We start from the raw sequence: 72,089 nt of genomic DNA, 5'->3' as shown, positions 1-72,089 counted from the left end.
GATGTGTTATATGTTTGGAGAAGGTGTTTAGGAGAAAAATTAAATTAGTTTCTCCTTAATTAAAGTTTGTGTGTGTGAACCTGTAAGAGTCATTTCTTACTAGTTTTGCATAATCTGATTTTTAACTCTTGCAAACTAATTTTAATTTATAAAAAAGAAATCTCATTTTTCTTCTTCTGAATGCATACAAAAAGTTTCTTAAGAACAAATCTTTAATAAAGTTTTATATCTTAAAGATGAACACTGTAATAAAACTATTTTAGGTCTGTTTTGATTAAATTTTGAATTGGTATGTTGAGGTTAAAATGAATTAAGCAATTAGTTTTCCAGAAGTTCTATAATCTAATAAGTTGTATTGTGTGTTTGAGGTGATGAGAGTAAAAAAAAAAGGTTTCAGAAGAAGAACCAAAGTCTCTTTTCACTGGTTGTATTATTAGAACTGCTTGTTATTTTTTACTGTTCTTCATCAATACTTTGAGTTCAGCATATTTTTTAAGGAACAACTAATAGATGATGATGACTCTTGTATTACTGTATTGGTATACTGATCATGGTGCATATATACTTTGAAGAAATGAATTAGGTAGGTAGATTATCTTCTCAATGTACATTCATAATATGTTATATTCAACTCTCATTTAATATTTTTATCCATAATATGTAAAAGGGCAGCCTAATTGTGGACATTGGGAGTCAATAAGATATGTGCATGGAATGAGATATTCAATGATTACTTAGTCTGTGCCTGGCTTTGACAAAAATGTGTTTTATGCAGAATGGTTATGAAGTTGAATTCTTTTCGGAGGACAAAGGCGAACACATTTTGCTACAGAGACGGGTTCTCTATACCAATTCAGTGAACTTTGTCTCTCTGGAACTGACATCAATTTTCACAAGGCATCTCAAATCACCAAAGACGAAAACTGATCAGGTGGCAGATTTTCAACACATAACGTCCCAACTTATAGCCAAATTTGTTGTGCTTGTAGAAGGCTTTCATACCCAAGTTCTTCTGTTGGTGTTTGGCCCTCTTTAACACGTCACAATAGAGTGTAGATTTTATACACATATTTCCAATTCCTAGCTAAACTATTTTTTTTACTGTTTTGAAAGACATGCCTTCTGTACTTTGAGCATATGTTTTAGAGGAGGTCCCATCGTTTTCTATTACTTGTTTCAGCTTGAATGTTATTTCAGCCAAGGTCCCTTCATTCATTAGTTAGACACTGCCTTGTTTTTCAGTTCCTATAAATGTTTTACACATTAAATTTTCCACAAAGTTTATTGAATATAGTGAAAACTGGAAAACTGTACCTAAACCATAAGTGATCACCAATAATAGATTAAACAGTGACTGCTACTGCAGCATTTTAAGTCTATCATTATTTTTTATGATGCTGATTGTTTCCTCGGTATGTCATTGAGTTTTTTATATTGTAAAATGGTGTGGTCATTGTCAGAAGTCATTGCCATTTTTATTAGCCGTCCAATTGTCTGCCATTGTCGTCAACATTGTTAATCTTTGTCAACCAAAGTGTTGTTTGAGTCTCTGAAGACTTTTTTGTTTTTTTTCATTCAAACAAAATCCTTACGTCACTCACTACTTGAGTGATGATTATCCAACTATAAATACAGAATAACATACTTTACACGCTACTTTTGGTATATAATCTTTATTATTATTGAATGAAGTAGTTTTGATTTATTCTTGAAGTAGGTTTAGCTTGTTTGATTCTCATGCACCAACACATTGGTAATAGTGGTGTGATAGACATAGACAGTTTAAAATTAATTTTTTCACCTTATCCCCATGCATGCACCTTATCCCCTCCCCCTTGGTAATCATGATCAGACCATGTCATATTATAAAAAAAATTCTCCATTATTTTATAATTTTAAATGTAACTACGATATAAGATACTTGGATTTAAAATCAATAATCAATTTATGGAAGGTCGTTTTATGTCATCAACATTATTGTCTAAACCTTCAAATCTTCTTCGTAAGTACTCTAAAATTTAGCATAGTTGCCTTTTCATTATTTGATTTTAGAAGCTCCAATTAATATAGAATAGTTCTCAAATAATTAACTTTCAACTGCAATTCATTAACAATAGATTGTCATTAAATTGATAGTTTTGGATAACTTAATTCCTCTTCGGGATATGTTTGGAAAAAAAATTAAAACTTATATTATTTTAATAATCAATTAGATTTAATTGTATATTTTATCACTACATTTTCAAACTTTTGTATATTTGTGAATTTATTGTATTTTTAATTTTAGAGCATTTTATATCTCTACTAGAGTTTTCTCAAATTTTAAATGGTGTAATGGCGTAAAATGAGTGAACACTAACATAATTTCATATTGAAATAAATGTATATAAGATTTTATTTATGGATATGACACGTGCTCTGTGTAGCTTGACTTTTATATAAAAATACATATTTCTTTTACATAATTACAGTCTACTATTATTATTATTTTTTCCTCACATTTTGTCATTAATTTTGATATTGCGAAATTTACCATTTAGGTCTTCAATTTCAACACATAATATCTTACTTAAATGTTACAATTTTTTTACCATGTGAACCGAGAGGTAAATTCATACAACTTAATCAATAAAATAGGCAATGATAATTTTGAAAGGAAAATTCACAAACAATATACCCGGTAATGCTAAAATTATTTTAAATATTATAAATTAGTATTTAATATTGTTTGTTTTGTTGGTTATTATTTTCTCGCAAGTAGACACAACTTGTATATTTTTTTAAAACTAGAAAAAATAGTTTACTTCCTTTGCAAAAAAAGTTATAAAAATATTTTAAAATATAATCCAATTCCTTTCATGTATTTTTGTCACAAGCATTGTGGTATCAAACTCAAGGTTCAACATTTAATCAAGTCTAAAAGAAAATATTTCACGTGAAAATTAAAGGAATCTCACTTATAAGGCATCCAATTTGTAGGAGATAATTATCCCTACTGAATGGATAAAAGGAAGATGTATAAATGATGATATTATTGTATTAAGACTAAATGTCAACAAAACTACAACATCATGTAATAAAAAACAAAGTCAAGTTTTACGTATCACATCAATTATAAAGAAAATGAAGATATCTAACTCTTAAAAATTGTCACTCTCACCACACAATGTAAAAGCTTCACCATGTTTGGATGACATGTTTGGGAGAACGAAAATTTCCTCAAGATTCAAAGTTTATGGGCACACCTTCTCTTAAGTACAGATCAACTTGAAGATCTTGGATAACATGCCCAACCAAAGTGTGGGAACCCAAAACTACAATTACTAAATTGGCATGCAATTTAAAGACACTAACATAGGATGAACTTTTAGGTATTCTAATAGTTCATAAAGTTTATCTTTAGAACAAAAAACCTAAATGTATTCAAATTCGACAAAACAAATGCATATAAAATTGTTGATTCAAGGTAAACATAAAGAAGAAAATAACACAAAGACAAAAGTCCCTAAAAGTTATAGCTTCAGAGTTTGAGAAATTACACAAAAGCAAATTAGATGCATTGTAAAATTAATGTCATGAATATCCAAGCAACTATCGAAGGAAAAGAAGAAGAAAGTCCACGAATCTTCCAAACGAAAGGACTCAAGATTCATAAAGAAATAGAAAGGGAGATGATCAAGAAATCATGTGTTATGAGTGAAAAAAGTTAGGATAAATAAGAGAAAGTGTCCTAAACTTAAAGGGAAATAAGTCTCACTTCAATAACAATAAGAAAAAAGTTTAATGACAACTTCATGACACTCTAACAATAAATCAAGCAACTAAGAAGAAAACACTAGTAAAAAATATAAAAACAACGACCATTTATTTAATGTGTTTTTACGGTCAGACGTTGTCATTCAAAATGCGGTGATATTTTTTAAATTAACTTTATTTAAAAGAGCGGCTATTTGTTATAGCCACGTTCTTAAAGAAAGCACTTTGTTTTAAGAATACGCTATTACAAATAGTTGCATTCTTAAATAAAGCTCTTTATTTAAGAACACGACTTTACCTAATAACCGCATTCTTAAAACAAAGTGCTTTATTTAAGAATGTGGTTTTACCTAATAGCTGCATTCTTAAAACATTTTTTACCCTAATACTGAAGCGCGTCACTTATGTTTTCATATTTCCTTTCTTCTCTAACGTTTTGTCTGCTCTTCTATTTCTGCTCTCGTGCTTCTTCTCGTCTTCCTCGAACCTGCATTGTCTTCTTCGTGTCATTGGTAAGTTCGTTTCGAGCTCTCTACTTCTTCTTCACCATTGGTTTATGTATGTTTTTCATTTCTCTTATTTGTTTGTTTTTTGTCATTGCTCGAAGGTCACCACTGTTTCGTTGTCATGCTTCTGTTTGGTTTTTGTTGTCTCCGTTGCTGCCGCCGTTGTTGTCGATCTCGCGTCACTCTTTACCACCGTTGCCTTCACACACAAGGTTGGTGGTATTTTAATTTTTTTTTTCATCTTATTAATTAGTTTATTTTTTATAATTTATTTTTTAAAATGTATATTATTTTTGTTTTTAGGTTAGAATAGAATTATTAAATTTTTATATGGTAGATAGATTTATATTATTTAATATTTATAATTAATTTAATGATTTTTAATTTGTATATTTAGTATTTATTATAATTTATATTTATTATTAATTTATATTATGTTAGTTCTTAGGTTAGAATAGAATTATTGTATTGGTATTGAGTTTGAGGGTGTTCGATCCTCGACAATTGATACGTGTTGTTATTGAGTCTGAGGGTATTCGACCCTGGCAAACGTGAGATAGAACACTCATTAGTAAACACTTGAATGACTATTACAGAATATAATGGATCGAAATTGGATTAATTCTGTTCGCATAAGTGATGAGTACAAAAGAGGAGTAGAAGAATTTATACAATTTGCGCAACGTAACGCGAATAATAGTGGTCATGATGGAGCAAATTAGGTGTTTGTGTGTTAACTGTTTGAATGGAAGGATACTGGATGTTAAGAAAATAAGGGAGCACCTTCTATGTGATGGGTTTCTTCGATCTTTTGCAAAAGTGCATGGACACTAGTGCAAAATGTAAAAACAACGACTATTTATTTAATGCGTTTTTAAGGTCAAAAGCTGTCATTCAAAATGTGGTGACATTTTTTAAATTAACTTCATTTACGAATGCAGTTATTTGTAGTAATCGCATTCTTAAATCAAAGCGCTTGATTTATGAATGCGACTTTACCTATAGCCGCATTTTTAAATGAAAGTGCATGATTAAGAATGCGGCTATTACAAATAATCGAATTCTTAAATAATTTTTTACCCTAACTCTAAAGCGCGCCACTTTATACTTTCATACTTTATTTCTCTTCTTGGCGCTTCGTCTTTTCTCTCTGTTTCTACTATGGTGTTCCTTTCTTCTTCTGTGAGCTTCATTGTCTTCTCGTGCCATTGTAAGTTCGTTGGAGCTCTCTTTCTTAGTGGTTTATAAATTTTTTTTCGTTTCTCTTACTTTGTTTGTTTTCTTGTATTGCTCGAAGTACTACTGTTTCATTGCTTTTGTTGCTGCTTGTGTGGGTTTTTGCTTTTCTCCGTCGTTGCTGCCATCGTTGTTGTTGTCGGTCCCATGCCATTCTTCACCATCGTTGCCTTCACGCACAAGGTTGGTGGTGTTTTAAATTTTTTGGATTTTTTTTAATGTTATGAATTTGTTTATTTTTTATTTATTATAATTTGTATTTTTTAAATTTTATATTATTTTTTTTAGGTTAGAATATAATTATTAAATTATTAGATGGAAGATAGATTTATATTATGTTAGTGGTTAGTTTAGAATAGAATTGTCGTGTTGGTATTGAGTTTGAGGGTGTTCAACCCTCGGCAATTGATACGTGCTGGTATTGAGTCCGGGAGTGTTCGACCCTCGGCAAACGCGTGGGATAGAACACTCATTAGAAAACATCTGAATGACTATTACAAAATATAATGGATCAAAATTGGATTAATTTTGTTCACATAAGTGATGAGTACGAAAGAGGAGTAGAAGAATTTATACAATTTGTGCAACGTAACGCGAATAATAGTGGTCTTGATGGAGCAAAGATCAAGTGTTCGTGTGTTAACTGTTTGAATGGAAGGATACTAGATGTTAAGATAATCAGGGAACACCTTCTATGTGATGGGTTTCTTCGACCTTATACAACTTGGACATGGAATGGTGAATTATTAAATTTACCACGTGTTTCCATAACTGAAGAATATGTGGGGTCCACCATGGATGATGCAGTACATGATGATGTAGATGATGACCGATTGGAGGACATGATTCGTGATGTGGGAGTTAAGTCTTTTGCGGAAGAGCAAGAATATGGAAGTATGTCAAGCTATACATAGACTTCATTGTATCTCGGATCAACTAACTTCACACGGTTGTCGACGGTGTTAAGATTGATGAATTTGAAGGAAATAAATGGATGGATGGACTAATAAAAGTTTCACGGAATTGCTTCAGTTGTTGAAGGATATGCTTTCAGAGGGAAATAGTATACCTAATTGTAATTATGAGGCCAAAAAGATTCTTTGTCCAATGGGTATGGAGTATAAAAAGATACATGTCTGTCATCATGATTGTAAATTATACAGGAAAGATTTTTATATGTTGAAAAGTTGTCCGAGGTGTGGGTTATCACGTTATAAGTTGAAACAAAAAGATGATGATACTATTGAAGAGATAGAAAAGTATGGACCCCCAATGAAGGATATGTGGTATCTTCCCATCATTCCAAGGATGAAGCGTTTGTTTGCAAACCCAAACAATGTTAAGAATCTTAGATGACATGCAGATGAGAGGAAATGTGATGGCATGTACCGACATCCAGTTGATTTTATTCAATAGAAGAAATTTGATGATGAGTTTTCAGAGTTTGGTAAAGAATCAAGAAATATCTGACTTGGTTTAGATCCAGTTCATGCCCTGTTTTACTAGTTATTTACAACTTACCTCCTGGATTGTGCATGAAGCGAAAATACATGATGTTGTCTATGATGATATTGTTAGAATGGATGGCTTTAAACTAGAGGGGGGGGGGGGGGTGAATTGTTTAAAGAGAATTTCCGTAAACTTTTAAAACAAGAATGAATTTTATCTCAGGAAACAATTGATTCAGAAATTCAGTTTGCCAAAACAGCAAGCAAAAGCTGCAGTACCAGAAAAACAATCGGTTGTTTATACCAGCAAACAACAAATAAAACTGAATTTAAAGAGTTAGAGATAGAGAGATTGTACACAGTTGTTTATACTGGTTCACTCCAAACCCAGAGCTACATCCAGTCTTCTTAGAAACCCTGAGGAAATCCACTAAGCAACCACACCTTGATCACTTACACAACAACCAAGAGAATGACCTTGAACACCTCAAGAAACACACTCTCCTTGGTCAACACACCTACACCAAGATTGCTGATCTTGATCCCCTCAAGAACACACAACCAATCTTAGCAAACACAGAAACGAAACTTGTTTCACAGAGAATACAAGGATTACACATGTTACAGAAGATAATCTGAAATCAATACAAGCAGAATCCTATTCCACAACTTTGATCAATCACACACTCTTAGCCATCTCAGCTCTTTGAAAAACTCAAAAACTCTTAGAAAAAACTTGTCAAAGATTGATTGTCAAATCTGTTTTTCTGAATTTATTCAAAGATGTAGTTTGTTATCAAATCTTAACAAACTCTTAAATTGCATTAAAATATTGGTCAAAGCATTAATGACTGGAGCGTAAGCAGTTAAATCATTTAAAGCTCAGTCAAAGATAAAACAGTTTTTCTGTTATGGTCCCAAAACAAACAATCGGTTGTTTCCTCGAATCAATCGGTTGATTTGGTTTTTAACAGTTCAACCATTTTAAAAACAGTTTTCAATTTTTTTTCTCAAAACACCTAAGTATAAACAATCGGTTGTTTCGACAAAACAATCGCTTTTCGACAAAACAATCGGTTGTTTCGACAAAACAATCAGTTGTTTTAACTTAGTTTGAAAATATTTTACTTTCACAAAGATTAAGATTGCCTATGCTTTAGATTTAATCAAAGGGTGGATTACAACATATAAACTACCCCAGAACTAAGCTAAACCAGCACAACAACACCAAGCACAGCAAAGGCTTCAACATCCTTCAAAGGGTTTGGATTCTTCAAAGCTTGAACACCACTTGGTTCAATAGATATCCGGTCCGAAATAGCCAGGAAATGACATAAATTTTTATCTAAGTCCCCTGATTGAAGATTTGAAGTTAATGTGGGATTAGGGTATTGAAGTATTTGACAGATTTGCTAATGAAACTTTCAAGATGCATGCCATGTTATTTTGCGCCATCAATGACTTTTCGACATATGGTAACTTATCAGGGTGTAGTGTTAAGGGTCATAAAGCATGTCCACTATGCAAAGAAGACACCGCTTCTCAACAATTGAAACATGGAACGAAGACAGTATATCTTCGACATCAGAGGTTTCTTAGAAGTCACCATCCTTACCGGAGGTTGAAAAAAGCCTTTAATGGACATCAAGAGACTAGTAGTCCACTAACTCCATTAACTGGTATTGAGGTTTATAAAAAGATAAATAACATAGACCACACCTTCGGTAAGTCGAAAAAAAGTCATCTGTGACAAACATTTGGAAGAAAAATCAATCTTCTTTGATCTTCCGTACTGGTCGAGATTAGAAGTCATACATTTTATAAATGTAATGCATGTTGAGAAGAATGTGTATGATAGCTTAATTGGTACACTTCTTAACATTAACGAGAAGACAAAAGATGATATAAATGTTCGTTTAGATTTGATTAAGATGAACATACGAGGCAAGTTGGCACCCATAGAAATGGGTAAGCGTACATATTTTCCCCAACCTGTTACACCATGTCAAAAGATGAAAAAATAAGTTTTTGTCAATGTCTAAAGGGTGTGAAAGTGCCACAAGGACATTCCTCAAATGTGAAGATCCTAGTGTCAATGCAAGATTTGAAGTTAATTTGGTTGAAGTCTTATGATTATCACATCTTGATGTAATAGTTGTTGTCGGTAGCTTTATGTGGGATCTTACAAAAAAAGTTAGATATGCCATGACCCATATGTTACTAATTAAGCATTTACTAACGTGATTTTTTGTATTAATTAGTTCATGGCATGGATATAACATCCTAAAAGGTCGATCCAATTCAAATTTTCAAAATCTGAAGTGGATGACACTAAAAGTTTGTAATTTTTGTCTTTCTCTTTTCATTGTTTATCAATATTAACTTTTACTTTTTATTGAATTATAGTATAATAAACAACCAAGAAGCTATGAGTGTAGCTATTACGTTATGCAATGGATGATTACCATTGTAAGACTAGGCCTTAAAAGTGATTGGGATCAGGTAACATGATGGTAAATTATTTTTATAATTCTTTAAAATATATGTATTTTAACACTAATTTATGTGAACCTTATTTTGCAATGTAGTTTTTTCAAGGATGAGCAAGCAATGTCTTTGAAAGCCATAACACATGTGAGACATTCTTGGTCCACATATTTTGAATTTTTTACAATTATATTTTCTTCATTGTTATTTGGAATTGAAGAGAAGAAAATGTGTGTCCTTTTGACATTGATTTCTTGATAATATTATGATTTATGTTCTTTGATTTTTATTTTTTGTAAATAAAATTATGTAGTATATATTTGGGTGGGTACGAGTATACTCATTATGTAACAAAATATAAATGAGATACAAATTTCACACACATCTAATATAATGATGAGATATGAGTTTTTACTTTATAGGAAAAACAAATATTATCAAACTCGCATATGTCTTTTCCCATTGTCATCCCCAAAATTGACACTCACATCTCTTCTAATCTTTCTATAAACATTTCTTCCTCGTGTTTTAGTAAATGACAATAACTAATACTTCTAAGCGATACTTACCTCCCGTGATTTGTTTAAAAATATTATATTGACTAAAAGTAAAATAAAAGTTATTAATATTTTAAATTAATGTTTTAAAATATAAAAATAGATTTTTTACAACAAAAATTAAGTACTTTAATTGTTATTGGAATTTGCATGATACTTCATAAAATTTTGGATGACATTTGTCCTTGGTATTAATGTTAACATGGTCGAAAGACATGTTCGTTCGTCATATGGTTTATGACAGAAGGTGTGGATATGTTCGATAATATAACCATGAATATATGAAGAATTTAGTTAATTAAAATCACTTATGAGTTTATTGAAAGATAGTTATAATTTCGTAAGGAAAGATACCAAACTCCAAGTAATTCGAAAGGTGAGAATGTTCACCTATAAATACGTCATGACCCGTGGAGATGGAGATCATCGCTTCTTTTTCACATATTCATTATGATCACTTTACAAGATCTTTAGGTTCTTATTTTAGGGGTTACTAGTTCAGTTATATATTAAAAATACTATAAAATTATATTGTCGCTAAATTATCAATTATTTTATAAAATACAAAAAAATAAATTATCTTTTAAGATAAAATTAAAATAAATAATTAAGCTTATTAATTTATTATTATACGATTTTATGATACAAGTTTAACTATAAATAAAATAAAAGTTATAATTTTTACTTTATTCATAACATAAAGGAAGTGAATGTATATTTTAAAATTAGGTTGTCATATTTTGTTTTAAGTCTTAGATGAGCCCTAACCTACTAAGTTAGAAACTAATTCTGTTTGCTAATAGCGTGGTTAATGTTGATTCCATGAGTATTCACACAAGCCTCAACTACCATTTTTTACTACTTGATGTTTCCCCAATGAATGAACATCATTTAATGATACCTTTGATGAAAATAATTTTTCTATAATTAAATTATTCAATTCTTTTATAAAAACTCTTTAATTTCTATAATTAAAAGTTTCAATTTAATTTTACCATTTTTATTTAAGTTTTGATGAATATATATATTTTTTAAAATAAAGTACAGGAGATATGTTTCACTTTATTACAATTACAAGGAATATAAATGTCATTGAGAACATCAACTAGATGAATGCATATTTAATAGCCAGACAGATATCTAAGTGTCATTTTATTAGACCGGAAGATAATTGTGTATTCATTTTAGAATTAAAATTTACAATTATATGTTCTGTTTTGTTTATCATTTATTACTTTTATTTAGTATATTGGATGTTATGCTTACTCTTATTATTTATTTTGTTGAACTTATTATTATTATTATTATTAGAAATTTAATTTAGTTATTATATTATAAACTAATGCTTATTTAAAAATACAAATAAAAGGAGAAGTTAAATTTGAGTTGGAACCAATCTTCCCACCTTCATTTTAGTACAACACTTGGACTCCACCTTGATGTTCTCAAGAAAGAAATACAAAATAATGAAATAAAGTATAAATAAGTTAAAAAAAGAAGCCCAAATAAAAATAAATAAGATTTAATTATCTGTTGGAGTAGAAAAAGGTAATAAAAATATAGATGAAATATTGTATAAGTTGTATAATTGAATTGATTTGATAGGGAGTAAAATAAATATAGAAAAGAAATAAAAACATTTTAAAATTTGTTAAATTTGTTAATAAAAGACTTTAATCAATGATCCCTCTTTTTTACTTTTATCAACCAAAAACATTAAAACCTAAGATTAAAATTCACCAAAATTTCAAGGACTATCAAACATTCTAAATCTTTTTTTTATCATTTTTTCTTATCATGTCTAGATAATATATTGATGTGGTATGATTAGACAGAACAAGGAAGATATTTGAATATAAAAAACCTGTATTATTACCACAATAAAGGGCTATTGAGGTGAATAGTATATATCAGCAACCAAAAATTGAACAAAATAAAACAATGGATGGACACAACATTCAGTTATACAGCATAATAAAGACCCTTTTTATATCTCAAACAAACTATGTGGAACAGCATCCACTCTTTTTAACTGCTGAGACATCATCTTTGGTTCCAACAACAATGGTTTCCCCTTTGGGCAAGGATGTTGCAGGAGGGTTATCCACTGTCTCAAGAGTTTTCCTACTCACAACATTGTATATCTGAGTCAGCACTTCTATGAAAGCTTTGTCCACATTCAAGGACTCAAGGGCAGAGGTTTCCATGAAGTATATATTCTCTTTCTCTGCAAATTCTTTGGCTTCTTCAGTTGACACAGCACGCAAATGTCGAAGATCTGCCTTGTTTCCCACTAGCATGACTACAGCATATGCTTCTGTGTGATCCCGAAGCTCCTTCAACCATCTCTCCACGTTCTCAAACGTCAATTGTCGAGTTACATCGTACACAACCAAAGCACCAACTGCTCCTCGGTAATATGCACTTGTAATAGCACGATATCTGTGGCAAGGTAAACAGAAAAAGAAGTTTAGTTTTCATTCACCACTCAGAAACAATGGTTGGTATGCATTTATGAATTACCATAGGAAGAGTGAAACTCATGAATATATTGTTCAGGAATGGTCATATATGATTTATGTAGTTTAGATTAGCAAGTACAATGTGGTAGATGAGAAAAAAACATTGCAGGTTTATCAGTCTAAGACTTTAGCACAATATGTGGTTATACAATACCATTCTTTTGGCAGATGAAAATAAACCAAAGAATATTATTAAATCACACTTCATGATAGTAACAATAACATTTAACTACGCAGCTAAGAATCGAATTAGAACGGGATCATGCTTCTGAATAAGATTTATCAAAATTTAGTATGATCAATGACAGAGGACTCTGCATCACTTCATTTCAACAAAGATTTTATTTACAAAGATTTTATTTACAAAGATTAACAATACGTGGAAATCAATTCACTTGTCTCCTTTTCATTGGGAAAACATTGTCATTCTGGATTTTTGCAGTGAATTTTGCACGGATTCACACATCTGACAATTTTAGAATTGTTGGATGAAGATCGGATGACTAATATTTCATCTAGATACACCTGCCATATAATACATATTAGAAATGTGAGTCCACTCTCAATCATCGCAAATGCTTCGTTATGTGAATACGTGGAAAATTGCCTCCACCCATTCCGGAGAAAAGGAGTTATTTTTCAATTGAAAAGATAAAGAAATAGACACGTGATCCAAATCCAAATCTACACATGTTTCCTAGATAGAACAACAACAGATCCTGTCAGAACAAAAAAAAAAAAGCCCTGACAAATTGAACAAACTATAACTTTTTTCATGTCTTAAAAATCTTCCCTAACCAGCAACCATATATTACAGAACACAGTCAAATCAAGCCTCTGTCCATCGATCAGTGACCTTTTCATCACGAATCAAAATCAACAACCCCACAAAGATCCCACTATTCAAATGCAAAACTAAGACAACCCATCAAGATTAAATTGAAGCAAGAATGATATGCATATCGAGACAGCGAAAAAGGTAATACCTTTCTTGACCGGCGGTGTCCCAGATTTGTGCCTTGACAAGCTTGCTATCGACGGGGACGCTGCGGGTGGCGAATTCGACGCCGATGGTGGATTTGGTCTCTAAGCTGAACTCGTTTCGCGTGAATCGTGACAAGAGATTAGACTTTCCAACGGCAGAATCACCGATGAGTACGAGCTTGAACAAGTAGTCATAGTCTTCGTCGGCACCCATTGAGTTTGGGTGAAGGAAAAGCAATGGATGGTGAAAGAAAGGAAATTGTTTGTAGGGAGTAAATGGGTGACTTTATTATATGTTGCAAATTGTTGAGCATTGTGGTTATAGCAGACACGGAGAGGAGAGAGAGAGAAAGAGAGAGGTGTATGTGTAGCGTGTACGAGGAAGGAAGGTAGTCTTTGGCTGTTGGAGGGAGAAGTATTCAAAATGACTCTTCTCCTACTTTCCTACGTTTTTCTTCTTCAATATTATAATAATAATAATAATAATAATAATAATAATAATAATAATAAGAATAATAATAATAATAATATGATGATAATAATAGTCATAATCACTTATTATTTTTTTAACCATGCTATAAGCCATTTAAGAGGATGATGCAGCAGCTCAATCCAAGGGAGTGGAATGATATATAAGTTGAATAACTAACCAAATGTTGTAGTATTTGATTGGTTAGTTACCTAACTTTAAATTATATACATGTATAAATAATTAGTTAGTTAACTCTACTTTCAATCATTATTTTTTTCTGCAACTTTCTTTTCTCTAATTATACTAGAATTTTCTTTTTTCTATGAAGTTTGTTGTTGTTTCTTTTTTCACTCTATCGAGCTTGTTTGCAAAATTACCATTGTAGTCTTCTCACTTATTTCTAATTTTTTTTTTCGTATTAAAATTTATCACCTTCACCACTACATTTTTGTGTTTGCTTTGGAGCAAAACAAAACCTGAATTGTTACTTCTTTACCTTGAAGAAAGAAAGAAAGTCATTGGTTGGAAATAACTTTTTAAACTTAAACTTGTTTCTAAAGACTTTACTCAAATGCTAAATTTGTTGCTAAAGATTTTACTTAAATGGAAGAAATTCACCATTTTGAAACATTTAACCCAGTTGTAAAATGACTATTGTAAAATTCTACTGGTTCTTGCATAAGCTATTATTGTCATTTGTATGAAAATTCAATTTTTCTTTATGAATACATGAATGAAGAAGTATACATGTAAATCTCTCTTATATTACATACCTCAAGTTTTAAATTAGTTTAAATTGTAATTTGAAAATTTATATTCTTGTATATTTTCATGAAGTGAACTTTAAGTCTAACTCAACTCCATAAAACCGGCTCATGAGATTGAGGTTTGCACCCACTTATATACAATGAAATGTCCTCATCTCTAATCGATGTGAGATCTCCAACACACCCCTAACGTTGAGAGTGACAGTTTGTAAGTGGAATAACATATTATGGGTGGCCTGATAAGCTCAACAAACACTCGCTAGGATAAGCTCAAAATGACTTTGATATCATATTATGAAGAGAACTTTAAGTCTAACTCAACTCCATAAAACCGATTCATGAGATTGAAGTTAATTATGAGAAACAACGGATAATTAGAAAACACACTCAATTAATATTAGAATCCTTCTATAACTTTGGTATCCGTATCCTTTTCACTTATGCTCGTGGAGGACGTGATTTCTCTAGAACACCCAACTTTGCTCTTCGTTCTCGAACCTCTCGGTTACCGACTCGTGGTTCTTAGAGTTCTTGGCAATCATCGCGTCCAACATGCCAAGTTTGTGAAAAAAGTTGTCATACTGCTCTTCAGTATTGACACTGGTATGACTATTACTCCAATCCCCTATTCATACTAATGTTTTTCAATTTTCTGCCTCAAACAATGAAACCAGCGATGCATCACTTTTGAGTGTTCCGTCCACTGTTGATGACCCTCTTTGGTACCCAAATAGTGACACCACACACCATGTCACGAGAGATCCTAGTGTCATACAACAAAACACTCTTATCAAGAAACCAAAAAATATAAAAATGAGATACCAATAGGTCAACTCACAGAGGTAGAAAAGATTTACTTCAAAAATTACAAATTATAAATAATTACTTCACTTACCTTTTTATGAATATTAAGTTATAGTTATTTTAAAAGTATAATTAATCTTTTGACTCCAATTTTATTGTTAAAGTGCATGACTCAAAGTCAATGTTTATAAAATAGTTATATTACCTAGTGCATGAATTCAATTCATTATTTATTGTCATTTTAATTAATAAAAAAATGATTTTAATTAAGTATTACTAAAAATTATAATAAATAACTAAGTTTAGAAATTAAAATACATTAAATTTTTAAGTCCAAGAATTAAAATAATAATTAATTATTTTTACTGATTAAAATGAGTGGACGAAACGATGAAATTTAAGGATCAAAATTGATAAATATCTATAGAATAAGAATTAATATATCTTTATTTTTCATCTTTAAGGTGGATTTAGATAAACCATTTCATAAATATTTTTAACAGAGAAAGATAAAGTGAGTTTTTTCTTAAACTAAAATTAGTTTACATATTTAGATTAGTTAATAAGTTAAAATTGATGTAATAGTTATTAATATCACTTCGGCAATTGCTAATATTTTGATTTTTCCTAAAATGCTGAGATAATTATTAATTTACTATCTCATACTTTGATTTGGTCAATAATTAGTCAGAGCTTTAGAACAGTATTATGGAGTTTTTTAAGCAGAGGAAGAATAATGTGAATCACTTTTAAATTTTTAAAATAATGATTCAAATTTATCTGTATATCGACTTTTACTTCTTTTTAATCAGTTTAATGAATTTTCACAAGTTCAAAATATAGCTCATTCATTAAAGTTAATATTTTCACTACATGTTAAAACTGAAAAAAAATATGCTTTAATAATAATATAATGAATGATAACCTATATCATTTTATTTCACACAGATATAAAATTTAAACTAAAATAAAAAAAATAATCCTATTATTTAACATATTTAACACTATTATTTATTAGTTAAGTCACTATGTATCATTTCTTGGAAAAAACTAGAAAACACTAAAGCTAAAATTTATGCAATATGAAAAAAAAAATATACCTTTTTTCGCTAAATATAAAAGAAAACTCCACTTAAGTATCTGATTTCAGGTTCATATACAGAAAACTTCTGCAACATTTTGTTATGGATAAATGGAGAAAGTGCATCCATCTCGTGGTATAATAATAGTATTATACTTTTCTATTTTTGAATTGGTCGTAATGTTTGAATTCCAAATACTACTATTCTATGTTATTGATTCATCACAAAAAAAAGAAAGCTTAGCAAAGTCATTGATGTGTCACAAAAAAACTACTTGCAATTGAAATCCAAGTTCGTCACAATCACTTCCGCAATGTTGATCAAGCCAACAACATCTATCTGCTTATTCTTTTGTTTACACTAATGAAATTTATCAGAGACTAATTCTTTTAGACGTAAAAGTTATTATAATATTTTTTTTAATAAAGTATTTTTTTATTTACGTAATGAAAAATAATTTAATATGTTTAAAGATATTTTTAGCCGTGTAAAAAAATCATTTATATTTTCATTAAATTTTATAAGTTTTTACCGTTTTTTTCACCCTATTTTTGGGTTTAACATTAAAAATATAAAACCTAAACGAACGCGCGCGCCAGGTAGGGGTCGAACCTACGACTTTCTGCTTAGGAAACAGACGCTCTATCCACTGAGCTACAGGCGCTTATATGCTAGTTTTCTCTTTGGAAACAATTTATAATGTTTCTTACGAATATTGTATCTCATAATACAATGGTAGAGAAGAAAATAAAGATGATAATGTTAATAAAAAAAATGTTGACTTGTTTTTAAGTTGTTATGCCTTTTGATGTATTGTAAAATAAGTTGGTGAGTGGGGTTGCTTTTTGTGGGGAACAAGAATGATGAAGATAGGAGAAGTAAAAGACATTTGAGTACCTAAATAAGTAAGCTTTTGATGATGAATTAATGTAGTTCAATCAGTATATACAACTGAATAACTAAGAAGGAACAATCACTGCAATAACTTCACATGATGTTATTGCTTTTTATGTGAGTTTTCAGACTTGAAAATCAATAATGATTCTAGCTGCTTAGCTTTTAGGTCCCGGTTAATCATAAATGACAAAGGTAGTACAAAACTATGCTTATTGCAGCCCGTGAAGGATTTGATTCACGGTTAACGACAAAAAATTTAACCATTAGTTAGAGGAGAGAACAGTGATAAGAACAACAAACATGTTGAGCGACACAAAAGTGATGATTAATGCTATTATACTCTTTTTATCACAAAACTTATCTTTAATTCAGTGCAATCTTGTATATGTAGAGATGCATTGGAACATCATTTAGATCCACCAACAAGAAAATATATGAGAAAACTGAAAGAGGGTGAGTGTGGAAGGAATACATGTGTTTCAAAAGGTCAATTCAGAAAGAGAAGAATGGAAAACTTAGGAGAAGGTTACACGAATGTTACAGGATGCAAATCAAACATGTACTCCAATTAAAGGAAAGCGCAGGATCTGTTCTTCTTTCGTTTTTTCTTTGGCTTTGCTGGTTGCAAAACAACCTTGATGGCAGCATCAAACACAGCCTTCACATTCTGAAATATAGCAGCATAGACAATTAGGCTGAGACTGAAAACCTTGTGTACTTTAAGTTGATAGAGTAATTAACTTTAATAATGTCATACACTATCAGGCAAATGATGCGGTATATTGTTTACGAAATTCAATGTCTTCGGAGAAAGAGATTTCACAAACAAATTTTTAGAAACAAAAATAATTCACAAGAGTGGTCTGAGATCTGCAGCAAAATGACTAAAGTGCAATGGTTGCTATACAGTTGTATTAAAAAAATGTTTGCACTGTATATATATTTTATTACTGATAGACTTTTTAAGGTTAAATGATCTATTAAAAAGAAGTTGACACTATTTTGTTTGTGGAACCACTTTTGTACTGTTTAAGCCTTATCTCCATTACATATACATGTTGATAACTAGATATTTGTCCCTGGTTAGATGGTGCAAAAGTGGGAAAAATAAATGGTGTGGACAAATTAGTTTTGTATAATCTAATCTAATTTATAATGGGGAGATGTTCTGCTATAACAATTTCCATAGTATAACTTAAAACCGATTATCCCAAAAGTTAAACAATTTGGTATGATTTTATATTGAATCTTAATAGGACCTTTTAATGCAATTTGCTTTGAATGTATCTAAAATTTTGTCTAGCTATAAGCATTGAAAAATTAGAACCTGCTGAGTCTTTGAGCTGCATTCTATGTACACAGCAGCACCAATCGCCTTCTTCAGCTCTTCTCCCTGCCAAACATTTAGAAGATTCAGGTGCACTGAAACAAAACCAAAAAAAAAAAAAAAAGTTCTATGTTACCAAAAAGAAAATGGTCTTTGTTAGAACATGGAACACGAGTGACTTGCCTGGGCAGTAGATATAGGTGTGGCTCCAGGATGATCAATCAAATACTGCCTGTCTTCCCTCAAGTCTGCAGCCAAATATAAGATCACAGTAAGTAAGAAATGACACCACAGGTGAACTAGTATGTAGCTTAAATAATACCAAAATATCAAATAATTTTAATAGTGTTGGATGATACCAAGTTTGGTTCCCACAAGTACAATTGGCACAGTTGGGGCATAATGTCTCAGCTCAGGAATCCACTGCATAAAATGGGCCTAGTGTGAGATTTTATTGGCAGGAATTATACCATATTACAGTTCACAGACACATGTAAGATGTTATGTGTCTTTGTGTAATATCAGTAGGTGTAAATGTGTCATGATAGAGGGATAATTGAGAGGCTTGCAGAAGAACCTTCTTAGAGATATTTTCATAGCTGGCTCTACTGAGGAGGGAAAATGCCAGCAAAAACACATCTGCTCCTCTATAGCTCAAAGGCCTAAGCCTGTTGTAATCCTCCTGTCCTGAATTTATGAAGCTACAATAAATGAGTAAAGAATAATGGAAAAATAGTTTCTATATCAGGAGTTAAGGAGTTTAATTTCAACAATATCTAGTTTTAGTTACTAAAATCTTCTGTTCACCAAAATATATATACTATGCACATTACAATACAAGTATACACCTGCTTAGTAACTAGCAGATTTGTTAATCACCCACATAAAATACATACCAGCAGTGTCCCATAATCCCAGGTTAATTGTGCTCCCATCAACCACCACATTTGCACTGAAGTTGTCAAAAACTGTAGGCACATAGTCCTGTTTTTTTTTTCAGATAGAAAAAGTGAATTTTTTATTGACCAAGCACAACACATTCAAACAACTAAAAATCATGCATTGCCGTACCGTGGGAAATGTGTTGCTGGTGTAAGAGATGAGCATACAGGTCTTTCCCACGGCTCCATCTCCCACAGTAACACACTTGATGAATCTTGCTGTACTCATTTTCAAGTTCCTCTGATTTCCTCACCTCACATCACATCAAAGCTTCCTTTAACATTCTGTTGCTTTCATGACTTTGAGTTCCTGAGCTTCTTTCAATTGAAGAATTGGAAATAAAAATGAAACAATGGAGAGAAGAAGTTTGATGCTTAGAAAGAAGGGCGAGAAGGCCAGAAGGGTCAATTTGAATTTTGAAAGAAATAGAGGGGATGATCAGCATTTAATAAGCCAAGTCCCTCAGCACCAACTTTAGTGACCCTCTTTTATCTTGTCCATTATTGCATTTGGCTTTCTGTTTCTTTAAGGGGAAGGCCAGAGCAGCAAAGGAATTGTTTGGTGCTGTAGTGGTGTTAGTTGGTTAAGTATTGTACAAGGGAGAGAGTAAATAATTAGTATTTAGAACATAAGCATTCATTATCAACATTACGTTAGTCTGAATGGAAATGTACTCATTCTCCAAGATAAAAAAAAACATGGTTACAATAAAAAAAATTCATTAAAAGTTGTTAGTCATGTTTAGGATACATGAATAGTTAATCAAGTTGACAAATATTTTTTTGTAAAGAACAAAAGAACATAGGCATTGTTTCGGTAATGGCTACACAAGAACTAATATTCCAAAGGAGAATCATTAACTACAATTGGTGAGAAAGAAAAGTAGATGGTAAAAACTGAAAGTTTGGACATTACCAAACCAAAAGCATGGTATGAAGTTGAAGTAGGGTGCCGTAAAGCGACACGGACTCTAAATATTGGACAAAGTGGAAGTGGGTGGATGAGTTTGACACTACAGTTCATGGAAAAAATTATTGATTTTTCAAGTCACCAGTGTCACTGCCCAAATGATGAACCAACGTTCTGTTCTTGGCCTTGGTGGATCTATCCACATCTTTATTGGGTGGTTAGTGTTATTGAAGACCCACCAATGTGTTTTTGACTTTTCATAATTCTATGTATGCATTAGTAATATGTAACGCAGCACAATGTTATCGAGCACCAACTATATCATAAATATGTAAGCAACTAGGATTCTTTTTCTTTCTTTTTGCAAAATAAAAGTTAGAATTCCGAGTTATGACACACTTCATTATTATTAAGAAATGAACTTTAAGTTTAACTCAATTTTATAAAAATCGTTTAGAAGGTGATCTCACGCTGAGGCGGTCAAGAGTGATCTAATATCTATCCGATAACGGGTGGCTTGATAAGACAAAAAACTCTTACTAGAATATGCTTTAAATGATTCTAATATCATATTAAAAAGTGAATTTTAAGTTTAATCCAACCGGCTTATAAGACGAAGTCTCCATCCATTTTTTATATATTGTGTAATGTTCTTATTTCTAATCAATCTGAAATCTCCAACAACGATAAAGAAGAAAGACCACTATTCCAATCCCCAACAAGTAAAAGTTGTATATAGTGAATACACTAGTCAAATGCAAACTAAATGCACACACTACAATACCATTTGATTCTACCACCTTTTTTCCCTCTTGGTTTGGCTTTCTTTTCACATTCTCCTATCTCTTGGAGTTTGTGATTTTTCTCTTTTGGTCCATTTTCATGCGCGTCTCACCAACTCACCTAAAGTTAGCTTTAACAAGTTGAATGCATCATCATGTGAATAGAGAGTTTCCTTAATCTAGACAACAGCTCCAATAACCATGGCTTTAAAATGATGATTTAGTATGAAAAAAGCTTAGTTCAACCCTGTTTTGCAAGGTAGCTAGATTACTTTTTAATATATCTCATGACACAACCTCAGCACATATATCTGCCATAATAAAAAGGGACAAATCATGTCCCAGCTGAAAATTCAATCTGCAAAGCAATATTTGGAATTATTGTTCTGTAAACAACAATGCCTCTTATTAGATTCAAATATAGTAGAATCTTGACAGTATAATAGAAGACCTTTATACAGTTATAGAAATCAAAACCTGAAATAAGGAAAATAAATTCCACACACTTTCTGAGTTAAGTGATCCAATTTGACATTTGGGAAAAACTATTGTAAACAAGTGTGCTGAGTTTATGCATGAGATGTAATCAACCCAGTTTCATGATAGTTGTATAACAGGTTATCTGACCTTTTAATGTATAATAATTATGGATGATAATATTTTAACATTTGCTCAACCTCATCCTACAACAAAATATTAATATTTATAATAAATTTTTTTTAATAAAAATATAAATAAAATATAAAATGTTAAAATAATTTTTAAAATAAAAAAGTTAAAATATTAATATTTATTGGGATATTAATAGAGTATAGGTGTCAAAACATCGTTTTCCAATACATTATTGAATGATTACCTTTTCTGCACAAGATTCAATGTTTCATGTATTTGTAAACAGATATTAAAAGAAACTGCAATTTGATATTTTATGTATAAGAACGTGCTTATTTTATTCGTCCAATTATTCACTGTTAATTCTTTTACTACTAACCGAAGTTGCAGAGTAATTACGGTGAAAAAATATTTTAGTAAACGATTTTTTAGAATATTACTTTCACTATAATTTATTGAATACTCTCTATATAAATCAATTAAACAAAGTTAAATTCAGCGACAAACAAAGTATAATAACATTTATTTATAATTATTTGTGAGGTCTTATTTTATCAAAATTGATAGGATTCACGATTTATTATTAGTATAAGAAATTTAACATTATTAAAAAAAATAGATTCAATTGTGTTTTTGTCCATGTTAGTAATTTCTCCGTTTATAAAAAAGTACCACACTTTTTTCCATTTTGATTAGACAGATGATAAGAAATAATAAAGTTTTCTAATTTGCCTCATATCAAGAACATGCCTTTATGATTACTTCCAAGACTATTATTATAAAGTAAGTAACAGCCACTAAAAGTTTAACAATCAACAACCTATATAATTACAGGAATCCATATAATAAATGAAAAATAAAATTATTAAGGATAATTATAAGTATTATTATTATTATTTTAAACAACAACAAAAGAAGTTAGAGAATATTTCAAAAAAAACATGAAGGACTACATTTTTGAAGTGAATTCACCAGTATCAAAGGTTCCTGAGTTAATTTTAAACAAAAATTACATAAAAAATATAGAACATAATACATTTAAGACATTAATTTTATTATTTTTGTTCAAGACAATAGTATGAATTATCTCAAGTCCAGAACGTTTAAGGTGCCTAAGAATAGGTATACTCTTAATCGAGTGTGTAGTCTGTTTTCTCCCTATCTCTTCTTCTACATATACTTGAAATTCTCCTTCTTCTTCTATATCTGACATTGTTATTAGCCTACTATAGTAACCAAGACTAATTACTCAGTATCCATTGATCCGTGCCAACGTAAGAATACTCTTTAATATAAAGTATCGAGAATTAACTCTTTTTAATGCCACTATTGGAAAATGATCCACTTATCCACCTAATCAGACTCGACCCATGATACTACAATCCCCTAGCCTCATGTATAAGTCAATGAGACTAAAAGTCAACTCGCTCTGACAATTTCTACTCGTCCTATGTGCTCCTTACAAATGGGCCTAGCCCATGATACCACATGCCCCCTTAGCCTTAGGCACTCTGCCAATAAGGCTAGTCTTTTATTGTAGCTTGATGTTAGCACCTTCTCACCTACTTAGTAAAGCTCATAACACTTGTCATTTTTAGTTTGCATGGGCTGACTCGGCCTTCGCTATTGGCGTTTCTCGCACCTCAACGACCCTCCTCGATACACACGCCACATTTATTACCCTGCACTTTGTCGCTTCAGATGTCACTCACGAAAACTTCCTCCATGTGTCTGCCATCGATAGGCGCTCTTCTCGCACCGTCACGACTTCCTTAAAACACCCAACTCTTCATCTTCCTCATTCACTTAAACCACTTCATTTTGCCTCCCTCTAAGTTGTGCATTCGTTTCCATTTCTTCTTCCAAGTCTTGCTCTCAGGTACGCTTCATTTGTCCCTTTGGTTTGTATTGTACTAGTTGGCATTTATCTGTTTAGAGATAGGCTTGATGGATTATCAGTCCCTATATCCTTGGGCTAAGAGTGACGTTCTTTGTAGGTCTCTTTGTGATGTGATTTGTATCACTTTGTTTACCTCAACAAAACGCATACAAAATCTTCGTCATACCCAAGCCCTTAGCCAAACTGGTTCTGAAGAGGATGTCATTGTTGTCCCTTGTAAACCTGAAGAGCCTATATGTAAGGATTGCATGCATGACCAAAGTCGAATTCCATGTTACTGACCAAAGTCGAGATGGTCCGCCGCATGAGGACCCCCCCACCAAAGGCCACTTATGAGATCGGGGACTTAGAGAAAACTGCCACTGTATCCACGAGGAAAAAGCGACCCACCAACACTCGTCCCCCTGTTGGCCATGTCGATTTGAATAAGGATTTTTCTCACCATCAGATTTTGTCAACCCACTGTTCTTTCAAGAGCCAGAAAATTCCTCCTACTCGCGACCTGGCCTGAGGTGCTCTCTGCTTGTGATCACTTGGTACAAAACCAACTGAAGCGAGATGCTGAGGCAATGCAAAATATGCGCCAAGAATTAGACGACGCAAAATTCCATATGTCCGACGAAGTTTATGAGATTTCCCATGACCGTGATGATTTTCTCGAGAAATTACAAAGAACTGTGGAGGACTACGCTCGCCACCGAGAAGAACGTCAAGTTGCGAATCGAGGGTGGGAATCTACTGAAAGTATGCTACAGAACAAAGTATCCACTCTAGATGTCGCTCTGGAAGCTGCTAAGGACGAGGTTTCCCGAAGCTTTGTGGATGGCTTCAATGGAGCTATTGAACAATTTAAAGTGCTTCAACCCAATGTGGACACATCACCTCTTGACCCCTTCAAAAGCGTTGTGGACGGAAAGATCGTTGATGAAGAATGACTTTGCCTGCCTCTTCTTCTTTCTTTTTTGAAAAACTTTATGATCTGAGCCATTTATTTGCATACCCCTTTTCTATTTTAATGACTGCCTGTATAGGAACTTTAACCTTATAAGGTTAATTTCTCTGCTTATGTTGTAATTGTTGGGTTTAATAATGTCAAAGTTTAAGAGGGGGTGAATTGACCTTTTAAAACTTTCTCGCAGAAAGAGTGTTTAACACAGTTTACAGAAAATAAATCGATTTATGTGAAAATGAACATATTCATTTCAGCACTGTTTTTGTTTGAAAAACGTTTATACAGCAAGGTTAATCACAAGATTATGCAGATAGACTTTACAGATGCACACATTGATATTAGAACGAAAACCAGTGAAACACCAAAACAGCAAACTTCAGTTTCAAGCAAGTGATTAAGGTTCAATTGATAGCATGCCAATTAATTGAATAACCTTTACAATCAACCTGTTCCAGTGGCTTTTAACAAACTATGAGTGTTCTTCTTGATATCAAACAATTTTCCAGAAATTAAGAACAATGAATCACAGAACAGCAAGCTTCAATTTTAAGAAATTGTTTAAGGTTCAATTAATAGCTTTGACATTTTCTTGAGCAAACTATCACAGTCAATCTGTTGCAGTGACTTTTAACAAATTTTATATGTTCTTATCAGAATCAAACAACTTTTTCAGAAGTTAAGAACAGTATGAACTGAGCCCAGAAAGAACAGATTTATTTTCACTTGAACAAATTTATTTCTTTGCTGTTTTATCAATTATGCATAAATGAAATTGCAGAGAGTGAGAGAGAATGAACACAAGCAGTTATATTGGTTCACTCAACTGAGCTACATCCAGTCTTCACCAAAACCAGGTGGAAATCACTAAAACACAGTACAACCAAGTACAATTTCCACTGTTCTTGAAACCTACAAGAACTTAGGTACTCTTGCTGAAAAAACCTATTTCAGCTCACACACACACTCTCCAAGAAAACCTATCAAGAAGAGTGTTCAACCAAACTATTACAAGAAATGAGAAGTGAAACGACTACACCTGATTGAGGATACAAAGATCTGCCTTAAACCAGTAGGCAAGATTGCTAGAACAGTAGCAACACCTCACACCAAGCTTTTGGAACCAAACCAAGAACAAACACTTTGTGATTTTTGAAATCTTTGAAGAACAAATGCTAATCCTTTGTAAACTTTTATTTTCAAAAAACAGTTAGAGAATTTGTTAAGTGAGGAGACTTAGTCAACCATTCTGGTGCAGAGATAAAACTGAGAACGTTTAAGCTTGACATGGCACCAGAGACAAAAAGAATCCATTCATTTACAGATGAACAGATTTATTTTTCAAAACGAAAACAGAGAAAGTTTAAATATTTAAAACTCAGTCGTTTTGAAACGAAGAAGACTTAGTCAAAATACCTGATGCACAAAATCTAATTTCCACAAGACTTAGCCAAGGCATCAGTTTAAAAATGAATATGTTTATTTAGAAAAGAACAAATTTATTTTTATGCAGTAAACGTGTTTTTTGTAAAACATGTGAAAAACAGTTTAAGAAAACTTATGCTTGTTCTTATCACATGCCCAGTGGTTATGAGGTGAGTTACTCAGCAAAAAGCCCACTCTTAGACAACCTCTAAGCACTACCTAAGACATACTTAGAGCACAGCAAAATACAAATGAAATGTACATAGAAGTCTTCATCAAACACAATCTTGAAGGGGCAGCAACCATCTTCAACAATCTCCCCCTGTTTGATGGAGACAAATCCCCATAGCTAACCTCATAGCTTTGTTTCTTTAAGAACCTGCACTGCATCAGATTTTAAACCAGAAAAAAACAGCAGTATTGCATAACATAAGAAATGGTTTTAAGCTGCAGAATTAACTCCCTGTTTCAGCTAGCTTCACCTAGCATGGTGAGCTAATTTTTCAGCAGCTATTTTTCTCCCCCTTTGGATTCATCAAACAGCATATAAGCATAGGGAAAACAAATATGAAATAGAAACCATAACCATAATAGTTCAGAAAATAAAACCATATTGTTCAGCATTACAGACATTTGAAAATTGATAAAGAAAGCATTAAAAACAGATGACTACTGATCCTTGTAGTAAAGCTCTGCAAGTTGTGCCTGAACCCCTTCAATCTGATCATCAAGGTGTTGAAACCTTGCATGAGTAGTCTCAAAGTATGCCCTTTGTTCTGCAGACATTACATCAAGACGATACAGTACTTGCCTTTCAAACATAGACATTGGTTCTCCTCGGTATTCTGGAGCTTGATAGGCAACTATGGCATTTGCAGCAACTTTCTCATGTTCAGATTGGGTAGCAAGTGAGTCATCATCCATAGGAACAACTTCATCCTCATCTTCATGTTCTGCTTGAGGGTCCTTCTCCTTGAGAACCACCCACTTGTCTTCAATTTTGTGAAAACCCATTTTGGTGAGAGTTGAATTATCAATCTCACTTACAGCTTTGATAGGGTCGTTTCTCTCATTTGTAACATCAACACCAAAGTAATCAATTAATTTGGAAACAAGAATAGCATAGGGAAATCGGTAATCAGCCAACCTTTTTTACTTGAGCATGTGTTCATTGACAATGAAAACCCAGTTTACCTTAATCTGGTTCATGATGCAATATAGGAGGATTAGGTCCTCTTCATGTAAAACAGCATGGTTTGTTCCTCTTGGAATAAGTTGCCATGCTATGATGTAGGCAACTAGGCGTGGAGTGAGGTTCAAGTGCCCTGCATGGAACCTGTTTATACTCTCTGTAGGATTCCTCATGCAGCTTTTATAGTATTGCAGCTTGTTGAATTCTTGGATTCCACTGGTGTTTCCCTTCCCTACTTTCAATCCAGCATATTTTATTCCAGCCACAGAATTCCACACCTCACTTGTGATCTTCATCTTGGTCCCTTTCACATAAGAGACAACATTCTTTCCATCCAATGTGAGGTTGGTGTAAAACACCTTAACCAAGTCAGGATATACATTACCCGTTAATTCCAGCATCTTTTTCAGTTTCTGGTGCTTCAACACAGCCCTTGTTTCTACCAGTTTTTCAGATTTCAGCCAGTTGAAATCCAGCACTTTGGGTATGTTGATCTGTTTCCTGCTTGTCTCGTGAATGTAGGTATTGATGCCTTCTTCATTTCCAGCGAACCAACCTTCTAGCACGCCTTGAAAGGTGGTTTGCTTCCCCTTATTTTTCTGTTTCTTGGAAGAAGAAGCCATGGTTGAACCTGAATTCTTTTCTTGGTTTCAAATGGTGAGAACAGAAAAGGTAATGTGGGTAGCAAGTATTCACACAGATTTATATAGAAATGAATGTGTTGATATGGCAGTTATGAGTGGATATGCATGAAGATTTTATGCTCTGAATTTGTGCATAGAATCTTTGAAAATATGCAACAAATATTTAGGGTCACGATGCATATACTCATGCCTTTATTGAGCACCCAAACCATCAAATCGGTTACATAACCATGACCAAAACCGTCAAAGGTACAGAGGTTAATGCCCACTAGGTCAGTCAAGCAGTCAAAGATCAAAATTTCTCTTTCCTAGTCATCAATGCATATCAGTGCAGAAAATAAACACATTCAATTGCGAATAAACATATTTAATTTTTCACTGCTAGGCACAATTGACATTTATAATACCCAATTCATTAAGCAGAAAATTAAACCTATCTTTGGCTAATGGTTTTGTGAACAAATCAGCAAGTTGTAAATCAGTACCAATGAACTTAATATCACATGTTCCATTAGATATGTGTTCCCTTAGAAAATGATGCCTAATTTCAATGTGTTTGGTTCTTGAATGCATGACAGGATTTTTGGTTAAGTTGATTGCACTTGTATTATCACACAACAGAGGTATATGGTTAAGTAAGATACCAAAATCATTCAATTGTTGTCTTAGCCATATAGTTTGAGCACAACAACTCCCTGCTGCAATGTATTCTGCTTCAGCAGTGGAGAGAGCTACACAAGCCTGTTTTATGCATTGCCATGAGATCAAGCTTGATCCTAGCAAATGACAGGTTCCACTTGTGCTCTTCCTATCAATTTTGCAACCTACAAAATCTGAATCAGAATTTTCAGTTAAGCTTAATGAAATATTACCTGGATACCACAAGCCAACTTCTTTAGTTCCTTGTAAATACTTCAAAATCCTTTTGACAGCATTGTAGTGTGATTCTTTAGGAGCAGATTGAAACCTTGCACACATGCACACTGCAAACATTATATCTGGTCTGCTGGCAGTGAGATACAGTAGTGATCCTATGATGATGTGAATGTAACTACAAGAACACATGATTCTTGACATTCTTAGGAACAACTTGAGCTGGATTTGAAAGGCACTTTACTTTAGAATTGGATCAATGTTCTAAATTCAAGAACTCACCAAAACTAAGCACCAACCAAGACTCATATTGAAGTCCATGTATTGTCAAATTGAATCAAAACAAAAGGAAAGAAGAACAAGAATTAAAACTGGACAGAATTAAGAAACTAGCTACTGAACCGAAAAAGAAACAAAGAACAAAGCTGGAAAACAGAATGTAAACGGTAGAAAATGAAGGAAACACATTAGGAAATGAAACTACCGAATGGAAAATTGAAGAAAGGAAAGAAGACACTTATATGAAGATGCTTGCTGGATTTTGAGGATTGGAAGAAGCCATTCACGCCACTTGGAACCTTGAACCAAGATAAGTGATGGAGTGCCACCACTTGAAGCTCACCATAGCTCACAAGATAAGGCAAAGAAGAGGAAGACTCAAAACTCACAAATTCTCTCCAAAATTGAGTATAGTCTCTCTACTATAAAATTCCAATCTGAATTGTGAAGGACCTAAGCCCTCCTTATATAGGAGTAAGGGCTGGTCATTTACATAGCTTATTCCCTAAGCTACCCAAAAAACTCCTAAGATCACACCCCCCTTACTAAGCTCACTCCCCAAGCTTATAAAATTTGCTAAACTAAAGCCTAAAGATGCTTTTACAAAAGAGGTGTCTCATGTTTCCCTCTAAGCACCTTTCTAAACATTATTCTATATTATTTACAATTTAAAAGAAACTATAAAGAGAGATATTTAATATGAAGCCTATTATTTGAGAGTTTGTAGACTTCTTTATCTTTAGGCTTGATCTTCTCTTTGACTTCTTTTAATTTGTGAGAAGACTATAAGGAAGAATTTCAAATGTGTAGGTGAAAATCCTCTTCCTTCATTAATAAAATCCTCTCCTAGTGGATATCCATCATATGAGTCCTCTATATTTGGTTTCATCAACAGAAATTCCAACTTCATGATGATCCAGATGACAGCTTGTTGAGAAGGGTGTGCTGATTGGTTTACACTTGTCCATTTCAAATTTCTTCAGCAGATCCTTGCAATACTTAGCTTGACTTAAGAAAATGCCATCCTTGAGTTGTTTGACCTGCAAGCCTAGAAAATAGTTCAACTCACCCATCATTGACATTTCAAACTCACTCTTCATGACTTTCACGAAAGCTTCACACAATTCTCCATTGTTTGATCCAAAAATGATGTCATCCACATATACTTGGACTAGAATTGAGTCATCTCCTTTCTTCTTAATGAACAAGGTCTTATCTGATGTGCCTCTGTCATAGCCTTGTGAGGTGAGAAAATCACTTAGCCTCTCATACCATTGCCTAGGAGCTTGCTTGAGTCCATAGAGAGCCTTTTGGAGTTTGAACACATATTCTGGATGTTGATGGTCTTCAAAACCTGGTGGCTGTGAAACAAATACCTCTTCATTAATATAACCATTTAGAAAGGCACTCTTCACATCCATTTGAAATAGCTTGAACCCTTTGATGCAGGAGAAGGCAAGCAGCAGTCTAACAGCTTCTAACCGAGTCACTGGTGCATATGTCTCATCATAGTCTATCCCTTCTTCTTGATTGTACCCTTTAGCTACTAGCCTAGCCTTGTTTCTGGTGATCACTCCATGCTCATCCATCTTGTTTCTAAATACCCATTTTGTCCCAATTATATTCATCTCAGGTATTCTAGGAACAAGAGTCCAGACCTCATTAAGAACAAACTGATTTAGTTCCTCTTGCATAGCTAAAATCCAGTTGCTGTCCTTGAGAGCTTCATTCAAATTCTTGGGTTCAACTTGAGATACAAAGGCCATTGCTTCACAGAAATTGTTCAAGGATTTTTTAGTTGACACTCCTTTCTCAATGTTCCCAATGACATTATCAAGTGTTAAATCTCTTGGGGTTTTCCACTCTTTTGGCAAACCTGCAGCTGCAGTAGATTCTTGTATAGCATGTGTATCAGCAGTATCAAAATGAATCGATTCATTTTGATTTAAAACAGATTTAAATTCATTACTGTCAAGGTCATCAGCAGTTTTAGATAGGCTATGATCAGTTTCATAAAAAACAACATGCATTGATTCTTCTACTATAAGCAACCTTTTATTGAAGACTCTATATGCATGACCATTCAAAGCATAACCAATGTGTACAGCTTCATCAGATTTAGCATCAAACTTACCAAGATTTTCTTTGCCATTATTCAGTACAAAACATTTACACCCAAATACTCTAAGGTGGCTCAAACTAGGTTTTCTGCCCTTATACAATTCATATGGGGTTTTCTTAAGAATTGGTCTTATTAAGGTCCTATTTAAGACATAACCTGCAGTATAAACAGCATCAGCCCAAAAATACTTAGGAAGCTTAGATTCATTTAACATAGTTCTAGCTAGTTCCTCTAGTGATCTATTTTTCCTTTCAACTACACCATTTTGTTGGGGTGTCCTAGGGGCTGAAAAGGTATGTGCTATCCCATGCTTCTCACAGAACCTCTCAAACTTAGCATTTTGAAACTCTCCCCCATGATCACTTCGAATTGATCAACCATTTTCATTTTGCAGAATTTTTGCTAATTTCTTAAAGGCAGTGTAAGCATCATGTTTATGTGCAAGAAATAAAGTCCATGTAAATCTAGAGTAATCATCCACAACAACTAAAGCATACAAATTTCCAGCCAAGCTAGCAACTCTAGATGGACCAAATAAGTCCATATGTAACACATCCAATGGATTTTTTTGTAGAGACAATATCCTTTAACTTGAAAGAGGATTTGATTTGTTTACCTTTCACACAAGCATCACAAATCTTGTTGTCCTAAAATTTAATGTTAGGCAAACCAGAAACTAAATCTTTAGATTTCAATTTATTCAAGTGATTTGTGTGTATGTGAGCTAACCTCCTGTGCCACAACCAAGACTCATCACTTCTGGACAGCAAACACTCATTTGAAGAGTTAGTTTCCATGATATTCAACAGATAAATGTTATTCACTCTCTTACCAGTAAACAGTACCTTACTAGATGAATTACTTGAGATTGTGCAGCCATTTGACTCAAAATTCACTTTGTTATCCTTTGTCACAAAGCTGACTTATGCTGAGAAGACTATGCTTGAGTCCTTCTACATACAGCACGTTCTCAATGGTTGTTGAGTTCCCTGTTCCAACAGTGCCTCTGCCCAAAATCCTTCCTCGGTTATTATCACCATAGGTTACATGTCCTTCTGCTTTGAGCTTCAAGCTGGTAAACTTTGTAAGATCTCCAGTCATATGTTTGGAACAACCACTATCCAAGTACCACTGATTTTTCTTGCTGCCAATCTGCAAAACAGAATAAAAATGATACAAATGGTATCCTTTTCAGTATAGGGTCCAACACAGATTAAAACCTTCTCTTTGGTAGCCATTTTGCTAAGTTCTTAGGCACAAGATGTTTTCTAGCAATGCAAGACCTAGATGTATGACCAGATTTCATGCAGTAAAAACAGGTTACATGAGATGCCTTTTTGCCACTGTTAAAAGCTGAAAAAACTGATTTTGCTGGAACAAAAAAACTTGAAAGCTTTTTGACATTGGTTACATTTCCAGGGGTATAACCAAGTCCATTCTTATTGAAAACAACATTCTGTGATCCAAGGAGAGACTCAAGGTTTTCTCTTCACTTGGTGAAATTGGAAAGGGTTTTCAGCAAATACTCCACTTGTTTTTCCAATTTTTTGCAGTTTTCACAGGTTTTAATAGAGGCATGCAAGCAAGATAGTTCAAGACTTACCAAATCTGTTTTGGCCTTATGCAATTCTTCCTCAAGTGTTTTTACTTTAGGTGCCAACACATTATTTACCTTTTGCAGCTTATTGCATATTACAGCTAGCCTATTTGCTTCATCATGTGTTTCCTTGAAGGCAGCAAGCAAATCATCATAGTTATCAGAATCAGCAGAAAAATTACTTACTGAATCAGAGCTTGGCTCCTCATCCTTCATCATGAAGCACAAATTATTCTCCTCATCTTCTGTTGAAGAGCTGCTGGTTGAGGATGCTTCATTTTCCTCCGATGAGATGTAGGCTCTTCTTCCCTTGTTCCTTTCAAATTTCTTGCTGGCAGATTTGTCCCTTGTTTGATTGTTTGGATAATCTGTTTTGATATGCCCTGTTTTGCCACAGCCAAAGCAGGTATATTTAGAGGAACTTGAATCATTGGGTTTGAGATACCTTCTTTTCTGCTGGTTCCTGTTTCTGCTTTTCTTCCTCAGGAATTTGCTGAATCTTTTTGTAAGAAGGCTGATTGTGTCATCATCTTCAGCATCTTCTTTTTCTTCCTTGATCTCATTCAGTTCAGTTGCTTTCAGTGCAAGCCCTTTGGGTTTTCTCTCTGTTGTTTCCTGCTCTTTGAGTCTTTTGAGCTCTAGCTCATGCTCCATCAGCTTTCCAAACAGTGCAGCAGTTCCCAACTTTGACAGATCACGACTTTCAGATATAGCTGTCACCTTTGGTTGCCAGCTTCTGTCGAGGCACTTCAATATCTTTATGTTGAGTTCCTCTCTGTCAAATTCTTTTCCCAAGCCAGTGAGGTGATTCACAATATGGGTGAATCTTTTCTGCACATCAGCAATGCTCTCCTCGGGTTGCATTCTGAACAGTTCATATTATTGGATGAGAGCATGTTTCCTTGACCTTTTCACATCTTCAGTACCCTCATGAGTCACTTCTAAGACTTCCCACATCTCCTTAGCTGACTTACATTGAGATATCCTGAAGAACTCATCCATTGTCAATGCAGAGGTTATGATGTTCTTGGCCACAAGATCATGTTGAGCCTTCCTCCTTTCGGTCTCATTCCATTCTGATCTTGGCTTTACCTTTTCTTCATCCTTGACAACCTGCATTGGCACATAAGGTTCATTGACCACAGCTTCCCAAATTAATGCATCAATGGATTCCATGAAAATTCTCATTCGAACTTTCCAAAATGCATAATTCATTCCATTGAACATAGGTGGTTTATTAACAGCAGAACCCTCAGCAAAAAGCACATTAAACTCAGACATTATTACAAACAAACTTGATTAAAATACAAGTCCTAGCTCTTGATACCAATTGTTGGGTTTAATAGTGCCAAAATTCAAGAGGGGGGTGAATTGACCTTTTAAAACTTTCTCGCAGAAAGAGTGTTTAACACAGTTTACAGAAAATAAATCGATTTATGTGAAAATGAACAGATTCATTTCAGCACTGTTTTTGTTTGAAAAGCGTTTATACAGCAAGGTTAATCACAAGATTATGCAGATAAACTTTCCAGATGCACACACTGATATTAGAACGAAAACCAGTGAAACACCAAAACAGCAAACTTCAGTTTCAAGCAAGTGATTAAGGTTCAATTGATAGCATGCCAATTAATTGAATAACCTTTACAATCAACTTGTTCCAGTGGCCTTTAACAAACTATGAGTGTTCTTCTTGATATCAAACAATTTTCCAGAAATTAAGAACAATGAATCACAGAACAGCAAGCTTCAATTTTAAGAAATTGTTTAAGGTTCAATTAATAGCTTTGACATTTTCTTGAGCAAACTATCACAGTCAATCTGTTGCAGTGACTTTTAACAAATTTTATATGTTCTTATCAGAATCAAACAACTTTTTCAAAAGTTAAGAACAGTATGAACTGAGCCCAGAAAGAACAGATTTATTTTCACTTGAACAGATTTATTTCTTTGCTGTTTTATCAATTATGCAGAAATGAAATTGCAGAGAGTGAGAGAGAATGAACACAAAGAGTTATACTGGTTCACTCAATTGAGCTACATCCAGTCTTCACCAAAACCAGGTGGAAATCACTAAAACACAGTACAACCAAGTACAATTCCCACTGTACTTGAAACCTACAAGAACTTAGGTACTCTTGCTGAAAAAACCTATTTCAGCTCACACACACACTCTCCAAGAAAACCTATCAAGAAGAATGTTCAACCAAACTATTACAAGAAATGAGAAGTGAAACGACTACACCTGATTGAGGATACAAAGATCTGCCTTAAACCAGTAGGCAAGATTGCTAGAACAGTAGCAACACCTCACACCAAGCTTTTGGAACCAAACCAAGAACAAACACTTTGTGATTTTTGAAATCTTTGAAGAACAAATGCTAATCCTTTGTAAACTTTTGATTCTCTGCTGTAAAACTTGTTTTTGCAAATGTATGAACGATTGTTAAACTCAAAAACAAGTTTTCATTTTATAGAAAACCAACTTATAACAGATTTTTGAAAAACAGTTAAAGTTGTTATAAAATGAACATATTGAAAATAAAATGAACAGATTTATTTTCAAAAAACAGTTAGAGAATTTGTTAAGTGAGGAGACTTAGTCAACCATTCTGGTGCAGAGATAAAACTGAGAACGTTTAAGTTTGACATGGCGCCAGAGACAAAAAGAATCTATTCATTTACAGATGAACAGATTTATTTTTCAAAACGAAAACAGAGAAAGTTTAACTATTTAAAACTCAGTCGTTTTGAAATGAAGAAGACTTAGTCAAAATACCTGATGCACAAAATCTAATTTCCACAAGACTTAGCCAAGGCATCAGTTTAAAAATGAATTTGTTTATTTAGAAAAGACCAGATTTATTTTTATGCAGTAAACGTGTTCTTTGTAAAACATGTGAAAAACAGTTTAAGAAAACTTATGCTTGTTCTTATCACATGCCCAATGGTTATGAGGTGAGTTACTCAGCAAAAAGCCCACTCTTAGACAACCTCTAAGCACTACCTAAGATATACTTAGAGCAAAGCAAAATACAAATGAATTGTACATAGAAGTCTTCATCAAACACAATCTTGAAGGGGCAGCAACCATCTTCAACAGTAATGACGTTGCTACTTTATATGATGTTTGTCATCCGACCACTCTATGACTTTTTTATTCTTTACCTGCACTTTTATATAATCAAAGAACATATAAAAACGAACGCGCAAACGAGTTACACACCTTTCCTTATTTTTGTAAACATCAATTTTTGCATCATTCATGCAATTTTACATGATCATATATAACAACGTGGGTGCCAACGAGTTGCATACCTTCACTTTAATTTTTTGCATCGTCCTCCTAATTTTTTTCATTGTCCTCCCAATGAACTCGTCATCTCAGTTTTAAGCTGCATGAGTTTTTAACCGAGCCTTTTCTGATGGGTACCATGGCAGGTAAGGACCCTCTCTAGGTTTTTAACCGAGCTTGTTCAGTTGGGTACCATGGCAGGTAAGGACCCTCTCCATGCTTTTTAACCGAGCCTCTTCAGCTAGGTAGCATGACGTAACAAAAACTAACAAAGTTCGTAATATAGTAAATAAATGTTTCAACACCTCAATAAAACTTAAAAACTTAACTAACTATTGTAAAAATACAAATTAGCCACGTTCGATGTTCTCGGTATTATTCTGCCATCCAATGTTTCCAAATGATATGCTTCTCAATCAATCATTTCACGAACTCGATACGACCCGATCGACTTCAGTGCTAGTTTACTGTCTGTGTTTGCCTCTCTTAATATCCTCAACACCAGATCTTTTTCCCTAAACTCCCGATGCTACATTTTGCTTAAATATCTTGCCCCCATCCTCCTCTTTTGGGCCACTGCTCAGATTCTTGCTTCGTTCCTCACCTCTTCTATGGTATCTAAATGAAACAATCGTCCCTTTAACAATTTCTTCTCTGCAAACTCTTCCACTCTTCTTGATGGTATTTCTAGCTCAATAGGTAACACTGCATCACTTCCATACACCAAACTAAAAGGTGTTTCCTTTTGTTGCCGTTTGTTCTGTGGTATGATAAGACCATATTACCTCTGGAAGGAGATCTACCCATCTTTCCTTAGCCGCACCAATCTTCTTTTTCAGCCCTTGCAAAAGTACCTTGTTTGTAGCCTCAACCTGCCCATTTGTCTGTGAATGCTTGATTGACGAAAAAATTTATCGTATTCCCAACTGTTCACACATACGTCCCAATTTATGACTAGCAAACTGTGTCCCATTGTCTGAGAATAATTCTCTTGGCACTCCAAATCGGAACACTATCGATCCCCAAACAAACTTTGATATTTTTCTGTCGTGATCGTCGTTAACGGCTCTACTTCCACCCCACTTAGTAAAGTATTCAATGGCTACCACTATAAACATGAATTGTCTCACGGGTATCGGGAAAGGACCCAAGATATCTATCCCCCATCTGTAGAAAGACCACAGTGAGACTAACGAAAAAAGGTGCTTTGCCGGCATATTTATGTAACTTGCATGTCTCTGACAACTATCACACTTCTTCACATATGACAAACAATCCTTTCGCATTGTGGGCCAAAAGAAACCAGCCCTCACAATCTTTGTGGCTAATGATCGACCACAAATGTGATTTCCACATATTCCCTCATGAACCTCCTGCATTATTTGTTCTTTTTGCAACCCATCAACACATCGTAATAACGATACCGAGAAACCTCTCCGATACAAAGACCCTTGTATTAACACATACCTTGTTGAATTTCGCTTTAGGGCGCTATGCTCTTCTGGATTTTTTTGGCTCTTTTCCTTCTGTTAACCATTGTATGTACATATGCATCCAACTCTGACCTTTTCGCACCTCAAGTACCCCTTTTAAGGCAACATTTGGTACTGCCAAGTTCTCTTGTATTATTGATCTGTGATTACCCAACTTCTTAGTACTGGCCAACTTCGATAATAAATCTGTCTGAGCATTTTGATCCCTTGGCACATGCACCAATCCAAATTCTTCGAATTCCTCTGCCATTAATCACACTTTCTCCAAATACTTTGCCAAATGTTGATCTCTCGCATGAAAGTTCCCAGCCACTTGCTCTGTTACTAACTGTGAATCACTTCTTACAATTAGTTTCTTGACCCCTATATCACTCGCCAACCGCATCCCGGCCACCAAAGCCTAGTACTCTGCTTGGTTATTGCTTGCCCTAAAAGCAAACTTAAATGTATGTTCTATTAACACTCCATCATATCCTTCCAATATTATCCCAGCCCCACTTCCTTTAATGTTAGATGCCCAATCCACAAACAAAATCCATTTTATCGAACTGTTCTCTGCTGGCTCGTTTGTCAAAGGTGTCAATTATGTCACAAAGTTTGCAAAGGCCTGTGGTCACACTAAACCTCTACTTTCGTAGGTAATTCCATACTCTGACAACTCGACCACCCATTTCATCATCCTCCCCGCCAAATCTAACTTTTGTAAAACTTGTTTTATAGGTAAATCAGTTTTAACTATAATCTGGAAGTTTTGGAAATAGTACCTTAATCACCTTGTTGTAATTACCAATGGCAACGCCGCCTTCTCTAACTTTTGGTATCGCATCTCTGGTCCCTGCAACGTCCAACTAACAAAGTAAATGGGCCTAAGCTCTTTTTCCACTTCCTTTGTAATCTTCGTGCTCTATGCTTTGTCTGTCAGACACAAATACAAGTAAATCAACAATCCTAATTGAGGTTTTATCAGGATCGGTGGTGCAGCTAGAATTTGCTTCAAATTTTGAAAAGCAACCTCACATTCCTCCATCCACACAAAACAGTCGTTTCTCCTTAAGCACTGAAAGAACAAGACTGACCGCTCCCCCACCTTTGGTATGAATCTTGACAATAACACCATTCTCCATGTTAACTGCTGAACCTCTTTTACCGACACTGAGCTTCGCATATTCACAATCGCCGCACACTTCTCGGGATTCATTTTAATGTCTCTCTATGTTAACATGAATCCCAAGAACTTCCCCGCCTTTACACCAAAAACACATTTCTCCAGATTAAGCTTCAACTTATACTTGTCTAACATTTCAAACAACTCTCTCAAATCCTCAACATGATTGCTAGCTATAGTGGATTTCACCACCATATCATCTACATAGGCCTCCATAATTCTCCCTATCATTCCTTCAAAAATTTGATCCATCAAACGCTAGTATGTTGCTCCCGTGTTTTTCAAACCAAAAGGCATGACAATACAATATAGCAAAAATTTGACAAACTTCCCATAAATTCCATTTTATCCTCGTTTTTAGGATGCATTCTGATTTGATTATATCCAGAGTAAGCATCCATAAAGATTAACATTTCACAGCCTGAGACTCCATCTACCAAAGCATCAATATTCGACAAAGGATAAGCATCCTTAGGACAAACTTCATTTAAATAAGTAAAATCGGTGCACATCCTCCATCATCCATTGCTTTTTTTTCACCAATACCATGTTAGCAAGCCAAGAAGGATATTGTATTTCCCTGACAAACCCTACGCTTTGCAACTTCTCAACTTCCTGATCAACAATCGCTATTTTTTCACCTCCCAGCTTCCTCCTTTATTGTACCACCGACTTTGCCCTTGGATCAATGGACAACCGATGACACATGAAATTTGGGTCAATTCCCGGCATATCGTGCAGCAACCATGCAAAGGCATGCACATTCTCCACCAAACACCCAATCACCCTTTTATCTAAACTCTCATCCATTTGACTTCCGATTTTCACAAACCTTTCCTCTTCCAAACTTATGGTTTTAATTTCTTCTACCGGTTGTGGTCCTTCCTCCTCATATCCTACCCTGGGATCCATTTTTACTTCCTTATACTCCCCCACTCTTTGTTCCACATTCATACACCTTTTTTTGCCTTTCAAACTCCTTTCATAACACTTCCTAGCAGTCCTCTGGTCTACCTTCATGGTCTCCACTGCTCCCTCCGTGAGCGAATACTTTATCCTCATATACACTGTTGATACTACAACCCATAACTTATTAATCGTTGGCCTCCCCAACAAAATGTTATAAGACAAATGGGTATTAATTAACAACCATGTACCTGATATCGATTGTTTTTGCCTCGCTTCCCTCACCAAAAGTTGTTTGAGTCTCAAGATAACCACACACATGCATTGGGTCCCTAAGAACCCTACCAAGAATCTATCATAAGGCTCTAACTCGTCCAAGGATCCTCCCATGGCAATAAACAAACTCCAAAACAACATGTCCGCCGATCCTTGATCCACCAAAACCCTATGCACCCTTCAACTCTTCATCACCACTGATATAACTATTGGATCATTATCGTGAGGGAAGACCTCCTTTAAATCTTCTTGAGTGAAACTTAGAGTTGGAGTTCAAATTTCTCCCGCATCGAAATGCATTATCGATCGTGTATATCTTTTTCGTCTTGCGCTTGACACTTATACTCCTGAAAATCCCCCTACTATAGTGTTTAAATCGCCCATAACTGGATCTTCATGCTGGCTTCCTACTTCACCTCCTTCCGTAGCTTACAAAGACTTTACTTCCCCAAGCTCATCATCCCTCGCTTTGAAAATCTCCATCAAACCCTTCTTAGTGTCATGACCGTATGCTCTGTGAAAATGACACCACGCGTTTTTATCACCTCTCATGAGCTTTTCAGTTTTCTATGGGAAGCGTAAGAGTTTCACTAGATTCACATCCTTGATGATGTTAGTTTGTGATATTGACAATTTGAGGGGGGAAGTCCAATCGAACCTTCCCACCCTCCTATCATTTGGCTGTTTAAAACCCTCATATGTGCCCACAGGAGCTCTATCCTCCATTCGTGCTTTCACCGAACCTTCTTTTCCCATGCTCGGCCTTATTCCTACCATAGTATTTTCTGTCATTGATCGCGTTCTTCCTAATCCGTCTTCACCCCATTCCTCTTCCCTCTTTCTTAGGGCAAACTCCTCTGCCTTAATATGAGATGTTGCCCTCAAGTTGATAGCCGCCATGTCTACCAGTCTTCTTCACACCAAAGACTTGCCAAATCTTCCCGATGGAAGTCCTCTAATGAATGCTTCAACAAACATCTCATTCGGTTGTAGGATTTGAACAACCATTTCATTAAATCATCGCAAATATTGCTTTATCGATTGTTCCCTCAACTGCTTGATTTCAAAAAGATCTACCATTGTTGGAGGTTTCACCTTATTTGCCGCAAATACGACACAAATAACCTTGTAAACACTTCTAGTGACATCACCGACCCTTCTGGTAAATTGCTAAACCAATCCAATACCGTTTCCACTAATGTTCTCGCCAACATTTTACATCGCACCGCATCTGACCCTCCACAAATCAACATTTGTGCTCGAAAAATTTTTAAGTGAGCATACGGATCATGCTTCCTTGTGAAATAACCAACCTTTGGGAACACATAATTATGAGGAACTGGTTCATTCATAATTTCCTCCGAGAACGACTGAAATTCTAGCTCTACCTTCACCTCCTAATGTCCTCCCACATTTTGGCGGTAGATTTGCCTTCTCAGTTCTTCGTTTTGTCTCTGCAACCACTCCTGTGCCCTTTGGAAATCCTCCTACGCTCTCCTACACTCCACAACACGCTCCTCATCCCGCTTTTGCATTGTCTCGATCATCTCCATCAACACTTGAGTTGCATTAGGGTCCATAATCTCATTAGCTTCCTCCCCCTGCAGCTTGTTGCATTCCTCTCATATTTCAAGGCTTTGAAAAGTGGTCGATAGGAACAATTTTACCTGTCCCACGGTGAGCGCCAAAATGTTCTATACAAGAGTATGAATGATCTCGAACCCAAAAAATTCAAGGTGGCTAAGAATACGTATACTCTTAAACGAGTGTGTAGTATGTTTTCTCCCCTATCTCTTCTTCTACATATACTCAGAATCCTCCTCCTTTCTTCTGTATATGGCCTTGTTATTGGTATAGTCAATTAATCAAGACTAATTACTCAGTATTCCTTGATCTGTGCCAACGTAAGAATACTCTTTAATATAAAGTATCAAGAATTAACTCTTTTTAATGCTAGTATCGAAAAATGGTCCACTTATCCACCTAATCGGTCTGGACCCATGATGCTACAACTTTAGTTGAATATAAAATCAATTAATAAACTTTTATAATCATTTTTAAAAGTTAAAATTTTCAGTGTATAAAATTTATTTTAGGATTTTCCAAAGAGAAAAATGACCGTAGCTTGAATCCACGTTCCTTTGGTGCCAATGCTTCAATCTAGCTCGGCTTTCGTTCCCCGTCTTGACCCCAAATCTCACAAGTCGAGCCCCTTCCCTAAATCTATTCTGGTGAGAGGAAAGTGCAAGTGAGTCACACTTGAAAGGGTCCCTAAAGAGTCAAATGGTGCATTTTTTTATTCTCTCCATCTATTTTTTTCAAGCAAACCCTACTCCTTCAAAGTTTAGGGAAAGAAAATATGAAAAAAAATGAGTAGAAATGTACGTTGTTGAATGTAGAAAAAGACAATATGAAAAAAATTAGTGGAGATGTATGTTCTTTGAACGTAGAAAAAGATAATATGAAAAAAATGAATGGAAACGTATGTTGTATGAATGTAGAAAAAAGTAATTAGATTAAAGTGAAAAATTTATAAATAATATGATTGATGTGATTAAATTATATAATAAAATTAATTATTTTATTAATTAAATTATTAAAATAATTTTTATCTTAAATTTAAATTATTTTAATAAAATAAAGATTAATATTTACATATAAAATTTATATATTAATTTATGTATTTATGGTTGAAATTTATAAGTAAAGGAAAAATGCACTTTTATTATACATTAACTATTAAACATAAACATTGGAGAATCACATCAAGATTTTATTATACATAAATTCATTAAACATAAATATTGCACAATCACATCAAGTTTTAAAGAACCTTCAAAATATAATTCATCCTCACCTTCTAGTATTTTAATTAATTAAAAAAATATTTTCAATTTAAATTCAACTTCACCATTATGTATGAAAATAATAACCCATATAATTATCTCTTAATTATTGGTTATTGATATCCATATTATTTAAGCAATGTTATTCTTTCTGCGTTTAGAAAGAAATATTTGACCAATATGTTCAATTTCACATACATTTTAAAGCAAATTTTTAAGGGAGAAACCAAACAAAACACGTAAATATAGGAAATTGTATTTGTTGGATTATTTATAGGTGAAAAAGGGAGCCATAATCAATTATTATTGTATTTGCTCCATATAGTAATCAATTACATTTGCTATCCATAATCAATTAAGCTTTAATCCATAGTCGATTAGTCATTCACCCATAATCGATTAGGACAAGGATATGCATAATCAATTATGGATCCTAAAGACATGCACCTTGACCCCTAAACACCGAAAAGAGAGATATGTTCGTGGCACCATGTCTTATAGGTTACAACCATCCAAGAAATCATACAAGATGTCATAAAAAACAACTATAATAAAAAATAAATTTAATAAAATTGTACACATAATTAGGATACTGATTTTCAATTAATTACAACCAAGATAATGGATAAAATTAATTTGAAGTATCAATAAGTATATAATTAAACATTGAAGTATTAATTGATATATAATCAAACTTTGAAGTATTAATAGGTATATAGTTGTATTATGTGTATTGTATCTTTGATAAATTTATGAAAAATATTATTAAATTTGATTGTATCTTTGATAACTTTAAAGTCTTATTGTTGAACTATGTGAGAACATACAATTAGTTGACCAAAACCTGCAATAATTTTATAAAAGAGTAAATGTATAATCGATTATAGTATGACTCATAACCGATTATCCATAGTTTTGAATTGAAATAGAAAAAAAAACAAATTATATGAAAGTGTAATTATTCTAGGCACACTTATATTGCACGTAAAAAAAACACATGCAGATACATCTATTGTATGAAATAAAACAGGAACAACTTTATCATTACACAAAACTAACCCAACTTTCCTCTATTTTTTTCTCATCTTAGGGTGTCATGCCTTCCTCCACCCTCTCATTTCTTTCTCACAAAATCAACATAAATTCATACAATTAAGCATACAATTAAACATGAACAGTGCAAGCTCTTTCTCAATCTTCAAATCTACCGCAACAATGAAACCACTCAACCAAACAGAGCATTAGACTGCTATGAAGAATCTACCGCAATGAGGTGAGCACTCATTTGCGTTTCCAATTCATCAATTTTTCATTTCTTAAATTATTTTGAAATCTTCCTATATTTTATGTGATTTTTTTTTGTTTATTTTAGTTAGGTTTAAATCAAATCTTTGATTGAGATAATAATATGGCCTTTGACCTAAAATAATAAAAGAAAGGGTGGAGTGATCACTTGCTTGCATAGGGTCTTCTACTACCATACGTTCTGTGTGTAAGCCTTCTCTTCACCAGACACCACTGATGGTACTTTATAAAATGAAGAATTCCACACAAACTAGTTCTAGATGAGTATGATGACTACTATTACAATTTCCACTAGGCATGCACACTCTTTCTCATGAATTCTCTTCCCAGAGGTAGCTAGATTCAGTGTGATGATTGGTTTAGGTGATCAAGTGAACACCAATTTATAATCATTTAACCTTGAGAAACCTGATGCATGTCACAAAAAATATTATCCATAATTATCCTGATAAATAAGTAGTTCTAGAGGTTTACTATCATCACACTACACCATTTATCACCTTCATTGACATTTTTATAATCACATTTATTTAATATGTTACAGTATATAAAATCTGTTATAATAATATTTTTTTTATAGAAATGTTACTATAAATAATATAAACTTAATATTGTAATATTGTGTAGATCAATATTACTATAAATAACACTAAGTTAATATATAGTATTATTTTTTTTAAAATATCACTAAAAGATAATTTTTCTTTTAAATAAATAATATAAAATAAAAATATATTTTTTCTATATTTTTCAAAAATTATTATTCTACTAAAAAAAATCATTAAATATAAATTAATTTAGAAATAAAAAATTAATTATTATATTCACTAAATTAATACTACTAGAAAACACATATTTTCCGTTATTTTTTTAGAGAAAAATTTCTTTAAAAAATACTTATAAAATTTGCTATAAATAACAGTTAGTAAGAAATTGTATTTTAATAAATTTGACAAGAAATCTGTAATCTATTTATTTGCAATTTTTTTTAATATTTTTTGCAAAAAAATAAAATATAGATTATTTTTTAAAAGTAATTAATAAGCATTTTATAATTATTATTTTTTATATTTTTTCTTTATATGTTTAGGCATGTAATTTTTAAAAAAATATTCTTAATCTCAAATATTTATTTAATCAAAACTAATAAATTTTTTATATAAATATTTCTATTAAAAGTTATAATAAACTATAAATATTATTAATACGTTTATAGAAATATTATATGATATTTTTTATTTGATAACTTTATATCATATTAAGATAAATATGATGTACAAAACTTTTCAGAGTATTTTTCTGTGGTGTCCGTGGGTTTGATTGCAAACATAGTTTGAATAAATGAATGAATGAAACATAGTTTGAATAGGGGCAACTCTAGAGGTGTGGTATGGAAGACATATGATAAAATAATGAGAGTGATTGTTTTACCATTTCTATCTGCATAACTGCTTTCTTATGAATGAGTAAGTAGTGCCCATCACTCTGTTCCTACAACTTAATGTTGTGCTTTCGTTGACCCGGCATTTACAGCAAAGCACACAAGGAATTCTCAGTCTTTTGGGGAGCAACTGGTCCAGTGGTTGGTGTCGGTGTCTTCCCGGTGCGGTTGGGAACAGCATTTCGCCGAGGACGCAAACCTACTCTCATTTGTTCTTATCTGATCAGGTAGTTTTTTTTTATGTTTTTGCTTTGATCTTTTTTCTATTTCCTGATTCGTTACTTGATTTGGCACAAGCACAATTTGTTTGATTTGGTGTTGCTTCAGTTGTTTTCTTGTTTTGATCTGGAATCCGATTTGCAATTCATCGTTTGAGCTGATTCGTTGAAATTCTGCAATTCAAATGACTAGTGATTTGAATTGGAATACCATTGCCGCATTCCAATCGGAATTGTTCAAGTTCTGTCTAATTGGTGAATTGGAAGCAGTTGACTGCAGTGTTGGTGATCGAATGGCAGCACTATTCTGGCCTTGATGTATTCATTGAATTGATTGAAACATTTCATCGAGCACTTGGTAAGCATTGTTTTCAGTTTATCATGAATAGTGTCTAGAAATGGGTAAATAGTAAAAATAGTTGTTTAAACAGTGCAGAATTTTAAAAACTATTTAATAAATGGTATGGTTGAATTTTAACCTTGATCCCACTTTCAAGAAATCAGTAAAGTGCGTGAGAGGATTATGAGCATTCTCATTCCTATCTACCATCTTTACAAATGGCTAACTTTGCCTACGTAAACCAGTTTTGTTAAATTCTGATCTAAATGCTTATGGTAGAATAATTTTTTGTATGGCAACCGTTAGTTTAGAAACATTTTAGTATTGAATATTGGTGCCTATGTTGACAAGTTGATTTTGAAGAAACAGGATTCATTAATGTAAAGCAGTAGCCTCTGTTGATTGAATAGTACATTGTTGTATTGGAAGAGTTGAAACAGAAAAAAATAACTAGGAAAATTTTGTCTGAGAACTAGCTAAACATGGAGATGAAGCAAACGAATTTTGTTTTGTTGAACATAATCTTTAACCAAATGTAAGTCTAGTTCGAAATGCTGGTTCGAGAATGCATGATGGAGTTGGCGTTGAGAAGAACAACTCCTAGGTTGTCCGAGAATAACTGTTGTTGAGTGGAGGAAAGGTGCAGTTCATGTAGGATAGATTGCAACCAAATGACTTCAGTTAGAGCCACAACAATGCTGCGATATTCAGCTTCAGTGCTGCCACGTGAAACAACCCGTTGATTGTGGGAGGACGAGGCAATGATGTTGAGACCATAATATACACAGTAGCCAATGGTAGACTTCCTCTCGTCAATGTCGCTGCCCCAGTTAGCATCACTAAAAGCACAAACATCTGTGCAGGAGCTATGTTGAACGAGAAAGCCATGAGAACGAGTACCAACAAGATAGCGTAGAATGCGTTTAACTGCCTTCCAATGATGGTCTTGTGGGTCATCCATAAACTGACACACCTTGTTCACTGCATAGGACAGTTTTGGACGTGTGACGAGGATATATTGAAGGGCTCCGACAACTGATCATGCAGAGTAGAGAACACATCTTTTGGTATGCAAAGGTTAGTTTGCATGGGTGTGGGTAGTGGTTTAGCAGCATGCATGTTTGTACGTATAAGGAGATCATTTATATATTTATGCTGAGACAAGTGCAGACCACCATTGGAAAGACAATTAACCTGGACACCGAGAAAGTAATGAAGAGGGCCAAGATCCTTGAGTGCGAAACAGGAGCTAAGTTTGGATATGAGATTTTGAACTTCTTGTAAGGAAGAGCCTGTGATGATAATATCATCAACATAAATTAGAATAAAGATTGTGTATGAGGAATGAAACTGAACAAATAAAGAAGAGTCACTTTTGATAGAGTGAAAACCAAAAGTTTGAAGAGTGGTACTTAACTTTTGAAACCAGGATCGCAGAGCCTGTTTAAACCATATAAAGCTTTGTGAAGTTTGCAAACTAGATGTGGAGAATTGGACACAAAACCCGGTGGCTAATTCATATAGACATCCTCCTGAAGATTTCCATTCAGAAAAACATTGTTTACGTCAATTTGATGGATAGGCCAATTAGCAGAAACCGCATGAGATACGACGAGCCGAATGGTGGAAGGTTTAACCACAAGACTATATGTATCATTGTAATCACACCCTTTTGTTTGACTGAATCGCTTAGCAACAAGGCGAGCTTTGTGCCGGTGAAAGGAACCATCCGCATGGTATTTGTTTTTAAAAAGCCATTTGCATCCAACAACTTTAGCTCCTTCAGGAAGAGATGTTAAGGACCAAGTGTGATTGTTGAGAAGAGCAGTGTATTCATCACTCATTGCTTGAAACCAAGGAGGAGAAGAGAGAGCTTTGGCGACAGATGTTGGAACTGGTGATGGTAAAACAGAGTGAGTATGAAAAGTTTTGGGTTTGAAAATACCTGTCTTGGATCTTGTTGTCATACGATGAGTATTGACAGTGCCAGGGTCAGTGGAAGAGGTAGGCACCAAAGCGGTAGAAGGATTAGGATTAGTAGGTACAGTAGAATCAGGACTGAGTTGGGAAACAATAGAAGAATTAACAGCAAGGGAGTGGATAACAGTGATAGCTTGGTTCAAACAGTCAGAAGCAATGTTATCATGTACAGAAGGATGAAACTTATATCCAGGAATATCATAAGGGAATAATTCTTCATGAAAAATAACATGCCTAGAAATATAGACCTTACTAGTGTTAGAGAGACAAATATAGCCTCTGTTATGAATGCTGTAGCCAAGAAAAAGGCAGCATGCAGATTTGAAATCAAGCTTGTTTGTTATAGGGTCGAAGCAAAGGATAGCAACCACACCCAAAGGTTTATAATGTATTATATACAGGAGGTTTGTGAAACAACAATTCATATGGAGATTTATTTTGTAAAACAGGGGAAGGCAGAATATTAATGATATGCATGGCAGTGGTAAAGGCTTCACCCCAAAATTTGATGGGTAACGAAGCAAAAGCAAGAAGGGTTAAACCCATATCAAAGATGTGCCTATGCCTGCGTTCGATAGAGCCATTTTGCTCATGGGTGTGGAGACAAGTGAACCGATGAAGAATACCATACATTTGGGTAAAATGTTTAAAGCATATGAATACCTTTGCATTATCAGTTTGAATAACACGCAGTTTAAAACCTGTTTGAGTTTCTGCAAATGTTTTGAAACGAAGGAGCAAATTTAGCGCTTGAGATTTATTTTGCAAGAGAAACAACCATGTGTATTTAGTGTGAACATCTAAAAAGGAAATATAATAACGAGCACCATTGGAAGCACATACAGGAGCAACACCCCATATATCAATGAAAACTAATTGTAATGGTGCAGTGTATTATGAAACAGAGTTATGAAAAGGAAGCTGATAAAACTTTCCATGTATACAAGGTTCACAAAAGCGTGTGGTAGAAGAATAAGCAACATTACAACTATTCAAAATGCGTTTAACAACAGAGAAATTACAATGACCAAGTCTATTGTGCCAAAGTTGTAAAGTAGGAATCTTGGGTTTGTAGGAAGCATAGTTAACAGTGCAATCAGTGAGATTACTGGAGGGAGGGAACACATAAAGACCATCTTTAATGACTCCTTGAAGTAAAATCTATTGAGTTACCTGATGTTTAACGTTGCAAAAGTTAGGAAAGAATTCAAAGTAAACGTAATTGTCTTTGTCAAATTGAGCAACACTAATGAGAATTTTTGGTAATAGTTGGAACATGTAGAAGATTATGAAGTTTGAAAACAGTGTGTGAGTGAGGAGCAGTGTAGGAAGCAGACCTAGTATGTAAAATATGCATACCTTGGCCATTACCTAGCTTGAGGTCGTCATTACCTAAACCTAGTATGATAGGGTTGTTTGTGTGTGAAAATCTTGGAGTCTTTTGTAACATGGTGTGTTGCACCAGTGTTGGGATACCACCGAGGGTCTTCGATGGTGGAAGGAGCACCAAGAATGGAGGGTGCAGAGTCGTTATCAAAGTTCTGAGTATGTTGTGAAACATTAGAATTGAAGGAGGTGGTGGGTGGAGGATCGTAACGATGCCAACATGCATGTGCAGTGTGACCAGATTTGTGACAAATTTGGCAAAACTGTTTGACTGAATACCAAGAAGAAGGTTGATAGGACGAAGGACGAGCAAAAGGACGAGCAGAGGGACGAGTAGGAGCAGTGTATGAACGTCCTCCTTGAGGAGTGTAGGTGGAAAATTTCTTACGGTTTTGATTCTTGACAAGCCAAGGAGTAGAAATAGTGTTAACCTGAAGGAGAGGATCTTGAGCCAATTTATGTTTGTCAAATCGTTCCTCTTGTGCAAGAAGAAGTGCTTCAAGATCATCCACAGTATACGGGTCACTGTGTGAGCGAATGGATGTGATGAACCCATCAAAATCTGGGGATAACCCATCGAGAATAGCATCAAAGTGATTAGCAGTGGAAACTGGAGAACCAACAACAGCCAAAGAGTCAACAATTTTCTTGATATAATAAACGTAAGTGGAAATGGAGCGTTCATTCTTTGGAGTCTTTAGGAGAAGGCATAACTTCTTTACCATTGGGCGAGTGTGAGAGGCATAGTAGGTGAGGAGGCGATTCCAGATTTGAGCCGATGAATCAAGACCCATCATCTTGGTTAAGAGAGAAGAAGACATGGAAGCAAGAAGCCATGCCACAAGAAGTTGATCTTGTTTGTGATAAGAACCATATGCAGGATTTTCCAGAGTTTGGTTGTTTTGGTTTTGCAGAAACTCAGAAGGAACAACATTTCCATCCAAGAAATGCATTAACTCAAGACCTTGTAGGGTAGCCAGAACCTGTTGTTTCCATACAAGGAAATTGTTATCATTGATTTTGAGGGAAATAGGGGTATTGAAATGGTGAACGTTGGTGGAGGTGGTCATGGATAACACAGGAGCAGAATTGATGGAGATCAAGCCCAAGAGAACATGGAGGCCACTCATCAAGCTCAAGAAGAGGTAGAGGCACAAATGGAGGATGCCCATGGAGGTCAAAGTCCACCTCAAAGGATTACAAGAAGCATGTTCAAAGCCTTGGGAGCAAGAGGACATTTATTTTCTCTTTTTGTAGTGTCTTTAGTTGAAGGTGCTTAGAGGGAAACCTTAGAAACCTCTTTTGTTATAGCATCTTTTAGGTTTTAAATAGGACCTTTAGGGGGGTGTATTAGTAGATAGGTGTAGGTGTAGTTTTTGGGAGGTGTCATAGTAGAAAAAGGTCACACCTCCCATGTGACTTGTTTTTGGTGGGAATTTCAAATGAGTTTATTTGAAATTTCCCACCTATTTTTCAGCACCTTAGGCTATAAATAGAGGTGCTTCCTTTGTAAAATTCAGATTTGAATTCATCTAAAGAAACTATACTCAAAATTGGAGTGAGCATTTGGAGAGCTTTTGAGCTTCTACTCTAGTCTTATCTTGAAGGACCATGGTTTCCTCAAGTGGCGGCATCACACTCATCTAGGAGCATCCATACTTCTAGTGGCGTGATCATCCAACCTATCTTCCATCTTCATGAGCATTCTCTTCTCCTTCCTTTCTTCTCTTTCAATTACTCTTGTTGTTTTGTGTTCTTGAGCATTTTTTGGTTCGGCTGTCCTTAATTTTCCAGCACCTATGTTTTGGTTTTCTAAATTCTGTTCGGTACATTTGTTTGTGGTTTAATTCTGTTCGGTCTTCTCTTTTATAATTCCTTTGTTGATTCAATTTGACAATATTTGGTTCATCCAAATGAGTTTGGGAATTGGTACTTGTATTGGTGAGTTCTTGACTTAGAACCATGATCCAACTTCTAAGAAAGTGCCTCTATATTTTCCAGCTCAAGGTGATTCCTCAAAGTGTCAAGAATCTTGTTCTATGTGGCTATTGGAATCACATCAAGAATGGTCAGAGGTAGAAGTAGTAGAAGAAGAAGAAGATGAAGAAAATTGGGGCTCAGGATACCATATTAGAATATAAGAGAATGAGAGAGAAAATATTATTGTATTACTGTGGTGAAGCTACTAGAGATTATATACAGAGAGAAAACACATGAACTGGCTAACAAGAAACTAACAGAATAACAGCCTATCAACTGTCAGCCTATGCACTGTCTAATATTTGTAAAACCAAAAATCTTGGTAATGTTGTCTTTAAGATGAGAAAAGCAGCATAAATATGTAAGTCAAGAAATTGTTCCCTTGATCTATATCAGACTGCTTAGAAGATTCAGTGACAATGAGTCAACTTAGCATCTTGCCAGAAGTATAGACTGTGTGGTAAATGCTTGTTGCTCAGTTTAGCAACGAGCGCTAGTAGGTGTCAGTTACAATACGAGTTGTAATTACTTTGGAAATAGAAGCTACAGTATTGTTACTGAAACTGGCTTGTGGAGTTTAATACATTGTTTAAGGATTGTTCTTCTGTAGTTTATCATAATCACTAAAAGAATAAAGTTTTTAAACACTTTTATGAATTTTCAGAATTGAATGTTTTTATTACTATTTAATGTTATTAGATTGTGTTTATGAAAAAAAATTTATTTTCTTTGTTGTTGTCATAAAGGTAGCATATTTGGTCGTGCTGGTGGTGGCTGCTCTCAACCTAAATACAATATTGAATTCCATCCCCAAGAGTCCCCTTTTATCCCTGTGAGTTTGTCCATGTTTATTATTGTTTATTATTGTTAGTGTTGCCTTTAAATGAGTGGAGCTTGAATGTTGAATACAATGATTACCCCCTGCCCGTTGGTTTTGGAAAGGAAGTAGAGGTTTTCACGAAGTTTGCACTCTGATGAATCAGTAGTATTGTATGTCTCTTGGACGTTCAAATTTATTTCATTTGACTATGTTTTTGTGATTGAAATATTATATGCAGTTCATTTTGCAAATGCTCCTTGTAGGCAGTTAAATTAGAACCCTATCCGAATTCCGTTTTCCTGAACGTCAGTTCTTACATGATTAAGAGTTTTCACTTTTTTTTTTGTTTCAGTGTCTTTTGTTAGCTCTGCATTGATTTTAGTAGTTACGGACACTCAGAGAGTAGTAACGTATTTGATTTTCTTGCGAGTGATAGTGGTAACTGGTTAGGCTTGGTATTAATGAATAAATAGTTTATTACTGGTGTTTAGGTTGAAGAGTGTTTGTACTTGGTATGTCATTTTTCTCCTACCCTCTCCGGATGGATGATTTATTTCCTGTAAATATTAATAATTGAATTTCACACATGTTGATTTGGTTGGTGGATCTGCGATAATGTTGTTGGTTGTTATTTACATTGCTGGATAGCAACATTTGGAAATTGGAACAGACCTTTCGTTGTTTTTGGCGAAACTTGGGTATGTACTCGGGATATGAAGCATTTCTTGTCTTCTTCATTGGTTTCAGAGGTTTTGGATGGAGTAAAAGAAGAAAGAGTGTCCTGGAAATGTGTTTTATAAGCAAACAAACTTCTTGTTGTCTTTGTTTTATTGTGAATGTTTGGATTTTCCATTGGATTTGCTTACCTTGTTAGAGTTGATTTGGTATAATATTGCTTTCACAGAGAGATATTGGCACACTTCTATTTAATTTTGGATGTGGACTATCCTTTTCTGCAAGGAGGATACCCATCCTCCAAATTCCTCCTGTTTCTTTATGACCTTTATTGTTTAAATTATTATTTTTTCTAATATATATCTCCACTTGTGAGGTTAGATACTATTACTTTAGAATGATTATTATTTATTAATATCTCATAACTAAATATACATCTAATCACTATAAAGTAACCAATGGAAATTATTTTATTTTTAAAAATTTATAATGAACAAAAATAATGAAAATTAGAGAATATTTTAAAAAAGACATGAAGGGCTGCATTTTTTAAGTGACTTGACCAATATCAAAGGTTGCTAAGTTAATCTTAGTCAAACATTACATCAATAATATAGAATATAATACATTCATTAAAGGTAACATCAATTATTAAACTTTTATAATCAATTTTAAAAAGTTAAATATTTTAGTGGATAAAAGTTATTTTAGGGTTTTTCAAAATCAAAAAAAATGAGAAAGGGGTCAGTAGTTTCTCGGGGGATAAATCAGAAGTTATTTTAATAGTTTCCCACTTCCAAGCTTGAATCCACGTTCCCTTTGGTGCCGTAGCTTCAATCTAGCTTGGCTTTCGTTCCCCACCTTCACCCCCAAATCTCACAAGTCGCGTCCCTTCCTGAAACTCATTCCGGTGAGAGGAAAATGCAAGTCATGGGAATTGAACGGGCCACTAAGGAGTCAAATGGTGCATTTCTTTCTTCTCTCCATCCATTCTTCAAACAAACCCTACTCCTTTAGAGTGGTCTGACGAATATACTGCCATGGGTGAGCACTCATTTGCGTTTCCAATTCTTCAATTTTCCATTTCTTAAATTATTTTAAAATGTTCGTATATTTTATGTGATCTTGTTCTGACCATAATCAATTGTTTTAGTTGGGTTTGAATTAAATCTTTGATTAAGAGCTAGGGTTTAGTTGGCCTAAAATAATATCTCTGAAAGTATGGTCTTTAATCAAGTCCAGCAGCACTATGTGATCTATGTAACCAATCTTGCCTAGAGGAAAAAGGCTTTTGCTGTCGTACATCATATAATAGGCACACAAGTTTGTAATAGAGACAAATATAGTAAGAAACAATCCCCCAAATAATTGGTTTGAATCAACCAGACATATAGAAGTATCTATCTGAATAAAACAAAGGGTAGACTGGTCACTTGCTTGCATCGGGTCTTCTACCACCATGCCTTCTGTGTGCAAGTCTTCTCTTGACCTGACCAGTGATGGTACTTTATAAAATGAAGAATTCCCCACACTCGTCCTGGATGAGTATGACGACTACTTATTACAATTTCCACTAGGAAATGCACACTCTTTCTCATGATTTCTCTTCCCAGAGGTAGATAGATTCATTCTGATGATTGGTTTAGGTGATCAAGTGACAACCAATTTATAAGGGGTAAAAGGGACACGAGTGGAGCTGGTAATGGATGGCGGATAGTGATAGAAGGGGTAAAAGGGATTTTTTTAGCACTAATTTATGAATTGTATTGTATTAAAGGAATTAGCTTTCAAGCAAAATCACAGACCATTCTGTTTTGTAAAAACAGTCTCAACACACACACACAAATATATATATATATATATATATATATATATATATATATATATATAAATGTCACAATATATAATATGGTATTTTAGGAACAATTCCTACCGCTAAATGTCGTTTTCCTTCTCAAAAGCTTAACTATAAGACAAGACATTTGTGGGTGTTGTTTCATTCGTGATTTCTTCGAGAAGAATAACTCATTGAAATGCTTGAAAACATTTCCTAGTGTTAAGATGAGTTCAAATGTGGGATGGTTCAGTTGGTCAAGACTGAGATTTGTTGATTGTACTTGAGGAGCATTATATTCAAGAAAACTATTGAAGTGAAGCATGATATCAAACTCCTAGAAGCTCATTAAAAGGTATTTTAAGTGATGAATCTTATGGTTGTGTTAATCCCTGTTTGAAATTCATTATGATTTTATGAAATTTTGGGTGGCATGAAGATGTTGTGGATTCTTTTTTACTTTGTTTTCCTCTAAAATGTTTATTTTTTTTATATCATTTACTTGCATTCTGTGCTGACATTATTCCTATTTTTGTAACCACCATTATGTCATCTTTGACTAGTTCATACATGCTTCTACTACCATTCACACAGGGATCCAACCCAATCCTACCCTTAAATACTTGATTGTTGTTTGATATAGTTACATTTGGCATTTATTTCAAGTGCATGTTCTAAGGAGAGCTATGTTGGTTCTTTCATATTTTGCTTTATTTGCATCATGATATTTGAACCTAGTTATATTTTTATTGTTAATCATTGCATTCTATGTTTATATCTGTTAATTTCAACTTGGATTCTATACATTGATATGCAGATGTGTTGGCTTTTTGGTCATGACGTGCTGCTTGACTTGTCACACTTTTGTGATTTAATCATTTCACATTTTTCTTTAACCACTGGTAATGTTCAGTTGGTAGTTTCTACTGAAACCTTGTTTCATGCCCCCCATGTAAAGGCACCTCTCTGTAAAGCATAGATAAAAAGAAATTTATATTTTATTTTATGAATGTTTGGCCACATCTATTAATTTGTTTTTTTTTCTCACACCTTTTTACCCTATTAATGTTGTACGTATGATTTCTGCAAATTTCCACAGGTTTCATTTCTCTCATGTCAGAAGGTGCTCCAATACTATATTAGCTGATCCAGAATGGTGATAGGAGCAACAATGCAGAATAGATTTCTTCTTCATTTCCGGCCTTTTCTGAGCCGATGTCCTTCAGCTTGTTCAGTGTCTTCATTGCAAAATCTTGAGCAGGCTGTAAGAGAGGAAGTAGAAGCGAAAAACTATGTTAAAATTCCTGACCTTTTCATTTCCTTGGAGTCCTGCCAAAATTCAAATCCTTTTTCTTTCTTTTCTTCATTTCCTCATAACTTACAAGTGCATATTGTTGATGAAATTTTACAATCTTTTATACCTATCAGACCACGTTCCAAGCCCCAACTAGCTTATTCCTATCTTCTTTCTTACACCCTTCAAAGCTCCCATCCTTTCCCCCTTGCACTTGCCGTTCTACAACGGACTCTACGGTCTGGTTGCCTTCCAGTTCCTCAGACTCGTGATCTCCTCTCATCCACTTGGTTGGAGCGGCGATGCCTGTCTCAATCTGTTTCTGATATTTTACTTCAGATGCAAACAATTGGATATACTCCTGACTGTAGGACTTGTAATTATCTACTATCATGTCTCTGTTCTGTTGACCAACTAATGGAGGCCGTTAAAGTTCTTAGGGGCATGGGTGGGGCTGGATGTATTCCAGATTCAAATAGTTTTGACACTGTAATTGGTGCAATGAGCATAGTGAGAAAGACTGCAGAGGCACAGGATTTGATGAAGCAAATGGTGGTGCAATATGGTTTAACCCCAGGGCAGGGAACACTGGTGAAATTATTGGCAGCATTACGGGCAAACAGGGAGATATGGAATGCTGTTGAGATGATTGAATTCCTGGAGAAAGAGGGTAACTCTGTTGGATTTGAGAGTTACGAGTTAGTGATTGAAGGGTGCTTGGAGAAATGTGAGTATGTTTTGGCTGCAAAGGTTGCAACAGGGATGGCAGAAAGAGGTTTTATACCATATATAAGGGTCAGACAGAAGATTATTGAAGGTTTGGTCAGTATCAATGAGTGGAAGATAGCTTGTGCTGTGAGACAAAGATTTACAGCACTCAAGTCTTAGTTGTTAAAAGCGCTTGTTCGTGGATCACATACTCTTAGGTGTCCAAACCTTGGCATCACTAGCTGAGGTAAGGCTTGCAATCCACGATGCTGACTTTGGTTGGGGAAGATCCATTGTCAAGGCACCTGGTGGGATTGTATACGAGGGAATATCTTTCATTATTCCTAGCTCAAAAAGTGATGCGTAAAGTGAGAAAATATCTTATGTATAAATTAAAAAAAAGGCCTTTTTTGAAGAAAGTCAAATTATTTAGTTTGTTGGATTCGAGCTAATTTGCTTTCTTATTTCTTTGAAATTGTTGCATTCGGATCTTCAGTCTAGAAACATTATTTCGTCGTGGCTTAGGATTTCAGATAAAATGATCCGTAATATACATGTATATGTTCAAAATAAGTATTTCGCAAACTCATTTTACTTTACTGATTGAAAAGTCATTTAGTGCATATAATTTCATACAGGAAAAGCGACGAGTATCCGTCTAACTAGAGAACTCTGTATGTTTTGATGTATCTTGGTTTTATCCATTCTATTTATAGTTAAATATTTTTTTTTGGTTTATATTTTAGTTTTTCTAATTAATCTTGTTCGATAAGATTTGTTTGAGTTAAAATCATCCGAATCCTATCTACCACTATATAATCATTTTTATTTATTTTAAAAAATACCTCAAATATCAAACTGTGTATTCTGGAGTAGGTTATGCTTATGTGACTTAAATAAAAAAGCCAAAACAACTATTTTGGATTAATTATTTCAAAATGGTTAAATATGGATTTTTTTTATGAAGATTATAGTTGTCAAATAATGATTAGGATTTTTGAAAAGAAAATTGTTTGCAGTGGATTTCACCATCAGTAAACATTCATATTACTTTTAATGGAGTTGGAAAATGATAGATCAATTATTAGATATTTTAAATACATAAAGGAGGTCGTTTCTCCGGGGATTTTTAAGTCTTTATTAAAAGAGACTAATTTATTGGGTAACATAGTAGGTGAACTCCCAACTATATTTCTAACTCTTAATAATGACATGGGGTAAGAGTTTATGAGATCTTGATAATGGATCCAACAGTCATATATATATATATATATATATATATATATATATATATATATATATATATATATATATGAGAGACTATGAGAATTTTGTAAAGTTTAAAGAGAAGATGAATAAAAATAGTACAATAATTGGTGTTATAATTGTAAAAGCAAATCGTGGTAAAAAGATAGAGAAGAAAATTCTAATTGTCTAGAGAAAAGGTAAAATGGTAATTTAACAAACCTTTTAAGAGTGAAAAGGAAAATAAACACTTTTGCAAAAAGAAGAAAAAGTACTCTTTATTTAGTGCGGCTTTTGTACTATCCGCTTTCGTAAAAAACGCGGTGGTATTTTTGAAATTATTTTTATTTATGAATGCGATTATTTGTATAACCGCACTTGTACAAAACACTTGATTTACGAATGCGGCTATTGGTATAGCCGCACTTGTAAATCAAAGCGTTTTCATTTACGAATGCAGTTTTACCTTTAGTCGCATTCGTAAATCCTTTATTACCCTAAATTTTGAAGCGCGCCACACACAATTTCATACTTTCTTTCTCGTCTTTGCTTTCGATTCGCGTTTGCGCTCTGAGTTCATCTCCTTCTGCTACACCTACATTTCATTTGTGTTGATGTAAGTTTCTTGAGCTCTCTTTCTTCCTCTTCATCTTCACAAATATATGCATAAATGTTTTCGTTTTTCTTATATATGTTTTTTTCCTTGCATTGGTGGTCTCGAAACACTATTTTATTGACTGACATTCGTTGCTCCGTCGTTGCTTCCCTATTCGCCACCGTCGTTGCTGGCGCTCCCATGCCACTCTTCATGTATAAATTTTTTCGTTTTTCTTACATTGTTTGGTTTCTTGCATTGGTCAGTACTCTTTCATTGCCTTTGTGGGTTTTTGGTTTGCTCCGTCGCTGCTTCCCTGTCCGTCGCCACTTACGCTGTCGTTGTCGTTGCTGGCGCTCCCATGCCACTCTTCATCAACATTGCCTTCACACAATATTGGCGGTGTTTTAAATTTTTTGAATTTTTTTTAATGTTTTGGCATATACAAGTGCGGCTATAAGAAATATCCTCACTTATAAATGGTATTTACAAGTGCGGTTATATAGTCGCATTCTTATCTCTTCGATTTACAAGTGCGTGCTAATCAAATGCGGCTATATAGAGAAGAGATACTTTTAAAATCCATCTATATTGAGAAGGAATGAGTATATTAATTTGTGAATGTTTGGCCATGTCTATTAATTTGTTTTTTTTCCTGTTTCGATATGGGACTGTTTAGATGCAACTCTTAATACCTTGTTTGTGTCGACCAATATGATGAAATTTATAAATTCCAATAGTAGATTGACCGCTTCAAACAATGATTAGACATTAGGTAATACACTCTTAATTGTAATCCAAAATGTTACTTTGGCCTAATAACAAAGGGTTCATGATAATCATATAAGTAATCATAGATTTCGAGAAAAAGATACGTCATCATAATGCCTTAATAGTATATCCAGCACTGAATACAGATCTTATTTAAACGTCGAAATACCTTTTACCAATACCATTTGAAGTTTGCAAGGAAGACACTTATGAGAGAACGAAGACATTCATTAGAAAGAAGGAGTTGAGGACACCGACATGAGGTAATATAGAAGTAGGTGAGCTGCCAACTATATTTCTAACACTCAATAATGAAATGGGGTAAGAGTTTATGATATCTTGATAATGGGCCCAACAATCACCTATATATGAGACTATAATTAATGTTATAATAGTAAAAGTAAATCGTGTTAAAAAGAGTGAAAAGAAAATTCTACTTGTCTAGAGAAAAGATAAGATGGTAATTTAACACAAACCTTTTAAGTTATGAAGTTCAGACACTTCTCTTAAATGGTGTGTCAGTGTAGGATACTCATATCGGACACCGACACTTGTATGACACTTGTAGGACACGTATCCGTAAAGTGTCAAATTTAAAAAGTATTTGTTGGATTTCTGAAAATTATAGTACGATTCTAATACAATTTTAAAAAGAAAAAATACATTAATTTTCTAAAAGTTCAAATTTATTGTATAAATTTTTATTATGATTATAAACTTAAGAAACAAATCTTTTTAAACCAGTCATGAAAAATATTTTTCTGCTCCAAAAAATAATCTCGAACATACTTGTGCACATAAATCTTTATTGTCAATTTATATAATTCATAATTATATAATATATAGATTTGTGTCCCCGTATCCTACATTTCAGATATACGTATTTTTGTGTCCGTGTCACATGAGTGTCCGTGTGCTAGATAACTTTTTAAGAGTGAAAAGGAAAATAAATGTGCAGAAAACATTAACGAAAGAAGACTTTTTCTTCCTTTCTTTATTCACCAGTGAGACACTCCCCCACAGTTTCTTTGCATATCCGCATTCCGATTTCTTTGGTAACAAATAGATCCAAACAATTCATCCTTTCTCAAATTCATTTGGTAACCAACACTATTCACCCGGTTACAAAACACAAGGAAAAAAAGAGTAGAAAATAAAAAATAATTAAAGAGAAAATTTATAAAAATTTCTGATTTCAGGTGTGATTGCTAGTTTTTTTTTAAGTTGGGTTACAATTTTACTTATGGTAGATTTCAACTGTTCCTTACTAAATAAGAAGATAACTTAAAACAAATTACAAACGTGCTATAACAGAGATCACGAATAATAAAAAGTAGTACTACGTATTGGAGGAAGTTAGTTGAGTAGAAATGGTGAGAGCATTAATTGAATTAGGTTAGATATATAGGGACATTATGGATACATGCCTGTAGGTTGTAAGCAGAGATTGATGACGAGTAGTGTGAAGGAGTTGATAATGGTGCAACCCGCAATGGCTACCCCGCGGAAGGTGTTGTGGATGTCAAACATGGATTTGTTGGCGAGGATACATCAACCCTTATAAAAAACAAGGATAATCTTTATAAATAAAAGCAACCCTTAACACAACGTCTATCCCTAGTTGTAAGCAGAGATTATGACGATTAGTGTGAAGGAGTCCATAATGGTGCAACCCGCAAAGGCTACCCCGCGGAAGGTGTTGTGGAACTCAGACCTGGATTTGCTGGCGGGGAATTACCACATTCCCACCCTCTATTTCTACAACTCAAACGGGACTTCTAATTTCTTCCATCCCAACATTTTGAAAGAAGCCCTAAGTAAGACCCTCGTCCTTTTCTACCCAATGGCCGGCCGCCTCCGCCACGGTGACGACCACCGCATGGAGATTTATTGTGACGGGCAGGGTGTACTTTTCGTTGAGGCTCATGCCACCGTTGCCATGGACCACTTCACTCACAACCTTAACCATAGCAACTGATCCTGCCAGTTGACTTAGCGCAAGAGCGTTGCCTCGTCACGATCTTCCTCACCAGCTTGACACCACGTGCCCTCCAAGTCCGCTCCACAGATAGCCTCTCTGAGAACCTGAAAAACACACAGTGGCGCCTCTGCGGCCGGTGGTGCTCCGACGCTCAAGTTAGATCACATAATCACTAGAAAAACAATGTGTGTAAAAATAGCGTGTAAAAAACTCCCTCTGAATCTCACTCTGATTCTCTTTTATGCCTCCCTCTGTACCTGCGCCTAACAGAATTCTGTTATGCCTCTCTGGCATGTGTCAGAACCCTGTTGTGCTTTTCTGTGGCAACGTACCTCCAGAATCAGTAAAACGTGAGCGTCTGCGCGTGTCTGCGCTTGTCTGTACCTTTAGCGGCACGGAGTGCACCTTTGTCTGGACCGCGCCCCTCTTAGATGATGACATGTGGAGGCATGCAACTAACCACACACGTGTCACTACTTGAAGGGCTCTAGCGCTTCTCTCTGCGTGTCTAAGTTATTCCCTTGCGGGGTAACTTAGCGCATTCCTTTCATCTGGGTAAATCGCATACTCTCAGGAGAACGCCAGGTGTGGCTGGTCTAGGCACACTCACCAGGCATTGCTCTCTGCGCAAACGATTCCCCCTTCACGATGTCATGCACGTAATGGGTTGAGGGAGTCACCAATCACTGACCGGTTTACTAGCCCCCTCAGGCCACTCTCATGCACGATTCTCTGAGACATGTTCATGCGAGGTCTGTGTGTAACGCTCTTGCTGGGAACCTCTGTCCCAGCTTAACTGCGTGTAACACGAGACCCCGATGACCATGCACTCGATGATTGATCGGTGCTCTGTTGCTTCTCGCGTTCTGCTCCCAGGTGTTCATCTGGGAACTGATCTGTCGGTGACCCGCTTGGTTACTGACCACCGATCACCGTTCTGGGTGATCTGTCCCCTGACTTCTCTGCCAACTGGTCTGTCGGTGGCCACTTGGATGACCTCCGATCACCGCTCTAGGTGATCTGCTCCCTGATCTCTCTGTCACCCGATCCACGTGTCACCCTGCGAGTGGTCCACGTGATTGTCTTCTGCTGACATCATCAACCACCGATGACCGACCGGATCACAAGCCCCTCAGTCTCGAGCTGTGAACTCGTTCTCAGCGAAGAGACTAAGTGGTCGCGCCTTCGGTCCACGTGGCAAGTGGGCCCACATGACGTGCTACCTCACGTGCTGCCCTTTAATGTTACGACTACCTCCCTTAATCTCGCGACACGTGGGCGCATCAACGGTCAACGTGGAGTGTCGCTAGCGCTTCCCTTCTTTTCAAATAGGCGCGCGCCTTTACTGTTTCTTCATCTTCTTCAATCAACTCCCAAACTCTCTGCGAATCCCCTCTCTGCGCTTCCATCTTTCTTCTAGCTTTCTACCTTCAGAACTTTCGCGATCATTCAAAGGTATGGTTTTTCTTCTTTCTTGGTCCATTTAGGTTCCTTTCATCGATTGCATTCGCCCCTTTCATCATCATGCATCCATCTTCCCCTAGCATTCTTCACTCCGCTCTCTGCTTCTCCCTCTTCCTCTTTCCGCCTGGACCCTTCTTTCTCCTTCCCTTCCTCTGTTTTTCACCGAACCATTCATCATTCCCTCCCCTTCCATTCATTCTGACTTTTCGCTTTTCCCCCACTGCAGCTATCTATCAATGGCTCGCTTGAAACAGACCGCTCGAATCATCGCCTCGTCTTCTGGTGCACAGCCTTCCGCAAGTGCTCCATCTCCACCACCACCCGTTGCAACCTCCTACCATGACAACGCCAGGGTCTATGACTGGGCTCCCCTGGCGTTGCTCGCCGAAACCTCTACCTTGCTGCCGCAAGGGCACCTAAAATCCCTCCTGAGCAGCGACCCGGATGAGCCCTCTTGCGCCATCGATCGGGAAAACGACTTCAACATCCGCGTCTGCATTCCTCCTCGAGGGATGCCCATCTGTGCGGACGATAGGGCCACCAATGGGGTGCCCTTCATCTTCGTCTACTCCGCCATCTTCAAAAGGTTGAAGCTACGCCTACCCTTCACCTTTTTCGAGAAGGAGCTGATGATGGAGCTGAACGTCGCACCCTGCCAACTCCATCCAAATGCCTGGGCCTTCATCCGGGCATTTGAAATTTTCTGCAATTACTTCGGGCATAACGCCTCCGTGGATGTGTTCCTCTACTTCTTCGAGGCGAAGAACCCTGGGGACAGGTCCTGGGTTAGTCTGAATGGGGTTGCTGGACGGGTGCTCTTGGGCCTGTATTAGCAATCCTTCAAAGATTGGAAAGGCAGGTTCTACATGATATCTGCCACCCTGCAAAGTCCAACATTGCTCGAGGGGTGCCCCCTCTACTGGGTTCCTGTGGTTGAATTCAAGAAACCCCGGGACCTCAAAGCCATGGCCCCCTACGAGCGCGAGCTATGTGGGCTGTTCCTGGGGGCCAAGTACAACTCTGCTCTCCTCATCAAACATGAGTTTGATGTGTTGGCTTTGAAAAAATACATAGGTAGCTCTTCTTCTGTCACCTCTTAGGATACTTGCACATTCTCATGCATGTTTGCATACATTTTGACTCACTTGCATAACTAGGCCATCTAACTCTTCTTTTTCCCTTCGATGTAGATACGATGTCAGGGAAGGATAGGAGGAAAGCTTTGCTGGAGCTTGCCAAACTTCTTTTTCCTCTTCTTCCACCACCGATCCTATTGCAGCTCCTCCTCTCTCGGTCGCGCCAGCTGAAGGCCCTGAGCCAGGAAGGAAAAGAAGGAAGCTGGTGAAGGCCTTCCCTTCATCTGCTGCTGCTGCTGCTGCTCCTGCTCCCTCAACCAAAGAGGAGAGCTCTGACTCTCCTCTCATACACCGCAAGAGGACACTTCCAGCGGTTGGGGGGGCTTCATCTCTTCAGCCCGGGGAGATTGAGGTAGTGGAGATAGAGGAAGGTTCACCCTCGCCTCCTTCTATTCAACCTGCCCCAGTGCCAACATGCCTTCCCTCTCCCCAACAACTGCCATCCCCAACTCCTCGATCGCCATCTCCTCCCCCAGCAGGCCAACCACTTGGTCAATCCACTCCACCTGCTGGGGGCGATTCTGCTTGCTCGGGGGATCTCCCGGGACCTCTCGTGTCGCCACCACCACTGCCAACCTCCGCTGCTACCGCTGAAGGTGGCGAGGCCAGCTCTCGACCAAGCGGCTCTGGAACAAGTAATGAGAACTTCAGCCGAGTCATTGCTCTGGTTCGACAGCTCATTCGCAGCCGGGAGCTCATCGAGTGGACCGGGGAGGAGGTGGACATGCACCTGGTGAAGCAGATAGTGCTAGCCCTGGAGAAGAGGGTAAAGGAGCTTGAGCATGACAAGGCGTCACTGCAAAGTGACTTCGAAGCTGCCCAAGGGTCCATAGCCATGATGAGGGGTATGGTGGAAAAGTCCAGGGGAGTGTACTTCGCGCAAGTCCAAGAGACCATCAAGACTGAGATCTTGATGGGGCAAGCTGTCAACTCCCTGGACTGCGAGGTGGCGCAACTGCGGGCCGAGACCTCCTCCCTACGCCAACTGAACTCACAACTAGTGGGGGAGCTCGAGTCTACCAGGGAAGCGACCGCTACTGGGGAGAAGAAGCTTGAGGAGGTGGTGAGCAAGCTGTCTGAGGCAAAGGGCCAATTGGAAGAAGCTGCCTCTTCCCTTGCTGCCCTTACCACCGAGAAAAATGCTGCGGAGGCCTCAAAGCAAAAATTGGAGGATGAGAACGCCGACCTTATGAATGTGGGTGCTGACGCCCTTGCTGACGGATTCGAGCTGGCGCTCGAGCAGATCCAATGCGTTCTCCCGGACTTGGACCTCTCACAGTTCAACATTTATCACGAAGTGGTAGATGGAAAGCTCATCCCTCCTCCTTGAGCTTTTTCTCTCTTTTTCTTTGTAATTTTGCACTTCTGCACAATTCGTTGTAGTTGAACTTGTATAAACTTTGTCGCTTAATATATACCAGTTTCAGACGCATATCTTTCTCTCCGCATTTTTCTTAAGCTTTGTCTTTCTCTTTGCACACGACTAACTGTTAACCAGCTTAGGCTTAGCGCGATCTGCCTTCTTTGATCTTGGCCTCTACTTTGATCGCGACTAACTACTCCCTTAGCTTCGTCCTTAACAGTTCTTGTGCACTGCTTTGTACTGGATGAATGACAAGGCATAGCCTGTCTGCTAGCTTGTTGTGTAGGAATTTGTTTGGAAAAGTTTCCTCCGACAAGGCAAGACTGATCAGTCATCGTTCCTCAAGCAGCGTACCCACCAACAACTCATCAGTCATCGTTCTTCGGGCAGCGTACCCACCAACAACTCATCAGTCACCGTTCTTTGTACTTCACTTTGCTTCTCCATCGCTCTAGCGCTAAGCGCACAGAGGGCATCGATAGTCAGAGGTGATACCTTGTTTGGCGAAACTTGCTCAACTGCGTGAACTCAGCAATACTTGAACTTGACCCTCCATGTACCGCTTTTAACTCGAGCAAGTTGTTTAACCTTATAACAAACTTGGCAAACTGTTAACTCAAAGTAAACTTGAGCAACTATCAATTCTTCGGCGATGACGTTCAATAAAACTTGTGAACTTAAGGCAACAAACCCTAACATAAAATCACTTACTAGGCAGCAGGTTTTGACTCAAACTAGTATTAAGATACAGTTTACCTGATCTGCCAAGTGAAATTCCCCTTACTTCTGTCATCGCCCGGAACTCTTCGAATCTGGTACTCGCCGCACAAGCCCTTCACTGTCTCAACTTTCACGCCGCAAGGTTCTGGCGATGTTACCTTTCTTCTTTTCCCTGACCTGATCATTGTTCCCTCATCTGGGGATAGAGGCGCCTTTCGGATCCTTCTCTACCTCCCTGAGTTTCAGAACAATGATCTGGTCTTACTGGGTCAACATTGATGTTTCACTTAAAGGGGGAAAGGCATTTTCCTTCCCTTTAAGGTCACAAACACCCCTGACCTTTCAGCTCATTTTGCCTGAACTCGCTCAACGGCGAGAAGGACTTTATCTGGCCTGAACTCGCTCAACGGCGAGAAGGACTTTATCTGGTGCCTCTACTTTGCCCAGGATTTACATCTCCTCTTCCCTGGATGCACTGAGGACTTTTAATCTTGCCTCTATCTGCTGGTGCAGAGAGGTCTTTTAATCTGATCTCGCCTGCACTCGCACAAAGTCGAGGAGGACTTTATCTGGTGCCTCTACTTTGCCTAGGGGTTACATCTCCTCTTCCCTGGACGCATTGAGGACTTTTAATCTTGCCTCTATCTGCTGGTGCAGAGAGGTCTTTTGATCATTGCTGGTGCCTCCGATCGCCGAAAGACGATGAGGACTTTACAACTTTAACTGTGCCGCCGATCGCCGAAAAGCGATGGGGACTTTAAAACTTTTAACTGAGAGCATGCAATACGATTTTACTGTTGCCCTAGATCACATACTAGTAATAAGGCCTTTTTCCTAAAACTCTCGAAGCCATAAGCATGCAAACATAGAAGCTTTAAACTTTGAAAAACTCTTCTTTATTGGGTGGCCTCATTAAAAACCCTCCTTAGGGAAAAAAGAGTGCCCCCTTGAAATTGTTTTAACAGAAACTATTCGAATCTCTTCATATTCGTCTTTACTTACAAGGCTTTAACTGTAATACGACTTGAGATGTGTTGCGTTCCAAGTGCGAGGAATCGCCCCTCCTTCTAACGTCTCCAAGCGGTAGGCGCTATTCCCGAGCGCCTCGGTTATTCTGAACGGTCCTGTCCACTTGGGCGATAACTTGTTCTGCATCTCATACTGATGGGCCTTCCTCATCACCAGATCGCCGCTTTTAAACTGCCTTGACGTTACCTTAGAGTTGTACCTTCGCTCAACTCTTCTCTTTACCGCTTCGGCTTTCACTCTCGCCTCCTTCCTGACCTCATCCAGCAAATCCAGATTCATTCTTCTTTCTTCGTTCGAGTCTTCCGCCACGAAGTTCTGGAATCTTGGCGAGCTTTCCTGGATTTCGACTGGAATCATCGCATCACATCCATAAACCAAACTGAAGGGGGTCTCGTGGGTTCCTGACTGCTCAGTGGTATGGTATGCCCAAACTATGCGGGGTACCTCTTCAGCCCACGATCCCTTAGCTTTCTCTAATCTTCTCTTTAAACCTCTCAGCAACACCCGATTGGCAGACTCCACTTGGCCATTCGTCTGTGGGTGTTCGACAGATGCAAACACCTGTTGTATCCCCACCTTTTCGCACAGCTTTTTCAAGAGGTGACTTGCAAACTGAGTCCCATTGTCTGACACCAAGCGTTTAGGCACACCAAACCGGCACACTATGTTCTTCCATACAAAGCTCTCGATCTTGTGTGCGGTGATCTGGGCCACTGGCTCCGCTTCGATCCACTTGGTGAAGTATTCGATCGCCACCACCAAGTACTTCATCTGCCTGATCGCCAATGGGAAGGGTCCCAGAATGTCAATTCCCCAAGTATGGAACGGCCATGGGCTGTAAATCGACTTCAGCTCTTCTAGGGGTGCCTTGTGCCAATCGGTGTGCTGCTGGCATTGCTTGCAACGCTGGGCGTATCTCTTGCAATCTTCTCTCATCGTGGGCCAGTAATAGCCTGCACGAATAGTCCTTGTCGCCAGCGATCGACCTCCAATGTGGCTCCCGCAAATTCCCTCATGGAGCTCAGCCATAATCCTCGTGCACTTCTCTCCGTGTATGCATACAAGAAGGGGGTGCGTGAATCCAAACCTGTACAGCTCGCCGTCAATAAGGGTAAACTTGCTGGAGCTCTTCTTTATTTTTCTGGCCTCAGTTGAGTCAACTGGAAGCACACCATCCACTAAATAACGTTGGTAAGGCGTTATCCACGTGTCTGGCTCGTGGACAGCGCAAATCTGCATCGATCTTGCTCCTTCTTCTACCGGGCGCGCTCTGACCCTCGGCGCCCTCAGAGTTTCTTGTGTTAGGGATCTATGGCTTATCGCCGGTCTTCCCATTGATCTGCAAACATGGAAAACTTGGTGGTCTGCCACGAATGCTCGAGGCGCTTTCAGAGTTTCTTGAATGACAGTCCTCTGCCTACCCCCCTTGCCCGAACTGGCGAGCTTGGCTAGCAAGTCAGCTCGGGCATTCTGTTCTCTTGGCACGTGCACCATTTCAAATGAAGCGAAAGATCTTCTCAGCTCCTGCACGTACTCCAAGTAGGCTGCCATCTGCGGGTCCTTGGCTTGGAACTCGCCAGTTACTTGTCCCGTGACCAACAGCGAGTCGCTCTTGGCCATCAGCACTCTCGCCCCCATTTCCTTAGCCATCAAGATTCCAGCGATCAAAGCCTCATACTCTGTTTGGTTGTTGCTTGCTTTGAAAGCGAACCTTAATGACTGCTCTATCAACACTCCGTTGGGCCCCTCCAAGATGACCCCAGCCCCGCTGCCCAGCTGGTTGGACGACCCATCAACAGAGAGTACCCAGCGAAAGTCACCCTTGGCGTTTTGTGCCACTTCTGAGGACAACTCGACCACGAAATCGGCGAAGACTTGCCCTTTGATCGATCCCCGGGGCTCATACTTGATGTCGAACTCCGAAAGCTCGACCGCCCACTTCACCATCCTTCCAGCCACATCGGGCTTCTTCAAAACCTTCTGGATCGGCAGATCAGTCGTCACCAGTACCGTGAAGCTCTGGAAGTAATGGCGCAATCTCCTCGCCGAGAATACAACCGCTAATGCTGCCTTTTCTAGGGCCTGGTACCTTACCTCCGGGCCTTGCAGCACCTTGCTAACGAAATATATAGGCCTTTGGGTCTGGTCCTGATCCTGCACTAGCACTGCGCTGATCGCCCTTTCAGTTATGGCAAAGTACAGCCTGAGGGGTGTTATGTCTTGGGGCTTGCACAGAACTGGAGGGCTCGCCAAATATTCCTTGAGCTTTACGAAGGCCTCCTCACACTCCTTTGTCCAAACAAATCTGTTGTTTCTCTTCAAACATTGGAAGTATGGGTGGCCCTTCTCTCCGCTTGCCGATACGAATTGAGACAGGGCGGCCATTCGCCCCGTGAGTTGCTGCACCTCCTTCACATTGGCGGGGCTCCTCATTGCCAAAATGGCGGCGCACTTCTCGGGGTTAGCCTCAATTCCCCTCTCTGACAGAAGAAACCCCAGAAATTTCCCTGCACATTCCTTCCGAGCATGGGCGCGAGCACCTTGTCCATCAGCCTTTGGTACGTGACCCCTGCATTCTTCAACCCGAAGGGCATCACCTTGTAGCAATAACACGATCTTTCCGTCATGAAGGCGGTCTTCTCTTCGTCCATGGGGTGCATTTTGATTTGGTTGTATCCCGAAAAGGCATCCAGGAAACTGAGCAGCTTGCACCCTGATGCACTGTCTACTAGGGCGTCAATGCTTGGCAAAGGGTAAGAGTCCTACGGGCAGGCCTTGTTCAAGTCTGTAAAGTCGACGCACATCCACCATTTTCCGCTGCTCTTCTTGACTAGGACGACGTTAGCGAGCCATTCTGGATATTGGATTTCCCTGATGTGGCCCGCTGCAAGTAGTTTCCGTGTCTCTTCTTTGATCGCTTGCCTCTTCTCCTCATTGAATTTTCTTCTTCTTTGGCGGATAGGCCGGACTTGGGGGTCCATTGCCAAACGATGGCATAAGAAATCGGGGTCGATCCCCGGCATATCTGAAGCAGCCCACGCAAACGCATCCAAATGTCTACTTATTACCTCGGCGATCTGGTCTTGCGTTTTGCTATCCAGGGTCCTTCCCAGCTTAAACACCTTCCCACTGATCTCCTTCTCGAGTCATTCCTCTATTGGCTGAGGTTTCCTCTCGCTGGCAATCAGCGCCCTCGCGATACCGGTTTCTCTGGCGGTCTCCGAGCAGTTTCTCTCCGACCTCGCCTCTACATTCCCCATCGGCGCATCGCGCTCGGCGGCTACTTCTAACGCCGTATCCGAAGCTCGTCGGGGTTTGCGCTCCGGCTCCACCCCAGGGGGAGGCGTTGTGGTCACGTGGCACACATAACTCTTGTTCTTGAGGTTGTTTTCGTAACACTTCTTTGCCTCCTTCTGGTCGGAGCAGATAGTGATGATCATACCCTCCATAGACGGCAGCTTGACCTTCATGTGCCTTGTCGAAGGCACAACTCCTGTTCTGTTGAGCGTTGGCCTCCCCAGCAGTATGTTGTATGCTGATGGGGCGTTTACAACAAGGTACCTGACCTTCTCCGTTCGTGAGGCCAAGCCGTCGGTGAAGGTCGTCCTCAGCTCGATATACCCCCTCACCTCCACTTGGTCGCCGACAAAACCGTACAAGCAGCCCCCATATGGTCTTAGCTGATCAGGGGACAGTTGTAACTTCTCAAAGGTTGGCCAAAACATCACGTCTGCTGAGCTTCCTTGGTCGACCAGCACCCGGTGGACGGTCCTTCCCGCCGTGACAAGCGAGATCACAATAGGGTCGTTGTCGTGAGGCACCACGTCCCTGCGGTCCTCTTTGGTGAACGTGATATCCACATCGGGCGAGTGATCCTCAAAGGCTTCCACTGACATTATCGACCTCGCATACCTTTTTCGTTGCGACGCTGTGCAACCCCCGCCGGAGAATCCGCCAGCTATGGTGTGGATCTCGCCGTGGATAGGCACCTCGTGCTGTTGCCCTCCGCTGCTCGCTGGTTAAGACCCTGATGCTTGGTCCGCTTGCTTCTCTAGCAAGTAATCCTTCAGGAAACCACATTTGACCAGCTCGGCAAGCTGGTGCCCCAGGGCCAAACACGAATTGATAGAGTGGCCAAAGCTCTTGTGGAACTCGCACCATGCGTCTGGCTTTGGCCCCAAAATCTTCTCCGCCGTCTTCTCAGGCACTTTGAGCCTGGCAGCTATGTTTGGGATGGCGATCAAATCAGCTAATCCCATCACGAACTCATACCTCGGGGGGCGATTACTTTCCCTGGGGCGCCCTGGCCCCTTGCTCTTATTTTTCTTAGGGTCGTAAGGGTGACGCGTCCTTTGATCCCTCTTTCCCGCCGCCGCCTCCATCACCCTCTGAGGTTGTACCCTCGCTTGGGTGCGCGGTTTAGCTGGGGCTACATTTCCTCTCTTCTCGGTGACCTCGCTCTCGGCGGCGATGTGAGCCACAGCACGTCGCCGGATTTCAGCGAACGTGGCTGGGTGGCTCCTGATGAGCGACTCACTAAAGGGCCCAGGCAATACACCCTTTTTGAAGGCGTGCACGAACATATCCTCATCCTTTCCTGGCAAACGGACTATCCGAGCCCCGAATCTGTTCAAGAAATCCTTCAAGGACTCCCCTTGGTACTGCCTTATATCAAACAAGTCGTAAGACACTAGAGGTGGCGCCTTGTTCACCATGTACTGCTCAACAAACATCTTGGAAAACTGTTGGAAC

General features: G+C 36.7%; 5 protein-coding genes, 1 long non-coding RNA gene, 1 other non-coding gene and 1 pseudogene across 22 annotated transcripts in view; 4 read left to right on the top strand and 4 right to left on the bottom strand.

The window, feature by feature from the left end:
* Positions 1 to 1,170, top strand: part of LOC150027574 (proteophosphoglycan-like protein) — a 2,227-nt gene extending 1,057 nt beyond the window's left edge. The window contains exon 2 of the mRNA XM_090302031.1: positions 776 to 1,170. Within this exon, the coding sequence (XP_090158157.1) occupies position 776 (1 nt within the window). The 3' untranslated portion in view covers positions 777 to 1,170. The remainder of the gene's footprint in view (positions 1 to 775) is intronic.
* Positions 1,171 to 11,838: 10,668 nt separating this feature from the next.
* Positions 11,839 to 13,887, bottom strand: LOC137835426 (ras-related protein RABA1f). Its single transcript, XM_068643935.1, has 2 exons — positions 13,499 to 13,887; positions 11,839 to 12,432 (listed from the first exon to the last, which is right to left on the bottom strand). Exons 1-2 carry the CDS (start codon positions 13,708 to 13,710, stop codon positions 11,994 to 11,996), a joined length of 651 nt encoding a protein of 216 aa, XP_068500036.1. The 5' UTR covers positions 13,711 to 13,887; the 3' UTR covers positions 11,839 to 11,993.
* A 3,325-nt stretch (positions 13,888 to 17,212) lies between these two features.
* On the bottom strand, positions 17,213 to 17,285 carry TRNAR-CCU (transfer RNA arginine (anticodon CCU)). The gene has a single exon. It is a non-coding gene; the product is annotated as a tRNA-Arg (tRNA).
* Positions 17,286 to 17,860: 575 nt separating this feature from the next.
* Positions 17,861 to 20,287, bottom strand: LOC137835427 (rac-like GTP-binding protein RAC2). The gene is made up of 7 exons (XM_068643936.2): positions 19,917 to 20,287; positions 19,742 to 19,829; positions 19,423 to 19,532; positions 19,205 to 19,268; positions 19,025 to 19,093; positions 18,846 to 18,907; positions 17,861 to 18,185 (listed from the first exon to the last, which is right to left on the bottom strand). The coding sequence occupies exons 1-7, from the start codon at positions 20,013 to 20,015 to the stop codon at positions 18,087 to 18,089; spliced, it is 591 nt and encodes a 196-aa protein (XP_068500037.1). The 5' UTR covers positions 20,016 to 20,287; the 3' UTR covers positions 17,861 to 18,086.
* A 3,494-nt stretch (positions 20,288 to 23,781) lies between these two features.
* On the top strand, positions 23,782 to 25,178 carry LOC137834483 (uncharacterized). The gene is made up of 2 exons (XR_011084896.2): positions 23,782 to 23,969; positions 24,088 to 25,178. It is a non-coding gene; the product is annotated as an uncharacterized LOC137834483 (long non-coding RNA).
* Positions 25,179 to 45,702: 20,524 nt separating this feature from the next.
* On the top strand, positions 45,703 to 57,485 carry LOC137835424 (pentatricopeptide repeat-containing protein At1g06270). 16 transcript variants are annotated; one of them, XM_068643926.2, is made up of 6 exons: positions 45,703 to 45,823; positions 45,891 to 46,025; positions 46,210 to 46,374; positions 52,449 to 52,534; positions 55,252 to 55,386; positions 56,131 to 57,485. In XM_068643926.2, exon 6 carries the CDS (start codon positions 56,185 to 56,187, stop codon positions 57,211 to 57,213), a length of 1,029 nt encoding a protein of 342 aa, XP_068500027.1. In that variant the 5' UTR covers positions 45,703 to 45,823; positions 45,891 to 46,025; positions 46,210 to 46,374; positions 52,449 to 52,534; positions 55,252 to 55,386; positions 56,131 to 56,184; the 3' UTR covers positions 57,214 to 57,485. The 16 variants fall into 16 exon arrangements, with proteins under 16 accessions (XP_068500027.1, XP_090158541.1, XP_068500028.1 ...); XM_090302415.1 differs by adding an exon at positions 55,849 to 55,933 and having other exon boundaries at positions 45,715 to 46,025; XM_068643927.2 differs by having other exon boundaries at positions 45,715 to 46,025; positions 46,287 to 46,374.
* On the bottom strand, positions 47,868 to 50,792 carry LOC137834311 (uncharacterized). Its single transcript, XM_068642370.1, has 2 exons — positions 49,813 to 50,792; positions 47,868 to 48,570 (listed from the first exon to the last, which is right to left on the bottom strand). The coding sequence occupies exons 1-2, from the start codon at positions 50,790 to 50,792 to the stop codon at positions 47,868 to 47,870; spliced, it is 1,683 nt and encodes a 560-aa protein (XP_068498471.1).
* A 3,795-nt stretch (positions 57,486 to 61,280) lies between the features above and the next one.
* LOC137834310 (hydroxycinnamoyl CoA quinate transferase pseudogene) lies at positions 61,281 to 61,622 on the top strand (annotated as a pseudogene).
* The last annotated feature ends 10,467 nt before the right edge of the window (positions 61,623 to 72,089 follow it).

Source organism: Phaseolus vulgaris, chromosome 5 (assembly GCF_051622355.1).
Source record: "Phaseolus vulgaris cultivar YP4 chromosome 5, ASM5162235v1, whole genome shotgun sequence".
Lineage (NCBI taxonomy): Eukaryota > Viridiplantae > Streptophyta > Magnoliopsida > Fabales > Fabaceae > Phaseolus > Phaseolus vulgaris.
Note: the sequence above shows the minus strand (reverse complement) of the source record. Positions and strands in the feature narration are given on the sequence as shown.

Bases quoted from the DNA above. Each gene is read 5' to 3' on its own strand.
- LOC137835424 (XM_068643926.2), top strand. From the start codon at position 56,185: ATGGTGATAGGAGCAACAATGCAGAATAGATTTCTTCTTCATTTCCGG.
- LOC137834311 (XM_068642370.1), bottom strand. From the start codon at position 50,792: ATGACCACCTCCACCAACGTTCACCATTTCAATACCCCTATTTCCCTC. The intron at 48,571-49,812 runs GTATCCCAACAC...CTATATTTCTAG, and splicing joins ACCATCGAAGACCCTCGGTG to GCATGTTATTTTTCATGAAG.
- LOC137835427 (XM_068643936.2), bottom strand. From the start codon at position 20,015: ATGAGTACAGCAAGATTCATCAAGTGTGTTACTGTGGGAGATGGAGCC. The intron at 19,269-19,422 runs GTTCTTCTGCAA...CATTTTATGCAG, and splicing joins ATGAAAATATCTCTAAGAAG to TGGATTCCTGAGCTGAGACA. The intron at 18,186-18,845 runs GTTCTAATTTTT...GCTATATTTCAG, and splicing joins GCAGCTCAAAGACTCAGCAG to AATGTGAAGGCTGTGTTTGA.
- LOC137835426 (XM_068643935.1), bottom strand. From the start codon at position 13,710: ATGGGTGCCGACGAAGACTATGACTACTTGTTCAAGCTCGTACTCATC. The intron at 12,433-13,498 runs GTATTACCTTTT...ACCTTGCCACAG, and splicing joins GACACCGCCGGTCAAGAAAG to ATATCGTGCTATTACAAGTG.